This window comes from Adiantum capillus-veneris, chromosome 7 (assembly GCF_014529385.1).
Source record: "Adiantum capillus-veneris isolate H3 chromosome 7, ASM1452938v2, whole genome shotgun sequence".
Lineage (NCBI taxonomy): Eukaryota > Viridiplantae > Streptophyta > Polypodiopsida > Polypodiales > Pteridaceae > Adiantum > Adiantum capillus-veneris.
The window spans coordinates 31,188,174-31,260,262 of NC_140937.1; the positions used below are offsets into that span (position 1 = coordinate 31,188,174).

General features: G+C 41.5%; 1 protein-coding gene across 2 annotated transcripts; it reads left to right on the forward strand.

Moving 5' to 3' along the window:
* Positions 1 to 28,362: 28,362 nt before the first annotated feature.
* Positions 28,363 to 54,203, forward strand: LOC147453636 (uncharacterized). 2 transcript variants are annotated; one of them, XM_086515758.1, is made up of 7 exons: positions 28,363 to 29,352; positions 29,639 to 29,770; positions 29,866 to 30,111; positions 30,209 to 30,325; positions 52,166 to 52,348; positions 52,440 to 52,654; positions 53,783 to 54,203. In XM_086515758.1, exons 1-7 carry the CDS (start codon positions 28,588 to 28,590, stop codon positions 53,934 to 53,936), a joined length of 1,812 nt encoding a protein of 603 aa, XP_086371884.1. In that variant the 5' UTR covers positions 28,363 to 28,587; the 3' UTR covers positions 53,937 to 54,203. The 2 variants fall into 2 exon arrangements, with proteins under 2 accessions (XP_086371884.1, XP_086371883.1); XM_086515757.1 differs by lacking the exon at positions 53,783 to 54,203 and adding an exon at positions 52,744 to 53,401 and having other exon boundaries at positions 28,370 to 29,352.
* Positions 54,204 to 72,089: the final 17,886 nt, after the last annotated feature.

The following is a 72,089-nucleotide window of genomic DNA, read 5'->3' on the forward strand; positions in this document are numbered from 1 at the left end:
TTGAAGAACCCTACTTACTTTAGTTAAGAGCTTTACATGAAAAATCTTTTTTTTTTTTGTAAAACTCACAATTGTGAGTGATTGTATTATAATAAAAATTACAAAACAGCCTCAAGCTCAAGCCGAGCCTTGAAGGACAGAAGGTTACATCAGAGCTTATTCAAACCAGACACCCAAACCTTTACAAGGCACGTCTCTACCGGATGGAGAGGATCGCCCTAAGCCAATCATCTGAATTATACCTTTTACGTACCACATAAATTATCTCCTTACTTTCTTGAACAATCTCTGAGAACCTAGCCACAGAGAGGTCAGTATGAAAGACCTGGCAGTTCCTAGCCTTCCAAATATTACTGAAGAAACATTATCTGACAATTTGAGTACAAATTAGAAGTGTAGAACTTCAAAATTATTTCCCACCAAGGCACAAATCCTTCTTGAAAAACCCTATCTTCCACATTCTTTGTATCCATTTGCACTTTCCTGATAGGCCTCTAATAGCCGGGCATTCCATGAAAAGGTGGACGAGGTCTTCGCTACCCAATCTGCATCAAGAGCATCCATCGAACCTGATACCACGTGCTTGAATCTTGACGCCTATCGGCAAGGTCCTCCACAGTACCTTCCAGAGAAATGTCTTCATAAAACGAGGCAATTGTGGATTCCAAATGTTCTTCGTGACCTCAACCTATCTAGCCTCCGTCCTTTGTTTCTTCCACTGCTTGTTCAAAGAAGCAAACCAATCGGCCTTGTGTACTAACACTTGATAGATGCCCTTGGTATGAGGTTTAAAGAATTGGCTACTGAAAGGCCATTTCCAAGCTTTCCACTCAAAAGTAGATTCACATATCATCATCAGAATATTGTCCAGGAGGTGTTCTACCACTCTATTAGCAACAAGCACCTTCTCAATGCCATTGAGTTGAAACTGGGCTGCCACCTAGTCAGAGGATTTTCAGCACTTGCTATTTCTATCCCAGAAGTGGCTCAACCACTAGAGTCCTTTATTGTTGATTCGTCTTGCAGTTTCTCTCCAATACGGGTTCAAGATTACACCATCAGCTTTAGACAGCCAAGGGAACCAGTGTGCGATGGAGTTCTAGAAGTATCTGATTAATTCACCCCATTCTAGTACCCTTGTTGCTCTATTGCACTTATGTACCAACTCTCCCGTGATGCCACCCAATCTCAGGCAAGACCACCTCGCAGCTAATAATTTGTCGTGCACCTTGAGCCCTTTCTAGTGACCACCTTCAGAGCATAGTTTTGCCTTGGCTATCATATCCGTGGTCATGACAGCCCAAGACTGGTCATTTTTTTATTGAGATCACAAATTTGGCACACATGGCATCCACATTAACTGCAGGGTTGAGAATTCCAAGGCCACCTTGGACCAAACGGTCAAGCAATACCTTCCCACTTTGCCCATTTCCACAGCGACGAGGTTTTAGTGTTATTCCTCCATAAGAATCTTTGAACAGGTTTCAAAAACTCCTTCCAATTACATTTGGCTATTTTGAGGCGTGGGCTAGTGAAGTCAATATAAGGAAGCATAAATGAGTTGATCACTCTGACCCAACTCTGGAAGGGAAGCAGCACATACTCCCACCTTCTCATTTTTTGATGGATCTTCTCTAGGACACACTAGAACATTTGCTTGTGTGTAACGTCCACCCCCAAGGGGGCACCCAAATGTCGAAAAATCCTTCCTTTAGACACAATATCTCCTGAACAAACTGATAGGTCAAATGAGTCGTTTTTTGTCAAAGATATCAATCTAGACTTCTCAATACTACACTTTGACCTCGAATCCATAGCAAATATCTGCACAATCTCTAGTGCCTTCCTGAGTACTTGAGGGCAAGCTTTCAAAAAGAGGAGGGAGTCATCTGTAAATATCTTGGTGAGAAGTTGATTGTTACCGGGCAAAGTTAAACCTTGACTTCCCCCCGTTGAGCAGCAGCTTCGAGTTTACATGAAAAAACTAAAGCCTAGGTGAACCCTTTGTACAAAAAACTCTAGCAAAAGCCTAGGTGAACCCTTTGTCAAAAAACTCATGTAACTCTTGAGTCTTGTCAATCTAAAGCAGAGTTGTTCATCATATATACATATAGCTTGCATGTTTTGGGACTTTGTACTGAGAAGGAAAAAGGGTCCATCTCATATAAATGCAACACTACGAACCTACATATATGAAGCAACAAACCACAAAAAGTTTCATTGATCCAAGTTTAAGTCTAGTTCTTCACTAATCATCAAGGTCCAAGATCGGGGACAATTAATTTGCACCGTCCATCTTCTCAACATTACTTTATGTAATCTACTCATGTGATCATTGGATCTCTGCCAATGGATCTCTGGCAAGTTGACACAGGGAATTAATATTGCCAACAAATGTAGCGCCAACCAATCATTGCGTTTAGACACGCAATCATTGCTTTCGAGGGTGCCAACAACTCAATTTGAGTGTGGTCAAAAAACACTCATCGACCCTCCTCCCTTGGACCTTGACGGTCAAGAAAGACGACCGTTAAGGAATTTTACTGACCTTTCCTTTCGTAAAAATTGCGCTCTCCATGGCTCTCGGCTCCCCGACAATCACCATGCAATCACAATTTTTACGAGGAAAGGTCGGGAGAAAGGTCAGTAAAAGACTTTTCCCTACATCCTAAAATTTAATAGACGCATTTAAACCTTAAAGGATTACCTTAAAGGAATCTATTAACTTAGGTCGTCACCTTAAAGGTAGCATATATATATATATATATATATACATATATATATGTGTGTGTGTGTGTGTATGTATGTATGTATGTATATATACACAAGATGATTACCCTTAAGGATTAAAGCATTTAAACCTAAATTTAAATTACATTAAAGATTACCTTTACGGTATCTTATATATAAGACTAAAAAAAACGACGCCGCCTTCGGCGGCGGCATGGCCCCTCTTACCCTCAGACACATCGCTTGAGGTGAGCCTTATCTTCACCTCATCTTTGAGTGATCGCTTTATCCACATGATTGAGATACGGCAAAGAAACCGGTTACAGGACCTTGTAGAGGCAACTATGGCATGGAGCTATAGGATTAGAGCCTGCTATTGGAGGGGTTGAGTTTGAAGGTAGGCATTCGACTATGGGGGGTAAAACTACAAAGTGCAACTGTTAACCCTCACGCACATTCCTATCACCTACAACGGACGTCGTATTATTTATTTGGTAGAGTCAGGTACCGGGCTTGTTGGTCCAATAGGAAAAGGGTAAGAGTGATCGCCGATGAGAGGCGCACTCTAACTAGGACATTCGAGGGATTAGTTGGCTAAGCATGGGCGCCCAAGTGTGAATGGGGCAAGCTCATATAAAAGTCAACTAAACCTAAAATTCACTCATTCTCTCATTTGTGCAATTAAAGAGTGCTCTTGCTCCATCTCCATCTTCTTCTTCTTCATCTCCTTTTGGGTGTGTGTATGCGTGTGTGTGTGTGTGTGTGTGTGTGTGTGTGTGTGTGAGAGAGAGAGAGAGAGAGAGAGTGCGATCGAGCATTGCGGTGGTACGACGGCGGCGAGGCGGTTGAGCGCAGCGTAGCGGCGTCTCCCTCTTCTTCGCGGTGAGGAATCCTCCATGACAGCAATCGTAGAGCGGTGAGTGACACACTGTCGCCATCTTTGAGCTTACTAGTTTAGGCTTGTTGTGTGCTTGGAGCCATTTGTGGCTCGCACACAGTGTATCGGCAAGTTCCTTGCATTGACACGTGCGACAAACGCGCACATTTTTGGCGCCGTTGCCGAGGAATGCCATACACTAAGCTTGAATGGCACTTTGTGCTTCTTTTGTGGTGCAATTTCAATTGTAGAAAAGCTAGTGAAGGAAGGTGTGTGTGTTGAGAAGAAGGATTTTGCGTTGCTACTGTGTATTTCTTTGTTAATGAAGTTTTGAAAGGTTACTGTGTTTTCTCTGTGATAAGGTCTTAGTATTAAGGTTGTTAGTTCTGTGTAGTGTAAAGTACAATAAGTAGAAAGTAGATATGTGAGAGCTAATGAAATGTGTTAGTGTGTAACAGTAGGTGTATTAGTTGTAAGTAGGTAGGTAGGTAGAGTGTGTGTGTGTGCTCGCGCGCAGGCCGCGGTGACCTTATCCCAAAAAAAAAAAAAAAAAAATTTAAAAAAACTAAAGGTAGGATCGAGATCGAGAATATCTCCCAGACCTAAGCCAAAGCTCACGCTCAGGCTCTGGCCTCAATCACCCTTTAAAATTACGTATTTTAGTTTCACACGTAGCTAAAAATCGACCTTTTTGAGGACCAACGGAGCTTCAGGTGACCGAACGTTGTGTTGTAAAGCACACCGCGACCCTCTGAGTGATATGCTCGTTTTGAGCTATCACACACTTTAATCAAAAAACCGATCATTAAAAAAAAAAAAAAAAAACGAGTGAAAACAGACGCCTAAAAAAGTAAGCGGTTAACCTTCAAAGTTATTCGCCGACGCTTGTAGGGTGTCAAAGGCACATGCATTTGTGATGTGGTCGTGTGCTAGAGACGGAGCAACTAGAGAGAATTTTGACTTACGCGAGTTCTCAATATCCGCCTACCTTAGGTTCCGGACCCTCGGCGGGGACCCAAGGTAGTACAAACAAAGACCCGAACATAGCGGTTAGTGACTCTTCCTCTGACTATGACGTCATGGAGGGTTTCCCAATGCCTAATCCCGATAGCTCAAGCCAAGACATGCATGCCATGGGTCCACGGTCCGAGCCGAGCGCGCTTAACCACTTGAAGGAAACATTTAGTAGAGCCACTCACTCCAAACATGGGGCTAATGATGTAAATGAGGGGGTGGGGAAGTAAATTCTCCATTCACGACCAACGTAGACTGTATGCCCTTAGAGAATGTGCATGTGAATACTTCATTCACTGCACCTCCTGACTCTTCAAAGTTATTTCCCTCCGAGGTCATATTACCCGATGGTAGAAGCCTTGCCGAAGTGCAAGAGGTTGAGCGATATATCATTGCGGCTAGGGAAAAGGAAGTCAACAGCTTACGCAAGGTGGAGCAACGAAGAGAGTTAAAAGCGAAAGCCCCTATGTCAATATCCTTGCTAAGAGAGCAATCAAGTGCTCCTGACTTAGCAAACGCTAAAGGGCAACCTCTAGAAAGCAACATTGCATCTAGCTCAAAGGACACCCCTAGCACCTCAATCCTAGATGGAGCGTTCTTAAAGGAGAACTGGGAGTACGAACTACAAACGAAAACTCTAACCGATCTATACACAGGTCACACCTATCACGTGGGTTGGTTAGATGTCCTACAATCCACAATGGGTGCTACTAGTGTAGAGGATCAACAACAAACAGTTTGTGAGGTCATCCATAGGGTCATTGAGTTAGAGAGACAGAACAAGGGGATCAACATGCCTTCAACGGGTCTCATGAGATTCTTGGATACAGGAAAGGCTAAACAACCGACCTTATCGCAAATGGAGACTCCCTCGGTAAGTCCGATGGATCCTCCATATGTTGTTTCTCCAGGGGTCTCAGTGCAATCTGAGCCCACAAGTGATAGCTTTACCTTTCCAAGTCTAGCTCATCTTTCCCTTGATGACACCACGGCTACCATGCCTACCCCAATGATGGTCATGCCGAGAAACACGCCATGGACCTCATTTGTTAGTAAAGCACCAATACATGGTAGCTCAATGCCTGCAACAGTACCTACAAGTGTGTACCAATCGTATACACCCATGGGTCCTCGTACTCATGTAGTTCCTACCCCTCCCATTGTTTCAACTACCTATGCTCCACAACCACAACACCTAAGCTCTTATTTCCATGGGAACATACCGGCTAGCATTAGCATGTCACATACGACATCTGCTATACCTAGGGCCACACATATGAACTTTGGGCCACCCCATGGCACAACATCCTACCCAATGTGGAATCCAAGGGCTTTTTATGCGCCAAGCCCAATGCCAATACCTACTCCACATGTAGTCTCTGGAGCGCCTTCACCCACGGTGCCTGCTCACTTAGGTGACTTGGCAACATTTTCTCAAGCTATCGGTCGATCTATTGATGAGAATATGCGTAACACGCCTGATAGAGAGCCTAGAAGTAAGGCAGTACAAATAGCCAAGCTCACACAAAAATTTAGTGGAGACGGGGATGTGAGAAAGCATTCGAAGTGTTTGAACAAATATGCGATTCTCTAGGAGAACACAATGACCTGCATAAGAGCAATGCTTTAAGCCTAACCTTAAGTGGAAAGGCTCCGGATTGGTATAGAACCCTAAGGGTGGAAGAAAAAACGATTTACCCTACTCTTAGGAGACTGGTCTTGAAAGAATACATACAAGAGGGAGTGCTTTCGGGAGTAGCCTCTCAACTCCAGAAAGCCCAACAAGAGGAAGGAGAGTCGGTGAGAGACTTTATTAGTTGCTTGAAGCATTTGAATTTTCGTTGTAATCCAAATGAGCGCTTCAATTATAATTAATTGCTTGATAGATTCATTAGGAGATTACGACATGAGGATATCTACAATGGCTTAGTCATTAGAGGTATCACCACTTGGGAAGCAGTCACCACCAATGCGATCCAATTGGAGGATAAATTTAATGATTCAAGGAGAAAGAGTGTCTGTTGAGCCTAAATCTATTAGCTCGCAAGCATCAGGGCATCAGCCAATGACCCTAAAGCCTATTGCTAAGGAGCCAAAGATATCTGAGATGACTTTAGCAGATCTCACCAAGGCTATTCAAGAGAGTCTTAGAGATAATCATGCTCCGCAAAACAATCATATGTATCCAAGAAGGGAGCAACAATGGTGCTCAGTATGCTATGGACCGCATAGTACCAGTGAATGCCCTACTTTTAGAGTAAAATTCAATGGAAACTGCAATGCCTGTGGGAGGTAGGTCATCAAGCTAAGGATTGCATAGTATTTAAGCGCGTGATGGCCAATAGACCAACCTTAGCATGGACAAACACACCTCGAGTGCCTGCATTGATGATGGCCCCACCTCTTGAACAAAAAGCAAAACACATGGTCCCTAGGGCCCAAAATGTTGTTCAAACAACACCTTTACTACTCCAGTGCTAGGACCGCAACCACCACATCCAAGAATCACTTCTGTGAATCAAGTAGGTTGTGAGTCATCTATTGCTTGTTTGGAAGGTTGTGAGGAAGATATAGACCCTAATATTGCCTATCGGATAGATGTGCTTGAAGAAAGTCCACAATACTACATGGAGGACTATTGGGGACAAGTCAAACATGTCTATCAAGTAGTTGCTCTTGCTGCAAGAGGCCAAAATATCAATTACACTGCTAAGAGACCACCTCTTCAATGCTATGAGTGTGGAAGTCCACATTGTGTAGCCGAGTGTCCTATTAGGCTACAAAAGAACTCCACACTAATGCAAACTAATCGAGCGAGCACGTCTACAATGCCGATACTCATGTGTAATCGATGTGGCATAGATCATTTGATTGTCCAATGTCCAAATAATCCAAATGCACCGAAGATCGCGCCATTAAACTTAATTGAAGTTATCGAGGAGCCATCACAAAGTACATCTGTGGTACCAGTAAACGTACTCACACGATCAATGCTCCAAAAATAAAATTAAATTCTTGAGGAAAGAGACACGCCATCAATTGCCCAATCTCAGAAAAAGAAGAAAACAGGAAGGAAGAGATCGCAAAAAGCAGCGAAGTCAGACTCGAGTTCAAAGACCAACATAGGGACTGGTGACGACCCCGTATATATGAACGACGCTGAAGAGGATTCGGATTCAGGTGAAACCATGGAGACCAAAACGACCACTAAGATAGAAACCAACAAGGAAGATCTTCATGAGCCACAATGGCCAGGATCCAAGAAGAAGATAGGGCCTTATGGTAGAAGATACCCAAAGGGATCTAGAACCAACACCTAGGCAGATCCAGATTACAGACACGGTGTTCCCTACGCAACAACAACCTCACCAAGTCCATAGACCCTTAGCCATACCTAGTGTCATCTAAGAAGAAAGTGACTTAAAGTCATGGGAAAGTGGACGTACTCACTTCTTGATGGAAAGAATGTATACAGAGGGACTACTTGATCCTATCGAAGAAATGGAGATCCCATCTTCCCCATGTCAAGGGAGCGAAGCCCAAAAGGTGCCATTAAACATTGCCAAATTGATGGGTTTCATGTCTTCAGAAGTTAGAACCACCATCATGTCCAAACTATATAAAGACCCTGAGCTAGTCTCAACTCTCCGAGCCGTCCTCAATGGAGAACTAAAGTTTGGGCTACCACAATTTGCACAGATGGATGGAGCTGGGGAGATGCCAATAGAGGAGGAACACTTAGATCCACAACCCAACCTAGATGAGAACCTTGTTATAGAAATACATGTTAACAAGTTGGGACAATACTTTGAAGGTGATGAATCCAATGCGACCATACCAATCACTACTAAGGGATTAACTGTGAAGGGAATCCTTGATGGTGGCACTGAGGTTAGCATTGTGACTAAAAATTGTTGGGACACTATGGAAAGACCTCACCTTGCGACCACAACCATAGTAGTGAAGATGGACAATGGGTCTATTGTTAAACCTATTGGGATGCTAGAAGATCTCAAGATCAAGGTCTTTGGACATAAAATAAGGATTACCTTCATTTTTATGGATTTCTCCAAACACACTATGACATCGGAGATAATCTTAGGACATCCTTTCATGAGGGAAGCAAAAGTGGTGCATGACTGGTCTAAAAACCATGTCTACTTGCAGTTCCAAGATTCTGTCATTCGAGTGGATTTTGTGACTGGTCAAGCACATCTTCTAGGAAACAGGTTTATAATTGATCATAGATCTGACACCACAGTTCACTCGGCCCCATTGCAGTAGTGATGTTGGGGAAAATTCTCCTTATATGGATGTACTACCTGGGATGACAGAGTCGGGCAATGTGGATTGGGTCCACCTAACAGCAACCATAGACACCTGGGGAAATAGGGGGACGACCTGGGTAACACCTGAGGGGGATGAAATGCCACCACTCGTACCTTTAAACATGCTAGAAGCAATGTTTAAAGGTACGACAGAGTCGGGCAATGTGGATTGGGTCCACCTAACAGCAACCATAGACACCTAGGGAAATAGGGGGACGACCTGGGTAACACCTGAGGGGGATGAAATGCATATAGCTTCTGATAACCTACAAGATGAAGGTTTGACTGGCATTGGAACCAGTAGCGCCTCACAAGACTATAGCCCACATGATTTGGGTTCAGAATCATTAATTGAAATTGACTCTGAGGACGAAGAATCTGAGTTAAATCTTAGTGCAAATGTGGGGACAAACCATTCAGGGTCGAGTGGTAACCTAGATGACAATCTATCCAAGGGAGCAGAAGACACAAGTAGTGATTCATCTAGTGACTCTTCACTAGAGATAGGCAGTAATCAAGAATTAAACAAGAAGAGTAAGAGATATAAGAGGCGACGATATCGAGCAAATGTGCGTGCTAGAATAAATGAAAAGAAATCTACCGGAGAATGGCTTAATTATATAGGGGCATGTGATGCTCACCGGAAGTTGGTAGATAACTGGGGTGAATGCCTTCAAAGCGTTATGTGGTGTAGTCCACAACCCATTAACATCGCACAATTAGAGGCTACAGAGAAGCCAAAGTTGAGCCGTACCATAAGGAGACGACAAAATTGAGAGTTAGCTCAACAACAAAAGGAATCGGAAGTGAAAGCACCGTCCACAGAACAGCAGGACCCCACAAACTTACACCCTGCACCTGAACATTTCAAATCCTATACCACAGAGGAACGTAAGGTTGTGTATACAAAGGCTCAAAGAAAACCTATTGATGGGAGCAATGGAGTCTATGACGGACCAACGATAGTTAAGGAAATAGAGTTAGCAGACCCAGGAGAAGAGTCTAAACCTGTTTTCATTGCCCAAGACCCAAGATCTGATAGAGACTGAGGAGTGTGTACTTAAAGAACTTCTCAAGGAATTTAGGAATATATTTGCATGGACATATCATGATATGAAAGGTGTTCCACCTTCCATGGTGCAACACACAATCCCCATGAATAGCATGGCTAAACCAGTTCAACAACGACCCTACCCAATGAATCCTAAATATGCAAAAATCATTCAAGAAGAGATTGAAAAGCTTGTGGAATGCGGATTCATATACCCTATTGAGCACTTAGAATGGGTGTCTCCAATAGTGATTGTGTCAAAAAAGAATGGGAAACTCAGAGTGTGCGTGGATCTCAAGAAGGTCAATGCCGCCACTAGGAGGTACCATTACCCCTTGCCATATTCAGAACATGTGCTTGAAAGAGCTGCAGGGAAGGAAGCTTATAGCTTTTTAGATGGGTCATCTGGCTACAATCAAATCACAATTGCGCTGGAGGACCAAGCTTAAACATCCTTTATAACCGAATTTGGAGTGTTCGCATTTCATGTTATGGCTTTTGGCTTAACCAATGCCCCTGCTACCTTTCAAAGATTAATAAACACTGCTTTTAGAGAATATTTGAGGGAGTTTTGTGAAGCTTTCTTAGATGAACTTTGTGTTTATTCCTCTTGGAAAGAACATCTATCATGCTTACGAAAAGTGTTTGAGAAGTGTAGATTGTATCGCATCTCCTTAAACTCTTTTAAATGCCAATTTTGGGTTAAACATGGAGTCATTTTAGGGCATATAGTGTTCAAAAATGGGATTTCCATAGATGAGAGAAAAAATAAAGCCATTGTTGAATTGCCACCACGTACAAACTATAAAGGAGTTCAAAGGTTCATGAGCCATGTTGGTTATTACCAATGGTTTATTCTAAACTTTTCCGAGATAGCTCGTCCTTTGTACAAGCTTCTTATTGAGTTCCAATGGACTGCGGAGTGTGACCATGCTTATGAGTCATTGAAAAAGACCTTGACTAGCGCTCCTATTCTACGAGTGCCCGATTGGAATGTAATTTTTCATGTGCATATTGATGCATCAAACTTTGCTATTGGGTGTGTTCTAGCTCAACCAGGAGAACATAAATTGGACTACCCCATTAGCTTTGCAAGTCGTCAATTGAATGATGCCGAGAGAAACTACACCACTACAGAGCGAGAAGGTTTAGGTATGATTTATGCAGTGAAAAAATTTCGCTACTACCTTCTGGCCAACAAGTTTGTGTTCTATGTTGATCATCAAGCCTTGTTGTATCTAGTAAATAAACCTTGTTCCATGGGAAGAATTACACGATGGTTGTTAATTCTCCTTGAGTTTGATTTTACCGTTGTGGTGAGACCTGGTAAAAGACATGTCATGGCGGATCATTTGTCTCGCATACCCAATGGTGAAGCCCCTACTAGAGTCGATGATGAGTTGCCCGATACTTGTCTATTCCTAGTCGAAACCATATCTGAATGGAGTGAGAAGATTGTGAACTTTCTAGTTAATGGTTTAAAGAGCTTCGTAAAGACATAGCTCGAAAACTATTAAAAGAATGTGAACCTTACTCTCTCATTGCAGGAACTCTCTACAGGCTAGGGAAGGATGATATTCTTAGACGTTGTGCCCGTGAGGATGAGTATTTTTACATACTGCAAGAAGCCCACATGGGTATAGCCAGAGGACATTTCTCAGGGGAACTAACAACTAGAAAGGTGTTGCAATCAGGCTATTGGTGGCCTACCTTATTCAAGGATGCATCACTTTTTTGCAAAAGGATGTGATGAATGCCAACATTACAAGATCACACGACGAAAGGATTGGATGCCCTTACATCCTGTTAAAGTGACTCAACGATTTGAAAAATGGGGTTTGGACTTTGTAGGCCCAATTAGTTCGGCAGCTCGTAGCACTCAATCTCGATATATTATCGTTTCCACTGACTATGTGACAAAGTGGGCGGAAGCCAGGGTGACACGTAAGGCCGATGCGAAATCAACTGCCAAGTTTCTCTTTGAGAACATTATTACAAGATTTAGTTGTCCCTTTGAGATTGTGAGTGACAATGGTACTCATTTTATAAATGGAGTAATACAAGAACTCACTACCAACTTTATGATAGCTCACCATAAGTCTACACCTTATTATCCACAAGCAAATGGCCAAGGTGAGAGCACCAACAAGACCTTAATCTCTATCTTGACCAAAACGGTGGAAGCTCATCGCACAGATTGGGATTTAAAGCTTACATCAGCTTTATGGGCTTATCGTACTGCGTACAAAGTTGCCATTAACTGCACACCATTCAAGATGGTGTATGGCCAAGAAGCGGTTATGCCATGGGAGTTTGCCGTTCCTAGTCTTCAAGTAGCTTCTCAAGAAGGTTGGGATGGTAACCGCTTAGTTGAGTGATTATATATCCTTGAAAGGCTAGATGAAGAGAGGCAATTAGCTGTGCAAAATGCACTTGTGGAGAAAGATATGAGGAAGAAATGGTTTGAACCATCATCTAAAGAACAAAGATATCAACGTTGGTGATAAAGTCCTTATGTATGGAGTGTGTAACAAAAAGACAAAGTTGAAATATGCGAAAAAAGGACCATATAGAATATGTGAGATCACCCCACAAGGAACCATTCATGTGGAGACTCTTGATGGAGTTGAAACCATTGGATTCCTCAATGGGAGCAAATTTAAAAGATACTATGATCCTTTAAGCCAAGAGGAGCTACGTGCCATCCATACAAAAAAGGCAGCCAAGGCACAAATAGAATTGAAGAAGATACAAGCTCAAGCTGAGGCTAAGGAGCGACAACAACGCATAAGACGAAAACGAGAGGCTAACCTTGGAGTCACACATGCATTCCACGTTGAAACCGACGAGGATTGGTTGGACTCTGACACACCTCTACGATACCCTATTGAGCTAAACAACACCTATGGAAAAGTGTTATATAACGCCTTATTGGACATGAGTGCTAAATATAATCTGCTATCATATGGGGTGTGGTGTCAGTTAGGGAATCCACCTCTATCTGAAACTATTATCCAAGTCAAGGGTGTCAACAAGAAAAAACTTTGGTTTTTGGAATCTGGCACACTTCTGCCAGTTATGACAATGGGGTTGTAGCTCAAGACTTTTTGGTCATGCCTATTGGAACTATGGAGGGTGATATAAACCTAGGACTCACGTGGATGGTAGCGACCAAATGCACTATTGATTGGGGGACAAGGGGTGTCACAACACAAAAACCAACTCTTTGCCCTACCACTCAAGCCATAGTCCCTGAGATATTGCCTCTTAAGGAAATAATACCCAAAACATTGCATGTCCAAGAGGTTGAACCATATGCCCCCATAGCCCAACTCTCTAGAGCTTCAACTGATGTAATTGAAATAAAGCTTGAGACACACAAGACCCATCCCAATATAACAAAGAAAACATACAAGTGGGTCCCTAAAGCTTCTTTAGTGACCATAGCCAGTGCTAAAAGGCAGGAGCCTGGTAAAAGACGTCCCACTCGCCCCAAAAAATGTAAGAAAATGTGGCATTGGATTCCTAAAAAACTATTGGAAGCACAAGGCTACTATCAAGGAAATGATCAAATCTGGGTGCCAAAACGTAGATTGTATTCTTACGTGTCACCGGACCCATGTGCGCCCAATCCTGTAGCTCCAAAACAAATTGTAGATCGCGGAAAGGAAAAAATCACGGAATGCTACACACCTACTCTAGAGCTAGTTTGGGTACCAAAGAAAGAACGATTTGTTCCACCTAGCTCAGGAACATCGAAATCAAATGAAGCTTCTTGCTCTTCATATAGTTCCTATACAGAAATAGAAGCTTCAACACAACCTCCACCTACCATTGTACATATCCATACAAGCAAGAAAGAGTTTGCACCTCCCGTTGTAAGTTCAGCACCTACAACAATGTTGCAAATAAAATCATGGGAGAGTACCTTACCACCCTTGCAACTAGATGAAACGCATAGGGCGGTCGAAAACTATTGGTTAAAGCCTTCATCCATAACAACTTGGAACAATTGGTTTCAAAAGGTGACGACATCATTCCAAAAGGTATGATCTACCCAAAGAGGGGGGGAGTGTTTGATGACATCCATCATTCACTTGCTTCCCTCTCAACCTTCCTCCCTGACCTCTTAATCTCCAATCTTAGGGAATGTATGTATAAAGCCTTATACTCACAAAAACAAGATAAAAAGTAAAAGAGCAAGAGCCATAACACAAAATCATAAAAACACATTATGCACAAGAACACGACCCTTGTAATATTTGCACTCTAATCATCATCTATTTGCATGTACAGATATGACTAGTACGCTAGAGTCATCCACTCCTTCCTTGGGTGAGAGGTACCCTCGTTACTTTTCACAAATGTTTCACATGGTCTTTCCGGTGCTTGCCTGTGAATGGGATTTGGTAGGTACACTAGTATGTGAGAGGAATTTCGAGGAGTTAGAATGGCTAATACGTCTCTTGACCACGACTGATCCATACTTAGTAGAGAGTGTATCTCCCATTGCAGAAGCCTATCCTTTTGACCAAGATGACTATAGGCGTCTAGTGACCTTCTTAGTAAACATTGCTGCCTCTGATGATGAAGAAGATTTATATGATTATACGAATGGCACATATGGTCTCACGGATGATGACTTTGTTTTTCTTTACGACGAGGATAGGGGTTTAGCCTTAGGGTTTTTCCCCAATCTGTACAATCTCCTATTCCCTTGACTCTCTAGGGGGAGTGCAAATAATTAGGTTAGGGCTCCTTATGTTTTCTAATTGTGTTCAATAAGTGTTGGTACCTTTTCCCACTGATGTGCCTCCTACAGTATTATTTGTGTTTCCTAGTGTGTACAAGAACGTGTTGCTGTTGTTAGGATTTGGACCTTCATGGAATCTTTCTCTCATTCACACTTCAAATCAAGCGCGACCATCAACACAAACATGTGTTTCTTGTCGATTAGCATTGCCCCTTATCTTCTTGCATCCATGTGTGTCTGCTTTAATTGTGATTGGTAGCATAATATCGAGCACATTTGCTTAGTATCAAACATTAAATTCAATGTAATTTTTTGTCATAATCACTTGGCTAGGTTTAAAAATCAAGTAGCCCGACTAAGCTAGTTTGACCAAGCTAGGCGTTAGAGATCTTCTCTTAATACCATGGGGAATGCCTTCCTAATTATCAATGGTTACTTAGGTTCTTAATCCGATTTAGACAACATTGTGTGAAATGTACTAGGGCTTTCTAGTGGGCTTAGTCCCTATTGACCTTTAGCTTAAGTATTATAAAGAGAGTTTACTAGTGTGATGAGCTTTGGGAGGGTAACAGTGCTATATGACCCCCAAAGTTAAAAATTAAAATGTTGAAAACAAACAAACAAAAAAATCAAAGTGCGACAATGTAAAATTTTAAGTTGGAAGAGAAATCTAAGCTTGATTTGGTACTTCACTCACATGTAGCCTATGGTACTAGAGCCCTGGAGGTTCCCAGTGTGGGCGCTTTTCCTTGAAAAGCAAAAAACCCAAGGCATACAAAATAAGCACACACATCAAAATTGAATCACTGTGAAAAGACTTTGGGGGTCAAAGAAAAGGTAATCAATCAAGAGATGATTTCATGAGAAATTCCTTTTATCGTAGCTTAACTACAAGGTCTTCTAGGTATAGCCTCTAGTCAGCCCTCGAACATGAAATACTTGGCTCTCATGATTAAACAACTTAATTGACCATAGAAAATTAAGAAGCTTACCCATGGTATTAATAGTCGATCTTTAGTGCCTTTCAATCGTTAAATTAGCGACCCTATACTTGTTTAATTTTTTACCTTTACAACTGTTTATGCGTTTGATTATATTGCAATTTAATGTTCATTGCTGACAAATGGTTTAAAATTCTGTTACCAATCAAATTGTATGCCTACAACTGCGTATGCTTTTTAATGTTTATAAGAATGCAATTACTGTGCCAATGTTGTTTGATTTTGCAATGATTGAAGAAGGCTAAGGACATTCATCTCAAATGCTTTTCCACCTCGACGAACGGGCTTCAACTCAATAGCTTCCGAGGACGGAATCTACATCAGGAAGGGGGGCATGTTAACCCTCACGCACATTCCTATCACCTACAACGGACGTCGTATTATTTATTTGGTAGAGTCAGGTATTGGGCTTGTCGGTCCAATAGGAAAAGGGTAAGAGTGATCGCCGATGAGAGGAGCACTCTAACTGGAACATTCAAGGGATTAGTTGGCTAAGCATGGGCGCCCAAGTGTGAATGGAGCAAGCTCATATAAAAGTCAACTAAACCCAAAATTCACTCATTCTCTCATTTGTGCAATTGAAGAGTGCTCTTGCTCCATCTCCATCTTCTTCTTCTTCATCTCCTTGTGTGTGTGTGTGTGTGTGTGTGTGTGTGTGTGTATGCGTGAGAGAGAGAGAAAGAGTGTGTGCGATCGAGCATTGCGGCGGCACGACGACGGTGAGGTGGTTGAGCGCGGCGTAGCGGCGTCTCCTTCTTCTTCGTGGCGAGGAATCCTCCACGACAGCAAGCGTAGAGCGGTGAGTGACACACCATCGCCATCTTTGAGCTTACTAGTTTAGGCTTGTTGTGTGCTTGGAGCCATTTGTGGCTCGCACACAGTGTATCGGCAAGTTCCTTGCATTGACACGTGCGACAGACGCGCACAGCAACATGTGCTTATATAGAAATGGGGATAGGGCGAGGATAACCTTTGTTTACACGTAAGCATATCACCTGCATGTGGCCAGTAGAGTGGAGGACGTTGCGAGGATCAATGGCTAGAAATATTATGAATTTCATAGAGATTAACCCTTGCCTTTGCTAGAGAAGAATGGCCCCACCCCGCCCTGCCCTGTGCCTCGATAATAAGAGCTGGTAGCTATACACCTTTAAATTTCTTTGGACTATAGCCTTTCAAGATGCAACTTGCGACACTTGGCAAGACACATTTTGCTATTATACAACAGTGTAGAAGTACATATAACATCATGTGCCTTTGAGATGCAAGCAGAACCTCTCTCTCTCTCTCTCTCTCTCTCTCTCTCTCTCTCTCTCTCTCTCTCTCTCTCTCTCTCTCTCTCTCTCTCTCTAAGACTACGTCGAGCAGTGTTTGGGAAAAATCTTTTTTTCCAAAGATACAAAATTCCTTTCCTTGAATTTTCCAAGAGGGAATTTTACGACATTAGGCTAATTTTTCTCCTTTCCCCCTTGCCCTCAACCGGCATAATTGAAATTGAAAACAACACGATATTAAGGTGAGACAAAATTTAGGAAATTAGGTTAAGTTTTCTCCTTTTCCCCTTGCCCTCGACCGGCATTTTTGAAATTGAAACCGGTACGATATTAAGCTGAGACAAATTTTAGAAAATTAGGTTTATTTTTCTCCTTTTCCCCTTGCCCTCAACCGGCATTTGTGAAATTGAAAATAGCACGATATTTTCCAAGATGAAATTTTAGGGAATTAGGTTAATTTTTCTCCTTTTCCCCTTGCCCTCAACCGGCATATTTGAAATTGAAACCGGCACGATATTAAACTGAGACACATTTTTCCCGTGGCCACGACACTCTCTCTCTTTCTACAGACGAATTTGAAAAGTGTGTGTGTCTCTCTCTCTCTCTCTCTCTCTCTCTCTCCAAAAATAGTGTTAAATTTAAGAAAATTGAGTTAAATTATGAAGCTTGGCAAGATTCTCTCTCTCTCTCTCTCTCTCTCTCTCTCTCTCTCTCTCTCTCTCTCTCTCTCGCATGCACAAATGCAGCCAGAGTCTACAACAGTGTTCAAGAAAGGGGGAAAAAGGGTGGTCATTTGGTCGGCGTGTACAACATGGTGCAGGACTTGCAGACGCGTAGTCTCTCTGTCTCTCGGTGACCCAAGAGAGGAAGCGTGTGCCAGGAGTCTTCGAGAAAATTCATTTTTCCAAACATACAAACTTCCTTTCCTTGACTTTTCAAGAGGAAATTAAAAAATTAGTTTATTTTTTCAAGTTTTTACACTATTTTTCTCGATTTTTGGGCGGAATTTCTCCCTTTACTCTTGCCCTCAATTGACTTTTTTGAAATTGAAACCGGCAAGATATTAAGCTGAGACACATTTTCTACGAACACTGCAATATTTCCTTGATTTTGTCAAGAGGAAATATGTAAAAATTAGGTTATCTTTTTGGGTTTTTACACTATTTTTCTCAATTTCTGGGCGGAATCTCTCCCTTTCCTCTTGCCCTCAACCGACTTTTTTGAAATTGAAACCGGCAAGATATTAAGCTAAGACACATTTTTTACAAACACTGCAATATCTCCTTGATTTTTTCAAGAGGAAATATGTAAATTAGGTTATCTTTTTGGGTTTTTACACTATTTTTCTTGCGGAATTTCTCCCTTTCCTCTTGCCCTCAACCGGCATTTTTGAAATTGAAACCAGCACGATATTAAGCTGAAACACATTTTTGATGAACACTGTAATTAGAATGAGACGGTGCTAAATAGTCTCTCTCTCTCTCTCTCTCTCTCTCTCTCTCTCTCTCTCTCTCTCTCTCTCTCTCTCTCTCTCTCTCTCTCTCTCTCTCTCTCTCTCTCTCTCTCTCTCTCTCTCTCTCTCTCTCTCTCTCTCTCTCTCTCTCTCTCTCTCTCTCAGGCTCAGGCAGTGGGAGGCATGAATGCCACTCGCGAGGTGGAGCGCGCCTGCAGCATTTGATTCAATGCCCGGATTCAGCCCAGGCCCGTCCCTTCATGCAGTCTCTCTCTCAAACTCTCGAGTCTCCCTCTTCGTGCTTTGTGCAGTCTCTCTCTTGAACTCTCTCTCTTCATGCAGTGTCTCTGTCCGCTGCCGGGCGCCAGGGCACACCAACCGGAATGAACTCCTGCTACACGTGTCCGGGGGGGGGGCTGAAATCCCTTCCCCCATGATTCTTAGTATAGACTAAGGTGATTACCTTAACAGATTGCTTTCAAGATTTTAAACTCCTTAAAGAATGCTATCCTATGCTATCCTAGAACTCTTCATAGATTTTCCTCTTAGAAGAGAAGAATGCATGGCGGCGTGCCCTCTGCGTACCTTGTTCTCTTATGGGCTGCCATTTGAGGAGATTTTAGAAGGCAGTGCAAGGTGCAAGGGATTTAATAGCAATTCGAAGGGTTTGGCAACTAGCATGCGCATGCGAATCAGCGCTTGCGCATGTGAATAAACAGCACATCTGCGAACAAATCTACCGAACATCCTAAAATCTGTGGGCATGCCCAATGTGTTAGGCGATAATAGCTCAGTGTGTTGTGTGCGGCAAGCAAAAAGAATTAAAATTGCAAGTCAATGTGGTGTGTCGATATGAGTTGGGCCTCCTCTCTATTTGCCACGCCAGAATATTGAGGGAATTAAGTGTGGGATGCACCTAACTATTGCAGATGAGATCAGGTTGTCAAATGTGCTTGTTGTAAATGCAAAAAAATTGGTAAATTTGAGGCAAGCAAAATGTAGATTTGGGTTCTCGTCCCCCCCCCCCCCCCCCGAGACTTGAATTCATGACACCTCGCTTGGCAACCCGATGCCCTAATCACTCATCCATGCTTGCTTCTTGAAAATAATGCAAGTTCGCATGGTTTTGCAAATGCAATCAAAATGTAAATCCGAGAAATTTGGTAAATTCGAATGCTCGATTAGCATTTTTAAATCCGGGTCTCCAGATCCACGGCCCCGAATTTGCCCACACCCATCAAATGCACCCCAACCCTTGATCCACTCAATATTGGTGGCGGATCATATAGGTGAGCTAGATGTCGATGCCATTAACCTAATGTTGATGGCCATAACATTGGCTAGGCTTGCGCAAGGCCTCACTGTGTGACTACCTATGCTTCCAGCCATGTGGACACACTGAATCACTGACAAACTGATCTGTAGTAATCCTACAACTACCCACAAGACCACAAAAGCGTACATAGAATCACTCTCAAATGCTATCAATATCCCCAATAGCATACATGTAGCGCCCAATAGTGTAAATGCATGAGTCCTTCTGTTGTTACCCAACGACTGGACACAAGCTAAATTTCTCTCACTCTTGAATTGACTGCCCTTACTTCTGCGAAGCAAGGCATAGAAGCTTCCGCAGTTTGGAGTATGCTACTAAGCATACGAACTTGGGGGACTTTGCAACATGCCTGCATGCTTTTTCACTGGACATCGGTATGAACCGAGCCAAGAGGGCATGCATGGTTTGTACAATATCTCTCAATTTTTCAGTATACATGGCTATGAGCCAGATTCAAGCACAAGGATGACAAAAGCAGACTAAAAGTCACTCTCATATGAGCATTTACTTTTAAATCTCAAGCCAACTCGCCACAGAGGGGCAACAAGGTTAGACAATTTCAAGTTATTCTTGTTTTTTAATGTTTTAACCTTTAATTTTTAGAATATTTCTTTTTTTGCAAAGCGACGTGTTTTGACAGACTTAAAACGATAAGCAAGGCTTCTATTCCGTGCCAAAGTACAGCCCATTGACTTCAAATCAAGGATAATGGCACACAAGTTTGGTGAACCGGCAATATGCAGATATAAGCTCATATTTTCTATTTGTCAACATCGAATTGTGATGTATCCATTCCATTACAAATTGTGCACGGCACATATGGCAATGGCTCAAATTGTTGAGACCGTCATTGAAGACAAGGGCTTGTCACTCTATTTTTCTAATATGCATGCATGGCATGTGAGTATGGTGGGACTAATTTCATTGAAACATTGTTCACGCTTCTGCTATAACATCGAGTACTCTGTCAAGGACATCCTTATAGGCCTCATAGTCACGGTGGATTCCACTTGTTGTGATGACCACATGCATTGGACTCACACAACTTTTAAGATGAGGTAAGACCTTATTTTTTTTCAATGATTTTTCTCAATGCTAGGCTCTTGTTGATGTTGTTGCACGGGTGCACCATAGTTGTCACCTCGTACTCAATAACAATTACGGCTAGTATGTTTGCTTGTGATCATTGTATATGACTACAACAGCATGCAATTTTTATCATTGGCTTTATGCACACGGTGCAGCCAATACAAATGAATCTTTCTGTGGATAGCAAGTAGGCATGTTCTCTCTATCAAGCAACTAATTCAAGGGATGACATGAATTGACTAAGAGAGCCTCCAAGCAGGTAATCTATTGTTTCAATCACCAAAGATAATCTACTATGACTACCTTCTTTTGGTATTGAAAATCTCTCTCCTTTTCATGGGGAGGTATGCTTGTTTCAAGATCTAGTTGTGAATAAGATTTCATCTTGAGACGATCTACTACTTTATTTTTCTTGAGTTGTGAATAGATTCCAACTTGAGCAAATCTGCTACTTTATTTGTAACATTGATTGTGTCTATAAGAGTGGTCTTTTCAAGGGTATGACCCAGGTAATGCAAAATCTTCCCATAGGTGTTCAGGGCCACGGTATGAACTCTTCATAGATATAGTTTCAAGGAAAGAAATTCTAAATCTACCAGGGGGTAGTATATAAGTTCACCTTACCAAGTTGATTACAATCACGATTGGTGACATGCTAGACTACGTCGTTCTCTATTACCTGATGGTTCCATGTAGAATCTTACCAAGGGGTTTGATTTTGCCGAATCTACCCAAGGGGTTTGAAAGGCAACACTCAAGGTTATCAATTAAATATTGGTTTATTTTCACTAATATTTAATTTACTATTTAACAGGTAAAAGGAATATTGGGCCTTTTGAGGTGAGACTTTTGGTAATGTACCTTTCAAGTTTGGGAAGTGCACTTGACTCCGGGTAAGTGTAAGATCTTTTCCACCTCCTAGTAAGCATATGATTCACTTTAGTTTCATTTTTGAATGTGCTTTGCTTGAGTTTTTCCAAGTGGGATGCGTATGCTAGAATGCTTCCATCCATTTTGCTCTTCAGATACATGACAAGGTCATGTAGGAGCAAAGAATTGTGGGACAGTGGTGGGCCTACATGGTAGGTTTCTTTTTGGCACATGTTGATAGTCACAAGGTGTGTAACATGGTCTAGAAACTCATGGAGTTCGGTTTTGCCAATGTGGAATAAGGTTTATGAGGGTCCTCTCACTCAGGTTCTTGAGTTTTTATAGTTACCTCCACACACAAGTACATCATGTACTTGATGGATGTCATTTTTTCGGACATCATTATATGAGACATATTCCACATGTGGGAGAATATGAGTCTCTAGAACTAACACTGGCACCTATTATTCCAATTATGTGTCACGACAAAGTCCCTCAATGTTGGTTAGATCCGTGTATTAGACCATTTTGAGCACGTCATATCAGAACCCATTTCAGTGGCCAAATATTGTTGGATACCTAGTAAAACTTGTGAAGATTACAAGTGCTGTTGAGAAACATTCACAGATGGTTGTTTACACATGTAGCACGGCTATGTATTGTTAATGAAAATGTTTCATTGTTTGTAGTTATATTGTAGTTTTCACGATGTTTTTTCGCAGAACTCATAGTGGAGGCATGCTTGCATTCTTGAGAGATTTCCTAATAGGTGTCCTTGGGTTTAACCCCGCTTTCAAACTTGTTCGTGCCCTCAAAAATGCCTTCTGAGTTGTATAGAGGAAAGTACTCTACGGAGGCCTCAAGATATATTGGGTGTGTTTTCCTTGTTTTTGCTTATGGTGAGGGCTTCTTTCACAGATATACATGTCTCACATCCTTTGGAGCCTTCATGCAGTGTGTGTTGCACTTTCTTGAGGCAAAAAAACCTCTATGTGTTGATATTTGCATTGTTGCTCTTGCATGCATGTGCATGTGAGAAAATACCATGTGAATTCAAGAACTTGCGTGTTGAGACTTTTGCTTATGCACATGCGATTTCTTCACACTTGTGGTTTGTTAGTTTTTTAGCATAATAATGCTTTCTTGTTTTCATGAGTCATGTGTGTGTTTGTTCTTCTCTCATGAAGAGTTTTTGCAAAGCTACACGCTCATGCATCGCATGCACACAATTTATATACATTTGTTCTAAGTTTCATGTAAACTTGGAAGAGGCAGTGTGTAAACTTGTGTGTCAAAGCACATATGTTTTAATTTGCACCTTGTTATGTATGCACGGCATGCTCTTTGTGTGCATGAAAACAATGCTTTCTACACATCTCCATCCGTATGATGCATCCATGTGAAGTTGAAGCAATGAAAGGTTCCATGTTGCGTCGATCAAGCTTTGTGATGCTAATGGTAAGTATATTTAGTTCATGATGCTAATGGACTATCAAGGCATATGTTTAGTTATTATGCAAACCAACCAAAATGGTCATAAGGCAGTCACGTAGTAGTTTCCAAGGGGAAGCCCTTCCAAGGCTTGGCCATCATAAGGCAGTCACGTAGTAGTTTCCAAGGCTTGGCCACTTAGAACCAGAAGCTATTCTAATTGGAGCAAGCTTTCTAAGTGGGCATTATTCCTACTATGCATATGTTATGATTCTATGGCCAAGGAGCCAGTTAGAACCCATTAAGTCGATCAACACACGATTGTACATGGTGAAACAAGGCTTCTACACATATGAAACATCCTGCATAGGCAAACCCACCACGGGGTGATACAAATTAAAGTGTCAAGGGTGATAATTCAAGTATGCTGGTAAGCCAGTTGAATTTCAAGTTTGCAAGTTTGCACTTATCAACTCTTGCAGAACTTTCTACAAGCTAGCTTGGCAAGCAAAATTTGCTTTGATCAAGAAGAGTTTTGCAGTCTGTGGAAATTTGATAGCTGAGTTTCCAGAGCTATCTCCTTTCAATATTGGCTAATCTAAAGTACTTTTATGATTCTCAATAAGATGAACAATTCGACAAGGTCGATTTTCTTTTGCATTGACATCTATACGTCAACAAGAGCACCTGTTGGCTATGACCACACCGGCTCCATCCTCTCTTATCTTTATGATGTACTTCTATGAAGCAAGGCAAAGAAGCTTCCGCCATTTGGAATATGCTAGTAGCATACGAACTTGGGGGACTTTGCAACATGCGTGCATGCTTTTTCACTGGTCATCGTATGAACCGAGCTTAGAGGGCATGCATGGTTTGTACTATAGCTCTCAATTTCTTGGTATACATGGCTATGAGCTATATTCAAGCACAAGGACGACAAAAGCATATTAAAATTCACTCTCACACGAGCATTTACTTTTGAATCTCAGGACAACTCACCATAGAGGGGCAACAAGGCTAGACAATTTCAAGTTATTCTTTTTTTCTTTGTTTTAACCTTTCATTTTTAAAATATTTCCTACTGTGCAAAGCGATGTGTTTTGATAGGCTTAACGGCTAGCCAGGCTTCTATCCCGTGTCAAAGTATTGCCCATTGACTTCAAATTAAGGGTAATGGCACACAAGTTTGGTGAATTGGCAATATGCATATATAAGCTCATATTTTACGTTTGTCAACGTCGAACTGTGATGTATCCATTCCATTACAAATTGTGCACGGCACGTATGGTATCGGCTCAAATTGTTGAGACCGTCATCGAAGCTAAGGGCTTGTCACTCTATTTTTCTAATATGCATGCATGGCGTGTCAGTATTCTGGGACTAATTCCATTGAAACATTGTTAACACTTCTACTAGAACACCGACTACTCTGTCAAAAGGACATCCTTATAGGCCTTATAGTCACGGTGGATTCCACTCGTTGTGATGTCCACATGCACTGGACTCACACAACTTTTACGATGAGTTAAGACCTTATTTGTTTTCAATGATTTTTCTGCATGCTTCTCTTGTTGATGTTGTTACAGGGATGCACCATAACTATCACCTTGTACTCGATAACAATTGCAGCTAGTATGTTTGCTTGTGATTGTTGTATATGACTACAACGGCGGGCAATTTTTATCATTGGCTTTATGCACACAGTGCAACCAATACAAATGAAGCTTTCTGTGGATAGCAAGTAGGCATGGTCTCTCTATCAAGCAACTACTTCATGGGATGACATGAATAGACTAAGAGAGCCTCCAAGCAGGTAATCTCTATTTACCTTCTTATTGGTATTGAAAATCTCTCTCTCCTTTTCATGGGGAGATATGCTTGTTTCAAGATACAGTTCTGAATAAGATTTCATCTTGAGATGATCTACTGCTTAGTTTTCTCGAGTTGTGAATAAGTTTCCAACTTAAGCAGATATGCTTCGTCATTTATAGCATTGATTGTGTCTATAAGAGTGGTATTTTCAAGGGTATGACCCAGGTAATGCAAAATTGCTCCATAGGTATTAAGGGTCAAGGTATGGACTCTTCATAGTTATATTTTCAAGGAGAGAAATTCTAAATCTACCAAGGGGTAGTATATAAGTTCACCTTACCAAGTTGATTACAATCATTATTGGTGACATGCTACACTATGTTGTTTTCCGTTATCTGATGGTTCTATGTAGAATCTTACCAAGGGGTTTGATTTTTCCAAATCTACCCAAGGGGTTTGGAAGGCAACACTCGCGGTTATCAATTAAATATTGATTTATTTTCTCTAATATTTAATTTAGTGTTTAATAGATAAAAGGAATATTGGGCCTTTTGAGGTCGGACTTTAGGTAATGTACCTTTCAGGTTTGGAAAGTGCACTTGACTCCGGGTAAGTGTAAGATCTTTTCCACCTCCTAGTAAGCATATGATTTGGTTTAATTTCATTTTTGCATGTGCTTGCTTGAGTTTTTTCAAATGGGATGCATATGCGAGAATGCTTTCATCTATTTCTCTCTTCAGATACATGAAAAGGTCATGTAGGAGCAAAGGAATATGGGACAACGGTGTACCAAATGCATTTCTACACCCTACAGTTATAGGCCTACATGGTAGGGTTTTGTTTTGTACATGTTGATAGTCGCAAGGTGTGTAACATGGTCTAGGAGCTCGGTTTAGCCAATGTGGAGTAAGGTTTGTGATGGTCCTCTCACTCATGTTGTTGAGTGTTTACAATTACCTCCCCACACAAGTACATTATGTACTTGATTGATGTCATTTTTTCAGACATCATTGTATGAAACATATTCCACATGTGGAGAATATGAGTCTCTAGGACTAACATTGGCGCCTATTATTCCAATTATGTGTCGCGACAGAGTCCCTCAATGTTGGTTAGATCCATGTATTAGACCATTCCAAACACGTTATATCAAGAACAATTCCAGTGGCCAGATATTGTTGGATACCTAGTAAGACTTGTGAAGGTTACAAGTACTGTTGAGCAACATTCACAGATGGTTGTTTACACATATAGCACGGCTTGTTAATGAAAATGTTTCATTGTTTGTACTTAGATGTGATATATGTTTCACACTCTATTATGGTTCAAAGATTATAGTAAGGTTTTCAATTGATTGCAGTAGGAAGTATATAGTTTCTTTTTATAAAACTTTTAAAAAATGTGGCAGCTACTTTTGTGGTCGTTTGCAAGCCAAGTAATTATTATAATCCAATGCCTTACTCACCTAGCTGGCAAAAACATTATATAACACTTAACAAAGATCTCTTCGCACTATCTTTTACTTTCCGGTCAGCTCAATTTTGTTTATAGGTTGAGTAGCAGTGGAAATAGGGTTGCAAGAATGCACAAAAAGATGAAGAAGAAAGAGGAGAAGCTCAAGGCCCACACCACATCAAGTAGTACCTGATACAAATATAAGGCTTGCCCTAGAATTATGCATGTATATGTGTTGTGATGCGGTCTATCTTCTGCAATCCAAATATTAGAGCCTCCTTATCAGTATCATTAATAAAAAAAGTAAACTCTTATCCACAGGGGGGCTAGTAACACGAAGTTGCCCAGTGACCAAGCCTTGTGGTTAGCTTATGTTATATATATTTCTAGTAGGAAATTGGGTATGAGGGGGTCAATGCATGTCTCAGAAGGTTTTTCGTGATGCCTTTTTTTTTTTTTGGGGGGGGGGGGGGGGGTAGCAACTAAGAAGTTTTGGCTAACAATGTTTAGCTTCTTGCTCATCCATTGCCTTTGAGATGATGGTATTTGTAGTGGCTGTTATAGGAGGGGAAAGTGAGAGAAAGGGTGTACCCTGCAACATACATTGTTCGATGAGAGGGTCATTTTTCAGCATCTCATTTTGACTTTCCAAAAACTTCCTCATCACTTGATGAAAGAATTCCCACTGAGCACTCTATTCGTTTGTATCATCATTTTGAGTATTGCGTAGCTTTGTGGAGATTTCCATCCTTAATGCATAGCAAGAACCCTTGGATAATAAAAGGTAGCCGGGGAAGATAGTGTATCCAACTTAGCCAAGTGTTTTCCCCTTTTAGGAAGCGCTGCAATTACTTAAGTAAAATGAATAAGAATAAAGATATACTAATTTAGAGTGCAAAGATTATTGTAGCAAGCCTAGTGATTGAGCTAAACAAGGAATACAAAGATTATTGATGTTGACTAAGGTTAATGCCAAAGGATTGCAAACTAAATAAGGTTTTGGAACAACCAAAAAGAAGGCTACATTGTTGTCTTGGTCTTTCTAAACAAAACCAGAAGGTTGCACTACATCATGCAAATTACCATTCAAAAACGTCGTCTTAATGTCCAACTGATGTAAGTTCAAACCATTACGAGTTACCATTCCACAAATGCTTTGAATGGTAATCATACTACGAGCGGGAGAAAAAGTCTCATAAAATATCAATGGCCTTCTCTTAAGCATAACCTTTTGCCACATGAATTTATCCTTATAGAGATCAACACTACCCCCACAAATGGGCTTTTTGCTAGGGGCAAGTCAAACACAAAAACACCATGCTATTCTTCATAATAGCCTCATACTCAAATAAGATTGAAGCCAACCAATTTCTTGAAATTGGTGCTTCATCAAATAGGAAAGGTTTCTCCTAGTCACACGTGCTATACACAAACAAAGCATTGTAATTTGGTAAATAAGAACGTTTTGAGAACTTGACGGAGTATGAATAGATAAATGTGCACCCAATTTTAAATCATGCAGAGTTCGCACGAACTATTTTGGCATACCTCTAACTTACTTGTTTTCACCCCTAAGTGCATTAGAAGTGGAACTCCTAGAACCTGCATTATGATCCATGGAACTTGTATCTACATAACTTGGTGATACATCATTACTTTGCACACTCTTCCAATGCACGTTGCAAAGTGAAACATGTAGCATCATGTATGCTCATAGTGGGTGGCTAATCGTCCCCCTAATTTCTCATCAAAAGACATGTGAAAAACATCATGGTTTTTTAATTTAATATTGAGTACAAGAACTTTGAAACACCCGCACACACCCTATGTACAATGACCTCACAGGTAGGAAAAGAGGCATCCCATCACACACACACACCCGCATATGCTCACCATTGCCTATGCGTTGGCCAGCAGTGTTATGTGCTGAGGCTTTATCCCATTAAACCCTCCCTTTTGGAGGCAAGGGTTTTACAAACCCATTCTGCACCAACCTTCAGAGCTTCCAGTTTTCAGCATTTGGCAGGCTAAAGAAGCGAGCTCCATTTAACCATACCTGTAGGGGATTACACGTTACATGTTCGTGCTCAAGTTGTAGAGATTGCAAGCTTCAATGTGGAACTCGTCTCATCAGCAGTACCAACTCGAGCTGCCTTGCTCTTCAGCGCGCTTTTCTTACTCGAATTTCATCCATGCTTGTCGTGCAGTCACGTGGCTAGAGGTCCCTTTTCAAAGAGGCTTTTCCTTTGCTCAAAGAATTTTTCCTTTAGGTAGCCGTATTTCCCTGCATCAAAGCAATTCGATCTGGCTCTGCAAATTTTCGTCTCCAGGCCACACCCAGAAGGGAGCAACCAAGGATGGTGTCTTCATGATGAGACGGGGTTACAAACAGGTAGTTTTTTCAGTGGGTGGAGAGCTTTGTGGCATGAATGGGACTTCGAGACCAAGAGAGGAGTTTGGCACATCCAGGGTAGACATAATAACAGACGATCCTTCATCAAGAAGCACACTGATAATGAACACGGTGAAAGATGTTGCAATCAAACGTGATTATGCTACTGCGGCACAGAGTGGGCTAGCCAATGCACTTTGCAAGGCAGGGCTCTCAGAGAAGGACTCCGTTTTAGTTGCTTCTAAGGCCCCTATTACTGTTCGATTTCTCATCAGTGCAGCCCATGAGCTGGATGAGTTTGCCACCTGGACAGCCCAGCAACCATCAACCCAGCAGGATCTTGACCAGAAGATTTGTGAGCTTGCTACTGCGAACCCCAGCAGGCAATTTGCAGCCCTAGTTGAGAGCATCGGGGTTGAAGAGCGCAAGATTTCTCGAGTGTGCCATTTTCTCATTTCTCAAAATATTGCTGATGTGCTGCAGAAGGTGCTTCTACTGGCCGCCCGTTGTTGCGTCAGAAGTTGGGGTTTTGATTCGATTATGAAAGTCATGAATATCAGAGAATGGTTTTTTCAGTTCTCCATTTAAAATAGTTGTATACAAAAAGATTGTGCTTATACGTAGCTTTCTCACTGCAAGGATGACCTACATTAGTTGCTACTTAAGAGTGGAATCTCTCACAGCAATTTTCTTGCTAGTAAAAGATCTCCTAAAGGTGTTCACATGCTGTATCTTTCCTGTGGCTTGTAAGTAATTATATTCGATTTTGCAGATAAGGTTACTTGAGGATGTTTTTCCAAACGAGAAGGATGATGGTATTGCCATTCGGACCCGTAGGATGATGCGGGGAATGTCTTTGAGTGCAGACGGAGCCCTTCAAAAATCGCTGTCTTTTTTTGAAAAGGTTTCATTGCTTTCGTAGCACTATTTTATTCGCTGTTTGTTTGGCTAAACTACAATCGTTTTGATAGTACCTTTAATGCTGAACTCAAGTTTTAGATGGAAGCAAAGCGTGGAGGTACAGACATTTTGAATATCCCAAGAGAGGCCATGCCACTTGTTATTGAGGAGTTTCCTGAAATTCTCGTTCGTGATTTAGAGTCAGATTTCAGGACTTTGAAGAGTTATTTTGAAGAGATTGGTGTCCCTAGAGAAAGAGTCACCTCTGTGGTAATGTGTTTTCCGTCAATTCTTCTGTACCGTTCTGTGGAAGAGCTGCAGAGCCGGCTACGAACCTTGAAAAAAGTACTGCTTGGCTCCTGTTTTTTTTTTCAATTCATACGGCTTTGATTATAGATTCTTTTATCCGCGATTTAAATTTTTGAACGTTTCTTATGTGAAGGATGCAAGCGTCAGACCAAGGAACTTTGGAAGGATGGTTGTGAAATACCCATGGATTCTAAGCAGATGTGTAGAGAGCAATGTGAAGCTGCTGACTAATTTCCTTATAACTGTTAAGGTATCTTTGTTAATTCATGTTAAAAGGAAGACAAAAGTTTGGCAAGTTTGGTGATCTTTTTTTTGTCTTAATAACATAAATGCGGCCCTAGTAGATAAGAAAGCAAAATTTTTCATGACGGTTCCGATGAGATATTATATCACAGGTATTTATTGAACCACCTTGTCCCACATATAGATATCAACAAAAAGCCTACAAAAATGATTATTTTATTTTTTTTCATCCTGCAGTTTTGATGTGTCGTCTTCATAGTGTTGAGAATGGCTATGTCATGACCCTTGGGAGAACCCTACCTTAATCAGCATTTTTGGTTCTCATGAAGTCTTTCAATCAATTTTTGCAATTTGCATCCCACGTGAAAGGGAATGCCCAGTCTTCGTGGTCTACGCTTTTAATTTATGGGAAAGCACCTAGAGATCGGGTCAAGTTCTAGAAGCTGTTTTCATCTATTTGAACGGTATTGCTGTAAGCTGTTGTTTGAAGCTGAGGTCTTCAAGTATACAACGACTCATGGAACATGCTATGGATAGTTTTTCGTTGAGAACGGGAGCATCGACTTATACTACAGATGAGCTAGTGACTAAAGCTACATAGAAAGAAGCATCAATGGACGAAGAGAAATCGAAGAAGTTGGTGCGAAAGAAGAAATCTACCACCTGTGATATGTTTGCCGAGCAAAAGGTGGAGTATTACAAGCAAGGAAAGTGGTTTGGGTGTGGAGAAACAGGACATATCTTGCCGAAGTGTCCTAAGGAAGAGGAGAAAAATGAAGACAAACCAGAAACATCGGAAGCGGCAGAGGAGCGAGCCAAGGAAGGGAAAAGCAAGGCTGAACTTGTTCTGGGTTTCATGCGGATGCCGGAGGATCACGCTGATCCCAACACTAAGCTCAACAAGACGTGGGGTAATGTACAAGACCAAGAAGCCCTAATTTTCTTTGATAGCGGAGCCAAGGCCAACTTTATCTCACTAGAGGTGGCAGCTAGTTTGAATCAAGCCTCCATGGGGCCGTAGATGGATGCAGTGTTAGCGGCACTGGGGCATGAAATTGCGGAACTTTGTGCCTTTGGAAGGGCGTGATGTTCTTTTAGGATGCCTTGGCATGCCTAGAACAACGTTATAGTGAACTATGGGGCTAAGAAGATTGAGCTCAAGAATAATAAGTGTAAACAACTATTCGACAGACCTTGATTTTGGCGAGACCTTCAGCAGGGTACAGAGTGGGGAGACAATTTTTGAGCATTCCTTCAACGAAGATTTTTTGTTGCAATAGACTATGTTGTGTGTGACTCGTAGTCTGAGGTAGAAGGTGTTGAGGAGAGCCATAATTCTCCTTTCATTAGGCACAGAGGGAACACGGTGTTGAGCGATTGCCGATACTTCTATTGGCCACAACTCAAGAAGGATGTGGACAAGCTCATGTGCATGGTATGTTAGAAAGTGAAGTATGATAGGCATAAAGTGACCCGACTCCTCAAGCCTTTACGGATTCTAGATCGCCCTTGGGAGAGTGTAACAATGGACTCCATTTTTGGTATTTCCAAGACTCAGAGTGGGCATGATAGCATAGTGACTATTGTGGTTAGATTTAGCAATCAGATTCATTTTGGATCGTTGAAGAAGACAATGAAGGCTGATCATTTGACAAAACTGTATGTCTCGCACATCTTTTGGTTACATGGGATGCTTATATTTAATGTTTCAGATAGAGATTCTCGGTTTACCAACTTGTTTTGGAGAGCAGTGTGTGAGAATGTGGGTACTACGCTTAAATTCTCTTTGTCATTTCATCCATAGACCGATGGATGATCAGAGATAACCAATTTAGTGGTTTCGGACTTGTTAAAGTGTTTATCTTTGAATAGTATCACTAGAGCGGTATTTGTCATTGGTGGAGTTTGTATATAACAACATTGCTCATATCTCGATGGGGAAGACACCATTTGTGATTGTCGAGGGTGGCGACACTTCGTTGCTTTATTTCTTTGCCAGTGTACAACAATTCTTGAAAAGATCATAAGCCTCGTCCTTGTGCTTGAGAAAGTATACCCAAATAAAGCGGCTAAAATCATCCATTGGTAGCTTAAAGTAAAGAGCTTTGCTGAAGGAAGGGTTCTGCATAGGTGCACAAAGATTGTTGTGAACCAACTCCAAACCGCAGTAGCTCGGTGTGAAGAGTGCTTTTGAATAGCCTCTTTATGCTGCTTCCCACAAATGTGGGAAGCGTGCTTACTCCCAACATTTCGTAAGCCTTCTATAGATCACCTATAGGAGAACGAGTAACCAAAGAAAGAACTTGGAGCCCCCTCTAACCTCCTTGCTGGAGTCTAGATCTCATACTTTTGGAAGGCGCAGGGCCTATAAATAAACTGCCTGGGCCTTAGTTTCATGCAAATTAGCTTGGGAGCACTATTGAGACGAGGACCCTCGGACATTGTACTTTGTGAAGCATTAATGATGAAGAAATACCGAATGGGGAGAAGAAGGCAAAGAAGAGTCGATCCCATAGAAGATCCAGAAAGCACTTTGACGGTTCAGACGAGGATTTCTCTTCCTTGGACCCGAATGAGCCGATGTTTGCAAAGAAGAAGCAACTTTTCAAAGCCAACCAATACGATTTTCTCGAGGATAAGAAGAAGAAGAAACCCAAAGATTTTAAGGAGGCCGGGCAAGCAATAAAGTTTAACACTTTTTTTGGCTTCAAGGATACCCACAGAGCCCTTGCTTTCATTCAATAGTTTGATATTGCCTACTCTGCAGGATGCTATTCTGAGCACTCCAAAGTCCGGAGGGCGGCATCCTACCTCAAAGGGAACACACAAACTTGGTAGTCTACCTTGGCTTCAGTTCAAAAGAGTGTTTACTTCCTCATGGCTCACTCAAGAATACGAACGTGATGTGATCACCGCTTGGAATCATCTGAGGATGACCAAGGACGATACCTTGGATACTTACTGGTAGAGATTTTGGGACACTTTCTTACCAACCTCTTCTTTCAAGAAAATTACGTTCAAGCAACATTTTGCTATGGTCTACCCAAAGAGATACGAGATTATTGTCTGCTGAAGAAGTCCGAGTCCATGCGACAATTGGTGGGACATGCAAAGCAAGGGTTTGCAATGCATGGGGACACTCTTACGTACCCCGATTAGTGACATCTTGGACCGGACAAGATACGAACAACAGTGACAAAGGGAAGGGAAAACAACAAAAGAAGAGACCCTTAGGCCCTTGACTGTCGGCAGAGCAATGGGCTGAATACTTTAAGGAAGGTAAATGTTACGGTTTTGGAGAGCATGGGCATGTTTTAGCCAGTTGCCCTAACAACGCACCAAACGAACAGCTAGAGGACAAGCTTGAGTGTTCGAGAGCAGCAGAGGAGTGAGCAAAGAAGAGAAAGACAAGTTGGATTGGTAGCAAATTTTGTGGGGACCGACCATGAGCAAATGGATGAAAGTAGGGAGCTCTGCAGAGTGTGGGGCAAAGTACGAGATCAAGAAGCCCTTATCTTCTTCGATGGAGGAACTTCATTTCGACTAAATTGGCGGCTCGACTTGGAATTATGCCAGAGGAAATGGGACCACCCCAAGAGTTGTTGGTGGATTATACGGATGCCATACAGCTCGGTACCAATACCTCACCTTGAAAAGGGGGGGATGTCACGTGCACATCTAACCCTATGTGCACGTGGACAAGCTGTAACTCCTATTTCCAGGGTTTAGGACAGCCTAGGAAGTGTTATGGTAATTGTGAGCTTGTACGCAGGACGTGCATGTCCAAGTACTTAAGAGTAGCTGCAGACCCTCTGATTGCACAACCCATTAGCATTTAGCATCAATACCTAGCACCAAGCATAAGCATTTTCACTGCATGTGAACCCTTTTCCTACCGCATGTGAACCACCTCTTATAGGCATTTTTATTATTAATTGACCCTTGAATTTCCTGGTTGTGGGGCTGTTGGGGAGCCTACTTGACCGAGTCATTTGCACCTATATATGCAACCTTGGGGCACCAAGTGCAACAAAGAATCAGAGAAGCAGAGCCTCTCAGTACCAGCAGTACCAAGCACCTGGTGATGGTCATCAATACCAGCGTTTTCTCAGCCATAGCATCAGCGTTTTCAGCCAACAAAAACACCAGCATTCACCTCAGCCTTGATCAGTGTTTTCAGCCTCGTCATCGTTGTCAGTACCCCGTCACCGCAGCAGTTCACCAGCGGTCAGATTTCAGCCCATAGTCACCTCAGCGTTTTCAATTTTCAGCCCTCAGAACACCCAGCGTTTTCAGTTTTCAGCCCTCAGAACAGCTAGCGTTTTTCAGTTTTCAGCCATCATCGGCATCGACGATAGCAGATCAGCCCTTAGCCTCGCCGCAATCGTAGATCTCATTCGGTAGCCATAGCATTTCCAGATTTCAGCTCATTAGCCTCATAGTTTCAGCACTTACCGCAAACGTCGTCATCATCATTGTCGTCAAGCATCTCAGCATCTAGAACCATTGTACCAGACTTTGTGCAATCTAAAGCAAATACGTAATAGAGAGAGGGGGGCCCTTGGAGAGGGGTTTGGGACCCCATCTGGTGTCAATCTTCTCTCTCTCTCTCTCTCTCTATCACTCACAACACTCTCTCCTCACTCACACCTCTATCACTCACAACACTTTCTCTCGCAGTTTTCCATTCTCTCTTGTTTTGGTCCATTGCACAATGTCTCATTAAGTAAGGGGGGCTCTCTCCCCCCTTCAGTAAAAGGAACCTTGAGTATGCACTGATCACTCATCCTGAGCATGCACCGTCATGTTGCACATTACATGATTCACCTGAGGGGTGATGTGGATATGATAGTAACAAGATTTAGTCAATCCTGACATCTGCTAGAGATTGGTGAGATCTGGATGTGATTGCTAAATACGTTACAATGACCATGATTCTCATCAAAGATCTTGACGGGGATAGTGATGTGAATGTTCAATGACTGTCGTTTTCGTACAAGTAGTAGATATGTGTTGTCTAGTGCATTGGTACTTAGAGTCAATGTCTACTGGATTGGTTGTTGGCTTATGTTTGTTTTGTAGGCGTAATCGAGGGTGATTACATTTCTTTCAAGAGGGGGGTATGTCACAAAGTGATGATGTGGCATGACCTAAAGGACAGGCTCCAGACAGGGAGAGATCAGAGCCCTGCTGAAAGATATAGAAGAAGTTGTGACAACTTGCAGAACCCGAAACTGGCCTGTTAATCCAAAAAGGGCGGTAGACCTTAGACTTAAACCTTATTTGCTTTCACCCATTTAATTTGTCGCCCACTTTACCTGTACTTTCAAGACACAACAAGAGGGGAAAGGAATACAAGCTGCTAGATTGCACCTGTATGAGAAGACCGACACTAGATTGGCCCCTAAATAGGCGCCCCTTTCGGTATTTCTTTATTCTTTAAAAGAGGGAATAAACGCTGTGGTTCCCTACAAGCTGCCCCGCACAACCTTGGCTGAATTTCAACTGTTCTAGCCCGATTTCGGCAGCATAACTGTACTAGGACCCTTCACAGTCAGTATTCCCACGCATTGGATGACTTTCCCGACGCATATGGACACTTTGCAAAACCTGGCAAGAATCTGCAGCACGCTGAATTCTCTGTTTTCTGCCCCGAAAATGCGCCAGATCACTTGTACATCGGTCCCCTCGCGTCCTCGAACCTCCTGGGGGTATTAGGGTCCGTTTAGGGCCAAAACCCTAAACCTGCAAAAATACACAGCAGGCTGTAATTCACTGTTTCGGGCTCCGTTTTGCGTGCCGGTCGCATCTGTAGCAAGTCCTCGAGCTCCCGCACCTGTAGGGCTACTTGCCCTTTGAATCGGACGAGATTTCGCACGTGAAACCTCTCCGAATCACCTATACCTGCGGGGGATTAGCCGCTAGCTAATCCAGTACCTGTGCAAGAGGCTCTTGCCTCGGCAATCGCACATGAACCCACACAACTGTACATTGGTCAATTGAAAATCCCACTAGAGGGGCATAACATACTGCCATAGGGGAGAGAGAGGGTAGTGCGTAGCGTGCAGGGCATCACTCCTGGCACCGCACTGTACAAAAGAGGGAAAGGAAGTACTCCATAGCTCTCAACATGTGAGACAGATTGAAAATGAGCCTCCCTTCTCCCAAAATCAGCGCCACTTCTTCCTGTACGAGGAAAGTGCACAGATATGTGCCACTTGGCACATTTACAGGCTATTTCCTGTTTTGGGGTTGCCGCCTAAAAATCTCCCGACCGATTGCCCAGTTGACTTCACGGCAGAGTAATAAAATGTTTCCCTCGTCATTCTGGAGGTAATGACGCGAACACATTTTCAAGTCCCAAAATAGCAGTTCCCTAAATTTTAGGAGATGCTGCCATTGTATCTTTCTAGGTCATCTGACCCTTTTTGTACACTGCAGCCACACCAAGAACTGAAATGTAGCCTCTGTAGCAAAGGATTCCACTTGGCTAGTCAATGACCCCACTTTGGCTAACCATAGTCCTTGTCCAACCTTAGTGCTCTCTTGCCCTTGGGCCTAGACTCCCTCTGAACAGTTCCACACTAGCTATGCAATGCAGGGCAGTTAGATTTCCAGAGGGGTGTTTCCAAAAAGTGAAAATGAATAAATAATAAGAAAGAAATTAACAAAAAGGATAGATAGTAGTCACACGTCGGTGACAGAACCAATTTGAGAGGCCAAAAATGAAAGGTCCAATTTTATAAGTTGTTGAATTCAACTTATAGGGTCCTGTCCGATGGGGCCCAGGGGACACAAGAACATTGAAACAAAGCAAGGACCCCCAATCTGCGTGGAACTGCTGACGTGGCAATGCTGTACGGACATCTCGTAAATCGCGTTGGCTGTTGATGTGGCACTTGTACGGATTTTCGTGATTTGTGCTGACAGCTTTTGGCACCAGGAATTGGGACTAGATGCTTTTAGGCTTGAAGCTTTTCATGTACATTGCTTTTGGAAGGCCCAGGGCCTGTATATAAATTACTAGGGCCTCAGTTTCAGGCAGATTAGCTTGGGAGCACTGCTGAGACGAGGACCCTCGGACATTGTACTTTGTGAAGCATTAATAATAAGGAAATACCGAAAGGGGCGTCAGTCTTTGGGGCCAATCTCTCTGGGTGTGGAACTTCGTCGTGCCGTGTCGTCTCTCTCTCAGTTTTGTTCAGTTCTTTCAGTTCTCTCTCGTGTGTTGTGGTGGATTCTTGACTTGGAGTGTCCAAGTCTGTGACACCTTCTACCGCCTCACCTGCACAGTTGTTAGCATCTTGCATCATGGAGTCGAATCGCTTGTGTAGAGAGATGGCATGTTCTCTTGGTAGAGAGATTGTGCATCCTTCAGGACTCTCCACATGATCCTTACTTTGCAGGCAGACATACAGAGATTTTGGAGGAGCTACGCCGACTCTAGGACCTGAGGTCTGAGTTTTACTCTCATGCTTCGACGTCCCATTGGGTCTCGAGAGGGGATAGGATGAACAAGGATTTCTTTGCTATGCGCAGAGAGAGACCAACTAGATCTATGATGCGTTCGATCAAGGATTCCGCAGCTTCAGATTTCTATGAGCTCTTGTTCGCAACAAAGGCAGTCACTCCGAAGATTTTACAAGCTAGAGATCAGGTTTGACACTTAACGAGGAGGCGCGCGACTACAGACATGTGCCTTCAATTAATGGCTCCTTTTTTCTTGGATGAGTTGCGAGATGCAGTGCGTAGTTTGGCTCATTCCTCTTGTCCAGGTGGTGATGGTCTTACTAGAGGCTTTTTCGCGACTTCTTGGAATTTGGGATGTGGTACAACTGTGGCTCTTGAGAGGTTGCCTGGACATATTTGACATTAGGGAAAGTTTGGACTCAATTTTGGGCCTTGTAAGAAATGCCATGTTAGCATAGAGAGATAATAGAAAGTCCCTATTTTCATTGTGGTACAACTATGGCTCTTGAGAGGTTGCCTGACATATTTGACATTAGGGAAAGTTTGGACTCAATTTTGGGCCTTGTAAGAAATGCCATGTTAGCATAGAGAGAGAATAGAATTTGGAATGTGGTACAAGTGTGGCTCTTGAGAGGTTGCCTGGACATATTTGACATTAGGAAAAGTTTGGACTCAATTTTGGGCCTTGTAAGAAATACCATGTTAGCATAGAGAGAGATAATAGAGAGTCCCTATTTTCATTTTCCATATATGTTTTCCAAATATCCTAAAACCACCCATACTGCAGGGTACGTTTAATAAAAATTCAAAAAGTATTTAGGTAATGATAACCTACGACGTCTCGGAATTGAATGCCGAATATCTCAATCTTCTGCTTTTTCAAAACTAAGAGCTGTCACTGACCATCCTGCCTACACAAGTCTCCATAGCTATGACTACTCAAGCTTATGCATAATCAACTAAACAGGTTACTACTTAATGCTTATCTATCTTCTTTCCAACCTAATTCTTCAAATGCAGAAGAGGGCTAGGGATCAATTCTCCAACTCCTTTCATATCTGCATACAAGACAAGTAGATGTTGTTATTCAAGATTTGGATCTTCGCATATCCGATGGCAATCTTTGTTCAAAGACATAGCAATGAAGATGGGAGCACGTGCGATGCGTGATGGACAACGGGTGGGAGACTGGGAATGGCTAATATTTGTAGGCAGAAACTTCTTTGATATAGAGAGGAAACAATTCTGTGCAAGGTTTCCTTGGGTTCTTGATTCTTCTTGAGTTCTTGATTCTTCCCTTGAGTTTGCAAAGCTGAAGCACATCCAGAGCTCTAACACCAATCTCAGGGGCAGCGGAAGGGTTTAAGGATTTTATCTCAGATCTGATACCTCACACAAACACAAGGATATTGTCACAAAAACGGAAACGTGATCGTACACTTTTATATCTTATTTACGAATTTTCATTTAAGAAAACAGAAACTCTACACAATATAAAGGTGAGAGAATAATGAAAGAAAATTGACACAGCACTAGGGACTAGAAAATGGGTTGGTCCCCCCCCCCTTAAAAGGAGATTTCTTATAATTTCTGATAATTACAAGCGCATAAATTCAACACAGCATACGCTGCTGCTGTCCCACTCAGTGCTTTGATGCGTAAGAGCACATAAATTCATAAGCCTAGCGGCTGAAATTTTCATACCTGTAGCTGTGGATGGCTAATTTTGCTTCGTACTCGAGATTTCCTGGGTGGGAAATACTTTTATTGTTATCCTGCTCGCGTAGGAAGTACCCACACGAGTTCTTTTGGGCTGAATTCTGCTTTTGAATGCGATCGGAATGTTGAAATTTGTGCGGACAGCCCGTACTATGCTTGTCTGAGTGCGACTAGTCCACACAGGGACGCACACAAGCTCTTGGGCTGCCCTTAACTGTTCTTGCGCGCTTCGTGGCCTCCGACGAGCCCTTCATGGATCCAGAGCAGCAATTCATTGGAGAGACTCTGGGCGGGTGGAAACTGTTGCAGCCAGACTCCCCAAATGCTAGCGCTACCTTTTTTATAATCCTCGTGTGAGCTTCCTGGCCATATGGCGCCTCTTGCGAGAGAGAGAGAGAGAGAGAGAGAGAGAGAGAGAGAGAGAGAGAGAGAGAGAGAGAGAGAGAGAGAGAGAGAGAGAGAGAGAGAGAGAGAGAGAGAGAGAGAGAGAGAGAGTGCGAAATTAGCAAAACACTGGCTGCTAGAGTTTTCTTACGCTATGGTTGGGATTTTTTAATGTTTATTAGATTTGGTCGGGTTCATACTGTCCGGTCACTGATTTTATAAGGTTTTTAACCTTTTAACTTAAACACACACATAAAAACCTTATGTTCTGACCAAACTGGAGCGTGATTAGCTCGGTCATTTTCATGCCTCTCTCGACTCAACCTGTCTACTCTCGCCGGGATGTATTTACATTGTGTTCGGCCGGCCAAAACCGTGGGCGGCCACGGTGAAAATATTAAATGATGACTTTTGTGAGCTCTTAAGGGACACCATCTTATTCATGCGCTTGTTCTGATCGGTTCTGCAACGTTTCCGGTTACTTCTCTTCTTATCATACTATTTAGACCGGGATAAATTTCCAAAGTGTACATTGCACCGGGAAATTTACCCGTTCATAATTAATTGGTATCATAAATTCATAAATTCATATATTCATCTTGTGTGCACAAAAATCATTTTCATTTAACTGTAGGCGTAGCTAAAAATATTACATCCCTCTCGCTTCTAAACAACTGTCCTCAACTGTAAGGCTTCATGATACTTATGTGGGATGTCTGGAAAATCTTGCAGGTTTGATTCCGTCATCCACTGAGCATCTAGAGGGGAGTAATTCGTAAACTTTATGAAACCGCCCCGTGGGGCGGTAGGCGTTGGCTTTCACCCGAAATTCTTTACTTTAGACACACACAGAGAGAACGTGCAAAGGAAACCTGTAACGGGGATTAACACTTAAGTACACACATAGCTCGGAAGCTAGAATGCTCCAAACAGACGCCGACAACCTGTAGGCCCCAAAATTGGCGCCCCTTTCGGTATTTCTTTATTCTTTAACAGAGGGAATAAAACTTGTGATCTCCCACGAGCTGCCCCGCACAATCTAGGCTAAGAAATACCTGTTCTGGCCCGATTTCGGTAGCATAACTATACTAGGACGCTTCACAGTTAGTATCCCCACGCAATAGATGACTTTCCCGACGCATACGGACACTTTGCAAAACCTGGCGAGAATCTGCAGCACGCTGAATTCTCTGTTTTCTGCCCCGAAAATGCGCCAGATCACCTCTACACGGTCCCCTCGCGTCCCCGAACCTCTTGGGGGTATTGGGGTCCGTTTAGGGCCGAAACCCTAAACCTGCAAAAATACACAGCAGGCTGTAATTCCCTGTTTTGGGCTCCGTTTCGCGTGCCGGTCGCATCTGTAGCAAGACCTCGAGCTCCCGCACCTATAGGGCTACTTGCCCTTTGAATCGGACGAGATTTCTCACGTGAAACCTCTCCGAATTCACCTGTACCTGCGGGGATTAGCGGCTAGCTAATCCAGTACCTGTGCAAGAGGCTCTTGCCTCGGCAATCGCGCATGAACCCACATAACTGTACATTGGTCAAATGAAAAGCCCACTAGAGGGGCATAACATACTGCTCGTAGGGGAGAGAGAGAGCAGTACGTAGCGTGCAGGGCATCACTCTTGGCACCGCACTGTACATAAGGGGGAAAGGAAGCTCTCCATAGCTCTTAACCTGTGACAAAATGCAAAAGGAGGCCTCTCCCAGCATAAAATTCAGCGCCCATTTTTTTGCATGAGGCAGGTTCATGAAAAACTGCCACTTGGCGCATTTACAAGCATTTGCCCGTTTCGGGTCTGCCGCTTAAAAATCTCCCGACTGGTCGCTCAGTTGACTTCGCGGCAGAGTTGTAAAATGTTCCCCTAGTCATACCGGAGGTAATGAAGCGAACACATTTCACAGCCCAAAATAGCAGTTCCCTAAATTTTAGGAAATGATTCCGTTGGGCTCCCACTGGTCATTTGACCATCTATCCTCATTGGAACCGCATCCAAAAGTGCAATGTGGCCCAACTGTCGGATACTTTCTGTTGGTAGTCACACCTTGACTTTAGGCCTTTATTAAGTTTACTCCCTAGTATCCACCAACTTGCTAAGTGTGACGGGGGGACCTATATGATCTTGCTCTGAGCCTAGACATCCTCTTACTATACGAATTCCAGTGTTGACCACTTCCCGTTTGCGGGTGAAACTACCGTTCACATTGGCCATACAATGTCCGACCGTTTGCTACTTCAAGAAGAGGGTCTCAAAAATAAAACAAAACCCATTGGAAAGAAACCAACAACTAAAGTTAGCAGTTGCCACGTCCTCGTGACACTTTACTAAGTACTTACGATGAGTGCTTCCAGACTTCAATTGGCGTTCCTGATGATGAAGGATTTGTCCTGGAAGAAGTATTTCTTCAGTTTCATCCTCCTCAGGAGGATCTTCTGTAACTGGTTCTGCTTGAAGTTCACCAACGAAAGGTCGTAGAAGGCTCATGTGAAAGCATTATCGATTTTCCAATTCTCTGGAAGATCCAATCTAAACGCTACGTCGTTTATCTGTTCTGTAATCTTAAATGGGCCATAATATCTGCTTGAAAGTTTTATAACCTTTCCTTTCTGATTGGCCTGTTTCTTAAGTCGCGCTTTATCAAACTTAAGAAGAACAAATTGTCCTTCAGTTAGCTTGAGATGACGACGATGTTTATTTGTTGCTTTCTTATGCTTTTCTTGAGATCTAAGGATAGCGCGTTTCACTTGCGTGTAAGCGGTATCCGGATTTCGAACAAATTCATCAGCTGCAAATATCTTTTCCTTAGTGAAAAGGATTGGGGGGAGATGTGGTTTGCCATAAATAACCTCAAAAGGAGCGTTTCTAGTAGAGGAATGTATGGTGTTATTATTGTTAGGTGCAGCGGAATGAATGTTTGAACTTTGCTCAAGATGAGTGCTCCGAACTGTGCTCAAGGTTCCTTTTTGTTCTTATGGAAGGGAGAGCCTTCCGTTCTTAATGAGAGAGTGCAATGATCACGAACAAAGTGAATGGACACTGTGCGTGCAAGTGTATGAGACTGAGAGAGAGAGAGAAGAGAATACGACACCAGAGACGTAAAACCCTCCTCTGAAGGCCCCACTCTCTACGGCGAGAGCGGTCTACTTATGATTGCACAAATCTCGACAATGCCTGGACTTGCCGACGATGTCGACGACGAGACGGGCTGAAAACTGAAAACGCTAAGGGCTGAAATCTGCAAATCTTTATCTGCTGAATTCTGACTCTATGTCGATGACGACGGCGATGACGACGATGCAACGACGACACGCTGAAAACGCAGATGCTGAAATCTGCGTTTTCCGGGCTGAAACTGTAAACCTTGCGGAATGTGACCGTGCGGCGAGGATCTGCTGCGGGAAGGTGAGATCTATGAGGTTCGGGACTTGTTTTGTGGTTTCTAAAGGCTGAAAACTGAAAACACTGATGGTTCTTGATGTTCCGTCGCGGTGAATCTGCAAAACGTTGGGGCTGATCTGCAAATAAAAAACGCTAGGGCTGAAAATGGTTCTGTTGTCGCCGGATGGACTGCAATTGCAAAACGCTAGGTCTCTTGTTGAGTCTTCTGTTGCCAGGGATCTGCAAGAGCAAAAACGGTGGCTGATCAGGTCCAAAAACGCTAGGTGGTTGTTGTGGAGCAAAAACGCTAGGGCTTGGGGTTTTGCTGAGAAGTTGCCTGTTGAGCAATGGTGCTTCTGTTGCCTCTTCTGCCAATTAGTGCTAGTCTAGGTTTGCTTATATACAAACTTACTCAATTTGCCCTACCTACTTTCCAACAAAAGTCACTTAAAAGTAATAAGTGAAAAATGTCAAAAATAGGGAAATAAGGCTAAATGCACTGGAAAATTCCCCTGAAGGATTCTGATGGGAATGCTTATGATCATGCTGTGTGCAACCAGAGGATATGCATCTACACTAAGTGTCTGGGCATGCACGGTCTGCGAATAGACTCACAAAAGTGCCAGAACACTTCTAAATCTAGACTGATTGGATTGACTGAACCCTTGTCATGCTGTAGCTTGTCCATGGACACATAGGGTTGGATGTGTCACGTGACATCCCCTCCTTTTCAAAGTGAGGTACTGGTACCGAATTGTATGGTGTCGAGGGAGATCGCCAATATCATCCGGAATCCTGGAAGGGACTCTTCGCTGGCCCACTCTGATGTGTGGGTCATGCGGTACTTGAACTTCATAAAGGTTTGCAACGCTTGCTTCTTTGGGCCGTGCCGAAAGCGACAAAGTCTCTTGCATAGTTATAGGGGACGGGGGGGGACGGGCCCTAGGGCCGGGGGACGGAAGGGGGCACCTTGGGACGGTCGGATTTTTGACCGGACGGGCGGGTCGCAGGGGGACGGACCGGGGCCGAGGACCGGGGACGGACCGGGTCGGACGGGAACGACAGTTTTCAGGCAAGGTTAAATAGCCGTTTATGACCGTTTATGACCGTTTTAAACGGCTGTTTGCAACCCAACTACCATATTTTGGGGGGGCTTGGCCCTTGGGAGGCTATAAAAGCCCCCTTGGGCCTCTTAATACTTATTCCAATTTCCCTCAAGGCTCAAGCTCTCCTCTCTACTCATAGCCTCATTGCTCAAGGCTCAAGCATGACTACGCGCCGTGGCCCGTACGCTCTACACTCTACCCTTGAAAGTTGAGCTCCACTCTCTCCCTCTTCTACCCACTTTGAAGCTCTCCTCTCCCTCTTCTACCCACTTTGAAGCTCTCCTCTACTCTCTCTCCACACAAGCTCTCCTCTAACTCCTCTAACTTCTAAGCTCTACTCTCTCGAGTCTCTCCACCATCTTGTCATCTCAAGCCAACTCCACTTCTCAAGCCGGTTCTTCTCGAAGGAGGCCCGCCGTGCAAACGTGGTCGTGGTGGGGTGAAGTCGACTTTAGCACGCGTGGCAAAGGTGGCGGTGCAAGACCATGGACATGCAAGCTATGCCCATACAAGAGAACGGGTGGTTCAAACAAAGTGCGAGCCCATCTTCTTCATGAACCTGGTCACGAGGTGAAGTTTCAAGTTTTGCCCTCATGTAGCTCCCGAGAAGAGATTGGATCTTCTTGAGAAGCTCACGGTGAATGAGGTTGCGGAAGCGGCCAAGAGTGGCCGTTTTGTTGTCGTTGATCCCTCCGCCACGGCGACACCGCGAGAGCAAAGGGAAGTCAACCTTGACGACATCTCTCGAAGCTTCAAGAGCCATGCATCTACACCGTCCTCTTCGGTTCCACATCGCCAAAGCACTCTCAACGAAAATTGGAATCCTAAATTGAAGGAAGAGGTGGATAGGCCGGTTGCCCGATTCTTCTTCCACGACCACATGCCTTCCATGCTTCGCGGTGAGTTTCCCTTGGCATATGCACATTGCAATATTCCATTTTGTATTTATAATGTGTTATAACTTCTCGACTCTCGACTCTCGAGTCTCCATACTAACACAACATGCTCTATTTTGTATGGATAGGTCTCCATACTTCCGAACCATGGTTACGAAAATAGGGGAATATGGCTCCTCTTATGTGCCACCTTCATCGGACAGGCTTCGCACCACCCTCCTTGACAAAGAGAAGCTTGCCGTGGAGCAAGCGGCCCAAGCAACAAAGGATTTGTGGGAGACCAATGGCGTCTCTCTCCTTGTAGATGGATGGAGCGACACCCGCAAGCGGTCCATCCACGGGGTGGTGGCCTACTCTCAGGGGGAGATGTACTTTGTGGAGTCACATGATGCATCCGATAGTGGCAAGGCCGCCGAGATGCTTGCTGCGGAGTGGACAAGCACCATAGAGATCACCGGCTCGGAGAATGTCCTTTGTATGGTTGTAGATGGAGAGGCGTCAAATAGGGCAGCCGGGGCTATCATTGAGGGCATGTATCCCAGCATCCATGTCACATTTTGCATGGCGCATTGCCTCAATAACCTCCTCAAGGACATAGGGAACTTGTCATGGATTTCACCCACCATTGGTGACGCCTCTCGAATTGTCTCCTTTGTGCTCAACCATCAAAAAGTGCGCCATGAATTCTTAAAGAGAAGCCACTTGTCCTTGCTCAAATATTCAGAGACAAGATTTGCATTCAATTGGCTTATGCTAGGCCGCTTGTCTACATGTGGCGGAGCCTTAAGGGGCCTCTTTCTCAGTGATGAGTTCCAGGCCATGCCGGAGTCTACATCAGCAACAGGATTGAAATGCCGAGAATGGGCCGACGACACCGCTTGGTGGAGGAGGTGAAGACTCTTGACGCCATGGTCAAGCCTATTCTACACCTACTTCGAGTGGTGGATGGCTTGCAGCCATGCATTGGCAAAGTCTACGAAGCCATGGATCGGATGATAGAGGCACTTGAGAAGCTTGTGCCTGACCCTGTTCAGTATGCGGAGATTCATGGCTTGTGTGAGTCGAGGTGGAATGGATACTACTCTCCACTTCATGCGGCAGCTTATGTGCTTGACCCTGAGTTTCAGGGAAGGCGTCAAGAGACCGACAAGGCGGATGGCGTCTTGCATTGGAGCGCCTTGAGCCTAGCAGTGACATTAGGCGCAAGATTAGAGACGAGCTACTCAACTACAGGCAAAAGAAGGGCTCCTATGGATGTGTAGATGCACAACTTGATCCCAACAAGATTGGCTCGGTTTTGTGGTGGGAGGACTATGGAGGAGATGGCCCACATTTGCAGCGCTTGGCTATTCGTGTCCTTAGCCACAAGCATGTACCACTAGTTGCTTGGAGCAACTATGGAGTGTGTACAGCCACATTGCCTCTAAGAAGAGGAATCGCCTTGGGGTTCAGAGGGCCAATGATTTGGTGTTTGTGAACGCTAACTTGCGCATGCTTGCCAAGAGCGTCACACACGAGGCAGATCCCTTCACTGAGTGGGAGATAGCACAAGAGAATCCATCTATGGCCGATACTCTTTTGGAGGAGCTAGAGGAGGACTTCGAGCCTCAATGCGAGCCTCCCGAGCCCTCATACGTCGCTGACGACCTCGACTACGACGAGGATATGGAGATTCAGTAGGCGAGCACTTCTTGAGTTTGATGATCATTGATCACTCAACTCTCGAGTCTAGACTCTTGAGTCTCTTGAGTCTACGACTCTTACCTACTACATAGCCCTTTGTACTTTTTGTTATCCTTGAGGCCTCAGGCTTGTCCTAAGTCCTTTAGGCTTTTAAACTCTTGAGCCCTTGTGGCATGCACTTCTCATTTTGTATCCATCGATCATCGATGTTTTATTAGCACATTTCCGCCTATATGACTCGTGTTCTTTGGTCTATTTAGTGTAAATTTATGGTCAAAGTGATGCTCTATGTGTGTAGATCAAAAAATGCAAAAAAAACTCTCTTTTTTTTTGCCGTTCCGACCCCCGTTCCCGTTTCCTGATGTTTGCCGTCCCGTCCCCGTCCCCGTCCCCGTTCCCGTTCCCGTTCCCGTTCCCGACCTCGACCCACCGTCCCATGTAACTATGGTCTCTTGTGGCTCCTTCGATGCTTCAACTTTGTCTAAAGTCATGCTTCTTTCGTCTTCAAGAAGCTCCATGGCTGAAAATTCGTGAAACCATTTCCAACACAAAACCATGAACATACCTATTTCATGTAAAGCGAGTGGAAAAAATCTTGTCGTCCTAAATAGACTGTGCATGCAATGTAAATGAACAAAGAGACGGAGTGACAAACCGTTCACCACCCACACGCAAACAATGAAATCGAATCTTTCTCTTATGATCTAGAGCGATCAACTGTGGCAATTCACAACGGAAATGCCCATGCTTGGTGCTCATACTTTCATGTGCTCTTGCTAAAACTGTGTCGTGCCAAGGAAGAGACATAGAATGTGACTTCCTTGAATGCATACTTTTCAGCTTTTCTTGAATAATCCGCATACATCCGTGCTTATCCATGAGTGAAACGTGCTCAACGTACAATATGTCATGCCTAGGAAAAGGGATCACACAAAGACACTGACTAAAATACAGGAAACGATCACGAATGAAACACTCGAACAATGCGTGCGTATGAATCATGCGAACACATAATACTTCCTGTGAGGGTTCTTTGGACCTAGGCTCGAGAGCCAAGATCGATCCTTCCTGAGGGGGTTCTTTGGACCTAGGCTCGAGAGCCAAGATCGATCCTTCGTGATTGATTGAATCTGCAACGAGGTTAGCTTCGCTAGAAAAAGCATCAACTAACACATCATCCTTGTGAACAATCACATCATCTTCATGCAAACCATCATGCTCATCCTTATCATTCAAATCATCATGCAAATCAGTCATTCAAATCATCATGCAAATCATGTGTGTCTTGCTTTGAAGAAGTAGAGACTGAGAGAGTCTACGTCTCCTGAATCTCTTGCATCTGTGCCTGCACTTGAGAAAAGAGTCGCAAGAACTCTTTCATGTGTTGGTCGCTCTTTTTTTTTATGGCTTTGTACTGCGATCAAATTTGGCTTGACTTTCTTTGTTTTCGCGATCCAATTTGGCTTGTCGTTCTTTGTCTTCCAAGTCTAACTTCATGTCCATCACCATCTTGTCGAAAGCCTCCATAGGAGTTAGTGCATTCCGGGTCGTAGATGGGGAAGGGGGAGGGTCGGAAAAACCTCCTGGTGGGGAAAATTCTTCTTTGCCTCTCTCATGCTCATCACCTCCAAGCGAAGTATCCATTCCGCTTCGAGTGATGACCATGCACTATGATCTTTGGTTCTTAAGTTCACGAGGAACTTGGGTTCTTGCGGGGCTTGGGTTCTTGGGTTCTTGAGGGTCTTGAGGGTCTTGAGGTTCTTGAGGGTCTTCTTTTGCTTGCAATCTGTGTTCGAGAAGGATCTTCTCTTCACCCGAGTTCTCCTCTTTTCCGCAGGTGCACCCCTTGGCGGCCTTGCGCTCACACCAAGGTTGCTTTTCCCCACCTCACGTCGATTGGCCGGCCGCTAAGTGCACGGTCCGCTCTCAATGAGTGAAAAGAGGCACAAGGGGAGGCTGGACAAGCCCTTCTTTCTTGGGTTTCTTGTCACTCTTCAAAAACACAATTAGGAATCGACACGCCCAAGTGAACTTGGGTTCGTGTGACCGTAACAAGCAAAAAAAAAATTCTTGTGATTCTTGTGGTTCTTTCCTTGAGTGATACAGAACACTGCCAAAGCTCTGATACCAATGTTAGGTGCAACGGAATGAATGTTTGAACTTTGCTCAAGATGAGTGCTCCGAACTGTGCTCAAGGTTCCTTTTTGTTCTTATGGAAGGGAGAGCCTTCTTCCGTTCTTAATGAGAGAGTGCAATGATCACGAACAAAGTGAATGGACATTGTGCGTGCAAGTGTATGAGACTGAGAGATAGAGAGAGAAGAGAATACGACACTAGAGACGTTGTAAAACCCTCCTCCGAAGGCCCCACTCTCTATGGCGAGAGCGGTCTACTTATGATTGCACAAATCTCTACAATGCTTGGACTTGCCGACGATGTCGATGACGATGAGGATGACGACGAGACGGGCTGAAAACTGAAAACGCTAAGGGCTGAAATCTGCAAATCTTTATCTGTTGAATTCTGACTCTATGTCGATGACGACATCGATGACGACGATGCAACGACGACGCAGCTGAAACTGTAAACCTTGCGGAATCTGACCGTGCGGCGAGGATCTGCTGCGAGAAGGTGAGATTTGCGAGGTTCAGGACTTGTTCTGTGGTGTCTAAAGGCTGAAAACTGAAAACGCTGATGGTTCTTGATGTTCTGTCGCGGTGAATCTACAAAACGCTAGGGCTGATCTACAAATAAAAAATGCTAGGGCTGAAAATGGTTCTGCTATCGCCGGATGGCCTGCAACTGCAAAATGCTAGGTCTCTTGTTGAGTCTTCTGTTGCCAGGGATCTGCAAGAGCAAAAACGCTGGCTGATCTGGTCCAAAAATGTTAGGTGGTTGTTGTGGAGCAAAAACGCTAGGGCTTGGGGTTCTGCTGAGAAGTTGCCTGTTGAGCAATGGTGCTCCTGCTGCCTCTTCTGCCAATTAGTGCTAGTCTAGGTTTGCTTATATACAAACTTACTCAATTTGCCCTACCTACTTTCCAACAAAAGTCACTTAAAAAATAATAAGTGAAAAATGTCAAAAATAGGGAAAATAGGCTAAATGCACTGGAAAATTGCCCTGAAGGATTCTGATGGGAATGCTTATGATCATGCTGTGTGCAACCAGAGGATATGCATCTACACTAAGTGTCTGGGCATGCACGGTCTGCGAATAGACTCACAAAAGTGCCAGAACACTTCTAAATCTAGACTGAGTGGACTGATTGAACCCTTGTCGTGCTGTAGCTTGTCCACGGACACATAGGGTTGGATGTGTCATGTGACAATTATAGGCAAATTCTGCTTGAGGTACATACTTCTCCCATTCTCTTTGGTTATCTGAGACATAGTACTTCAAATTTTCCTGGACTGTGGAGTTAGCGATCTCGCTTTGTCCACCTGTCTGAGGATGATAAGCCGAAGAGAAATTCAGCTTAGTTCCCAAGTTCGTAAAAAGTGCTCACCAGAAATTACTAGTCATACTTGGGTCACGATCACTGATAATCGTTTTAGGCATGCCATGATGCTTAAAAATCTGGGCCAGAAATATCTTGGCCGTGTGATCGGCTTTAATGTTTTTTGTTACTGGAATGAAATGAGCTAGTCCATATTGCATCATTCCCATTCAGAGTGCGCGGTAAATCCATTATAAAATCCATGGCAATACTTTCCCAAGGTACTCGTGGTACCGAAAGAGGCTGAAGCAAGCCAGGAGTCTTATGGCGATCATACTTAAACTTTTTGGCATGGTACACACTCTCTGACATCTTTCTAGAGCTTGTGTCCTAGACATTATGCCTCTGTGGCTTGCGTAAGGAGAAGCATGTGCTTCATCCATTACCTTTGTTCTGAGTGGACGCGCCACTCAAAGAGCCTGATGGAAATAAAGGTAACCATCCTTAATAGAGTACGGAAAGAGTTCGGTACCAGTTTGTAGTTGTTGCTAGATTTCACCAAAATCGGAGTCATCAGGATACATCTTGGGTAGAGATTCCAACTCTTGATGATGTATACTTGTTATGGCATTTACTTGGGGCCGTCGAGAGAGTGCATCTGCCACCACATTCTTACTTCCCGCAGTGTGTAAGATTTGGAAGTGAAACATGGAGAGAAAATTTGCCCATCTCGCATTGAGAGAGAAAATATCAAAGGCTCTGTTGGTCTGTCTTGATCGTAAAATCTGCTCCCAAAAGATAGTGTTTCCAAACTGAAAGAGCGTGGATAACTGCCATGAGTTCCTTCTCATAGATGGAAGCATGAAGTTCTGCATCTCGAAGTCGTCTACTTTCATAAGCTATTGTGTGGCCTTCTTGGTTTAAAACTGAGCCAATGCAATCACCTGAAGCATCACAATGCACTTCAAATGGTTTCTGAAGATCAAGCACAACGAGTATGGGTCCATGGATGAGTAGGTGCTTAAGCTTTTCAAAAGCTTCCTTCTACTTAACTCTCCATACAAAAGATATCTTTTTCTTTGTGAGATCATGGAGAGGTGCATCTACATGGGCGAATAAAAAGTACTTGCTTTAATTACTCTCACAAATGCAGATACAATGGCTAAATGCTGAATGCCGAATCGCCGATGCTGAATACTTCATGTTGATGATTTGCGAAATGCCAGGGCTGATTTGATGCAAAAAGGCTAGGCTGGTCTGGGGCAAAAACGCTGGATTGAACTGATGCAAAATGCTGGCTGAACTGATGCAAAAACACTGATGATGCTGGGGTGCTGGCGATGGAAATGCTAGGTGCTAAGGTGCTGTGGACGTTGAATGCCTGTGCAGGTACTGGGTTCCGATGTCCTAAAAACTGAAGGCCAAGTGACTCTTTTATAGGTTTTTCTACCATTTACCCTACCTACTTTTCATAAATGTCATGTCAAAGTCAAAGTCCTCTGCTGCAACCTTCTCCGATGATGGGAGCATCGCCTCATCCTCGACCTCCTGGATCTCCCCAGATTTGTTGCTCGATCACTCAGTTTACGAGAGAGAGAGAGAGAGAGAGAGAGAGAGAGAGAGAGAGAGAGAGAGAGAGAGAGAGAGAGAGCTTGAGCTTTTTCTTTACTTGCTGAATATTATTCCCGTAATTTTACTCCTATGGTTCTTCATCTAATGTGATTTGTTCATTTTATTAAAATTGCAAAGATTATGACATGTCTCTTTCAGGTTCCACCAGAAAAGATTGGACGTTGCATTACCAAGTGTCCAAATCTGCTAGGATCCTCCACAATGCCCATGCAAATGATGGCTCAGCATTTGACTTCAATGGGCATCAAAAGGGTGACACTAGGCAGAATATTGACGCATTACCCACAACTGTTGCTACAGAAGCCGCGTTCGTTTGATGAGGTAAGATGGATTGGAGAATATGATGACCATTTTAAGTGTCCTGCTTGAAGGGCTTTATGGGCTAACACTTGAGATGATGTTTGTGCTACAGATCGTCACTTTTCTGAAGAGTTGGCGACTCGATGAGAGTGATATTTTAAAGCTTCTGGTGAGATGCCCTCCAATTTTTGCGTCAACCGTGGCACACTTACAGATGAAGATCACATTCCTTCAACAGCTTGGAATACGTAACCAACGGTTGCTATATGTTTTACGGAGGTACCCAGAATACCTTATGCTAAGCCTTGAAAACTCCTTGAAGCCAAGGTATGTACTTGTGGAGTGTTATGAATGACTGTTGATCGATAAGATTTCAAGCTTAATGTTTCTTCTGATTGCAAATTGTTTGATCACAGAATAAGGTTTCTGAAGAGCATTGGCCTGAGTAATCAAGATATAGCTTTTATGGTTTGTGGGTTTCCTCCTTTGCTAGGCTACTCAATTGACCATGTCCTTAAGCCCAAGCTGGATGTGCTGGAAAACGTGTTGTGTCACCCTATTAAAGGTGTGGTAGCATACCCAAGATATTTTAGTTATTGCCTTAAAAAGAAAATTCTCCCCAGATTTCGCATAATGAAACGTGCGAATGTTGAGTGGGATTTGAAAAGCATGCTGTCACCAAGTGATGATCAATTTGCACATGACTACCTGGGTTTTGGACGGATGCTTGTACCTCCTATCAGACTGAAACAGTCCTGACATTTTCCGATGATCTGTTAGCCACCTAGAGAAGCTATGAAGAATCTGACTGACATCATCTTCGAGATGTGCAGGGGCACTCTTCATTGTGTTGAAGCATCACTGATGCAGCCATGAGATATAGTGCCAAAAGATGTAGTGTCATGTGCATGACTTAACCATTCTGTCAGTTTGAGTGCAGCTGCAGAGCTTGTCAGGGTTGCGACTTCAATTATGGATGCAATGTAATTTAAAGCTTGAGAGCGTGTAATCACCAGTGTTGTGTTAAATGGCCAATATGCTCCAGGCTCGATCAATCTCATACTAAATTCAAGATATGAAGCTTGAACAAACTCCATTTTATTATATATATATAAATAATATATATATATATATATATATATATATATATATATATATATATATATATATAGAGAGAGAGAGAGAGAGAGAGAGAGAGAGAGAGAGAGAGAGGTGTTACTGTGTAGTCCTTTGCTATATGCTCTCTTTTAAACTTTTCGGATCATTTGGTTGCCTCTAGCCATTTTCATGGTTTGTCTCTACCCTTCTATATTGTTGTGTGACAAATGTATGTGGCTGACTCAATTTCTTGGCCATGTAAGAATGTTGCTTTGAAATTTCTTGGGAATAAATGTCTTTCACTAGGTTTGGGTTTTTTCAAGGTTACCATCATGAAGTTGGATGAGTGGAGTGCAGGGGTGAAAGTTGCAAGGGTGCCCTCACACTTCCTAAGGCAGGGAAACCTCCATGGTTGCCCATCTTGGACGAACAGGTATTATCCAATTGTCCCGTCAAAATGCAATACCAAAATTTTCCACCCTTCTCGAGCTTGGTCCAATTGCGCTCATGAAAACTTAAGAGTATTCAGATTGCACAAGGGGTGAGCCTTTTCTAGTTTTGTGTCATTCACCCAGGTTAAAGCCTATGGATATACAAAAGAATTGTAGCACTGCAATCAGCAAGTAGCCAATAATCTGTTTGTTAGATAACTTGTTACTTCTTTGTGGGATCGACATTCATAGCCAATTCATATGTGGCACTGAAAAATGCATGGATGCCACATGTTTTGAGGGTGAGAGAGTGCTTATCTTTGTGGAGAGTCTTCAATTTCTATACTGCTTTTTGAGCCAATTGCTTCATACTGTTTTCCAAATTATTAATATAGCCTCAATTCAATTGGAATGTCTAGATTGCAAGTGGTATATGAAACCAATGTAAACAAAACGAAGGAACACGTATATGGAAAGCTACAAATGTACTAAATACTAAACTCTTAAGTAGATCACCTACTTGTTGCATGCAGAACTCCTTTCATGATTCTTTGCATCTTTGTGTCTCCAAACATCTTTGAACCGCATCTCGTCAATTCGAACTTCATTTTGCCTAATCATAATGAATTCATTATTATAAATTTGAAATGGTAGAGAGTCTGGACTAGAGAGGGGACAATGATAGTGGGGAAGGATTCGTCTGGACTAGAGAGTCAGATGTGCTTCTCTCAATGATAGTGGGGAAGGGCTTCTTGTGAAACTTGCTCATCATTAGGAAGAGCAGCAAAATTTTTGCCATGCATGTGCAAGGTAAACGTCAAAGGATGGGTGGGGGCGGTTGCAATTTTCAACCTTGGCAATGGAGTGAACTAATTTTTTGTAGGCTCTAATTCCAACATTGATCGTCTTAGTTCAACAAGGAGGAAACCAAGAGAAATTTTAACATCGTAGGAATAATTGAAGAGACCACACAAGTCTACACACACACACACACAAAGAAGAAGAGAAGAAGAAAGTTTTAGTGTTGTAGGAAACTATCCCAAGAGACCTTAAAGATCTAGCTGACGAGGAGTTGAACTCAAGACTTGTTATTCAAGTGGGGTAAATGTCCTTTGAAGGCCAAAGTTGACCTATAGGATAGATCAAATACATCAGAGTATCTTGCCGTAAAGGAATACATAAGCAAAATAGAAAAACTAACCTTCCATGAGCTCTTGTGACTCATGAGCTTTACATTAGAAAGATAATGGTTACCATGTGCATTTGGTGTGAGTGTGTATATATATATATATGTATATATATATATATATATATATATATATATATATGTATATATATATATATATAGAGAGAGAGAGAGAGAGAGATGGGTGACCTATCCTCCTTTGTAAATTGTCCACTTGTATTCCTCTTGGCTTCCCTACTTTGGCTGGCTCTCTGGCTCTATTCTTCAATTAGAGTGGTGAGCTCTTTTGAAATCTAGGTTGATGTGCCTTCACGTGACTTTGCTTGCACTCATATTATAGCCATCCAATTTTGCTTGCTTTCAACTCTGCCATTTTCAGTAGAGTTTAGAAAGGAAAGGAGTGTTGATGACGTGGCCCTTTGCGTGCGGAACCCCTTCCATCTACATTGCATCAAGACCCTACAATGCACGCATTAGAATTTAAAATTCAAAATTTAGAAGAATCACCATTCTCAAAGCACAAACTTCAAGCCATAGAGATTAACCACCTATTCAAAGCAAAATGAAGACATATATTGTTGAAAGCACACATTCACCAAAGGTAAACTTCAGCTTGAGATGGACAAAGTCCAAGTGTTCAAACTTTGTCCAAGAGCATAACAAACATTGCCCAGGAGGCTTGATTGTTGCACAAGATGGGTCAACCTAGTTAGATGCAAGCTCACAACTTTCTTTGCATCCCAATGAAAACAACCCACACCTTCCTCCAATCCATGCATATAAAGAGGATTTCTCATCCTACCCGTGTTGGACATATCTTGGGATCAATGCCTCCCAAGAGACACAATCATAAAGATGCTTGCATTGCTTTTAATCCGATAAAAACAGCCCATAGCTTCCTCATCCTTCATTAGCTAGAAGAGAGGAAATACAATATTGTTAAAAATATTAATTGTGAGAGAAAATAAAATACCTTTCTTTAGAAAGTCTCAAGCTAAACCTCACACACACGCACACACACACACGTGCATGTGTGTGCGTGTATGTGTGTGTGTGTGTGTGAGAGAGAGAGAGAGAGAGTGAGTTTGCATGAGCATGCTTTGTCTTTCTTTGGCTTGTAGTTGCCATTGAAGAGTATTAAGTGCATGCACTTTCTTTGCTAGTGGCTTGCAACATGGAATTGCTTCTAATTAGCATGACAATGATGCCAATGCAAAGTGGATAGCTATGCAAAAATATATGCCAAATGCCAATCAACCACTATCGAAATCACCCTATAAAATTCCCACCCTCCTCAAACATATGCAACATAGGCAAACATATGACACCAAATGTATCATTGTAGTATACATATCTTACTTAAGAGATGCATATGTTTTGTATTTTTGAGGATGGTGGGGACTGAAGATTAGCCCCCCCTCATATTTAGGCCATGAGAGAAAAGATCTTGAGAAATGTTGCATGTTCAAGTTCAAGGGCAGACATTACACACAAACTAAAACACTTATGTTGTTTGAGTTGGATTAAGGTATCTTTTATTACATGCAATATCCAAAGCTTTGTCTTGTCTAAGGACACCTTGAGCCCACATCTTTTCATTCATTTCTAGCTAGGAGACAGATTCATCATCCATGGACCAATTCCAAGCTCTCTTTGCCGAAAACCATGAGATCTTGGTAAATCATTGGCCGAGTCTTCTGCTAAATCCTTGGCCGTACAATTATGTTGGAGGTTGATGGCCTAGATCATGCCAAGTGGTCGTTTCCGGGCTCAAGTATGCGCCAAAGCACATTAGGCTTATCCAGTAAAAAGAGGCTCCATGTGATATGTGGCTGAAAATATATTCTCCAAAACAATTGAACAGGACGTGTAAATATGAGTCCGCTTTACCTATTATTTAAGGAGTTTATATTAAAAGCAAGGTACCTTCTATTTTGGTTAGACACCACAAGTTTACAAGAGCAAAGAGACACTCAAAATTGCATCATTTTGTGTACGTACTGTCATAAGCCTTTTGTTTGACACATCACGAGGAAAATGAGTGCTCGAGGAGCATCCTGAGTAGGTGACGTGAAGTTTTAACCCGCTTTCAAAGCAAATAGAGTAGTCAAAACTTCCATCAAAGAAACACTATAGATGAAGCCCTTCTATGCTTTAGTCTACTATCAATTCTATTATGGTCTCTCTCTCTCTCTCTCTCTCTCTCTCTCAAATTTTTCTCACTGGTCCCTCTACAATTTTTATCTTATTATAAATCAAAACAAAAATCTTCATTTGCACTAATTAAGGGGACCTTGATATCCAATATAGTGTCTCATGTAATTTCTTCGATTGTTATTTTGATTGATCCTTTCATTCTTGTGATTACTAATTCTAAATCATCAAATTGTCGAATGGATTGTGCTTTTCAAAATCTGAATTGCACAATTGTTTTTTGGTAAGGAACCAAGAGACATAACAGTGATATTAAAGCCTAACTAGCTTCAATGACCCAATCCAAGACATTTTTGGTTAGTTCACCTATGCTGTAGCTGTAAGTATTTTGACTGTGTCAAAGGTAGGAATTAGACATTTTTGAGTCATCCAAGTGATTTGCCTAACCTCTCAATGCTAGTTGGCCGTGCAAGCTCATAGAGAGGAGACTCCCAATTAGCAAACGTTTGGGGCATGCTAAATGTCAATATGCAGCTATGAAAAGTGGGTACACTTGATCTTGCAGCCACCCTACACCAGTTATTGCTTTAAAACATTTTCAAATAATGTGCCTACATGGCCCAATATCATTGCGAATTACAAATAATAACTCAACCTTTTTTCTATAAAAAGGCTCTCGTACATGCATTATAATGGGTTTGTTGATCGTAAACAATGCATTGCTATTAGCCCCTAGCTATTGTAGTCCGATTGTATCCTCACTCTCACTCTCTCCATTATCTTGTCACTCTGATAAGCCCATTTGTGGTCACACACTAGGTATTATGCTATGCAATAAGAAACCCTAATCAATTATGATAGGAGTTGCATCCCAAAATGCTAGTTTAATCCGAAACCATCCATCACTAACTTATGCTCGCTAACCTTTAATTATATACATATACAATTTATGAGACACACACAAACTAATTTTTTGTCGTGTATTAGTGTGAAGAAGAGGGTTGGCTCTCCCTCACCATATCAATGTGTCCTGCTGTGTGTGTGTGTGTGTGTGTGTGTGTGTGTGTGTGTGTGTGTGTGTGTGTGTGGCTTGCTTCTATCCAACTCCACTCTTATGCTTCCCTTTATTCTGGGACATATGTCCAAGAAAGGAATGGAAACTCATTTTGATTTGGCCACTTCTCATGCTAAATCCTTGGCCGTACAATTTGTTGGAGAGTGATGGCCTAGATCATGCCAAGCGGTCGTTTTTGGGCTTAAGTACGCACCAAAGCACATTAGACTTATCCAGTAAAAAGAGGCTCCATGTGATATGTGGCTGAAACTATATTTTTCAAAAAAATTGAAAAGGAGTTGTGTAACATATTCTTCATAACAATTGAGTTGCGTTAATTAATCACAAAAAAGTGTTGTTGTTATGCAGTGAATCGTACATGGTTAAGATCCTTGCTGGTATATTGTACCCCTATTGATGGGTGCATGACTTAAGCCAAGTATAAGGGTTAGTTGATTTTGTAATGGGATGTGTGGGATAAACCTGAGCCAGGTTCAAAAAGCTCGATAGTTGATTCGAATCGGGTATCGACGGCATTTGTTTTTCTAGTTGGTATACATTATGAGAAATATTTTTTGACTTGACCTTGCTTTAAGGTAAATAACATCTCTCTCTCTCTCTCTCTCTCTCTCTCTCTCTCTCTATATATATATATATATATATATATATATATATATACACACTCAATAGCATATTTTTTAATTACTTCTCTGCTGTGTCGGGCTGCCTGCGACACGCTTTTGCCTGCGCTAGGGTTGAGGTGGCAGGTGAGTGTAGTAGCAAATGCTGGGGTGAGTTAATCATGGTTTGACCGGATCTTCAGTTGGGATAATCCCTGAGTATCTGGCCCGTATGGGTGTCGTCTAACGCTGTAGTAGCTGGTCCGAGTCAGAGGTGGATTTGCTCTCGATTTGCTTCAGCAAATTATAAATGCCCCTTTAAAATGTGAGTACCCTTACTCACTTGGCATCGTGCTGTATTCACTTGATTGCATTCTATACTGTGTGGGTTAGTAGATATTTTCTACTGTGTGCTCAATCATGCCGAAAAAGAATGGGAAGGAGACTGTGGACGCTTCGTCGTCTCCCAATCTATAGGTTAAACAAAATTTCTGTCTTGCTTTATAGAATCTCTATAAATTACTGTGTAGCTTTGCTGAGACTGGTTTTTGGAATTTTTTTTAATAATAAACCAAGTAATTTGTTTCCGGTTACTAAACCTTTCTTGTGTAAAAGGTGTAAGAGGAATTGTAAGACTGGTCTGTGTCTCCTAATCTACAGGTCAAACATATAATATCTCTTACTCTAGAGACTGACAAGTGTTATTCTGAAGCTTTGCTGAAAAAAAGATTTGAAAGGCTCTAAAAAAACCAGTAATATTGGTTTAGGTATAATGGAAAATTGTTTCGGAAACTGTACGTACAGGATTATGAGAGTAATTTGAGTGGGAGTACATGTCTTCTTTGTGACAGTTTGGAATTTGGATACCTCTGTGACTAATGATGGTTGTTTTCGTAAAATAAACAAAAAAAAGAGTTATAACCTGGTTCTGGAAACTGAGTGAATGGCTCAGTTAAACTAAGAACTGCTTGGATTTTTTTGAATGATGGTAGTAGTATGTCTGGTTGCCGTATAAAGTGCTGTAAAACTGGTTTTCTGAGGAAAAGTCTGTGTTTGTTTAAAAAAATAGGGAAACTGCCAGGTATGAGGGAGTTTCGCTACTGAGGAAAGAGTACTGTATGGTACTTATAAGAAAGGAATTGTATATTGGGGTGATGATGTTATGATTCGGTTAAAAAACTGCTCAATAGATGTAATGAACTCTGAAAAAAGAAAAAAAACCAGAAATTCACAAAAAAATAAGCTGTAATGATCTTATAATTTGGTTTATGGTAACACTACTTTACTGAGGTCCTTTGTGTAAGATGACAGTCCCTTGTATGATATACTCTCTAGTTATGGTACCTTTTCTATTAGATCAGCTGTAGATTTTTTTGAGGGCACTTAATACTAGTTTCTGAAAAGGTGTCCTGCCTTCTGATACTTGGTTGGTAGTATGTATTATCTCATAACCACGTGTAGGAGTAAATTTTTGGTTTTGCAAATTGACTTAACCTTGTTTACCATATTACATCTCCTACTTGTAAGATCGAATTTGTTTTTTAGAGCTGATGCTTATCTCCCGAATCGGCTAAAAGCTATTTTTACTTAGTACTAGCTTCTATTATGTTGCTCTTTCTCTTATTCGTTATAATGCTTAGAGTTGCAACACAGACGGTATGGATTAAGAGTGGCAACACCTACCGGATTGTCTATGGAGCTAAAGTGTGGCAACACATACCGGATTGATTAAGCTAGTTCCAAGATACTTGTTTTTTTTACTATGATGTTTAATGATAGTGTTCGGTGACTTACCATTACTTTAACATGGTGATTGAGTTCTGAAGGGCTTGGATGGTTTTGAACCTCGGCTATTCTATAAAATTTGCTGGTCTGCATTTGCTGGCTTCCTAATTTCACTCAAAAATATATATGAACTGACTCTTACCTAGCATCTTGCAGTATATACAAAAAAAAGCTTCTAGAAGTTGGTTTTAAAGGCCTTCGTATTATAAGGAAAGTCATATAATTCCCTTAAACTGATCTTTGCTGGTTAATCTTTTGTCGTATCTTTCTCGGACTAGGTCTGAGTCTGATCGAAGGACTGACTCATCTAAGGGCTTTATGTTTTAAAAAAAACAACAGGTTATATCTGGCTTGGGATACAGTATGACAGACATGACATGATAAGCATTGTTATATCTTGAGAAATAAAGTTTTTTTATATAAAAAATATATATTAATCCTATTTTTTTAAAAAGGGGGAGTGAACTCAGGTTTATAAATTTGTAAAATCTTCGATGATCTTTTTTGATGATATCTCAGGGTGATTATAAAATGGGTTCTTATAGTAGGATCTGTTAAAAAAGATTGTTTTTTTATATATATACTTCAAACCACAAGGATGAGGTTGTCCTTAATCGAGCAGGGTTTTGGCTTGAGATTAACCTTGCCTACCGATATTGAGTGAATTTCTCTCCAATCAGATTAAAAAAGAAGTTTTTCTTTTTACCTAAAAACTTAAGTGTAGCAAAGAATGTTTTTTTAAAAAGATATATATATATATATATATATATAATTGAGGAATAAACAGATACATAGTTGCTTTATGGGTGTTCACTTTCCTTTGTCAGATTGGCAAAAATGCCAAAGAATGGTTTTTTCAAAAATAAACAAAATACTAGTTAAGAATTATGTGCTTTTTTAAAGGTGACATGGATAACAACTAGGATGCCCTGCATCACCTGCGTACAGTCACGTGCTAACGAATAGTTTTCTTGTGGTTATGGGTGCAGGTGAGGGCTACCTTCCTTGATTAAAATGTCCAGTTCTTAACAAATGGAGGTTCTCTTAGTGTGACGCAAATTATCCCAGACTTTGGGTTTATGGATTCTTGAACTATATCTTGTTATCTTCATTACCTTGTACAAAATTTATTTTCAACTGCAAATAAATTATTGTGCAATGCCACTGTACTTTTCTAGAATTGTTAGTCTGTGAACAGTGAGTGTTCGTTTGCATATATTTATATAGATTTAAAACTGCTACACACACACACACACACACACACACACACACACACACACACACACACACACACACACACACACACACACACACACACACACACACACACACACACACACACACTTGGTCACAGTATCTGACCATGATAGCATCTAAAGGGGTTCTGATTGTGCTTTGAATCACTGTATCTGGCTAAAAATTGTGACATCCAACAGTATGCACTCAATTTAGACTTAAGTTGTTGCCATATGGGAGTTTACCTTATGCTTTACTATACACCTCCCATAATGACAACTCCTAACTTTTGCTATGCAGATTATAGTGGGCTAAGAGGAGCTATCCACCATAAATAATTATTTTTTACCTTGCACTTTTTTTGCCTTATGGCATCTAACCACGTTAGCTAATTCTAGCTACACTCACAAAATGAACTCAACCTACTAGAAGTGCTACTTGACTTTTTACATAGATAATGCTTTACCTAACTTAAACACACATTTTTTGGCAATTGGCTAAGGCTAGGAGACTACTGCTGCATGAATACTTGTGATTGCAAGTGGCTAATTTTGAGCATAAGGAAGTCCACCTTAAGATTGAAGTCACTGCATAGGATAATTATGTTTGGACCCTTGATACTTGCTTACACTACTGACTTGATAAGCTTTGTTGAGTATGAACCACTAAAAGGCTTGGTGGGAGCAGTCCCTTAAGGATTCAACCTATTGGAATTAAGTGATGGGTCACCTTTCCATTTTTTCCTCCTGTCGCCACCGATCCCCTTCCCCTTCTGATGATGATTGGCGGCCCGACGAGGCTTGTAGCTCTACCTTTTCATAAAATCTCCTCCTCCTTAGGGCCCGCTCACGATCCCGATAAGGATTGTGCGCTGTGAATGGATTGCAGGGTGTGGCCTTACCTGGCATGCTGTGACGACTACTGTCATGCTTCTCTGACCCCTATATTAAGGTGAGGGGATCTTCCCTTCACTTAGACTTGGTTTCTCTTGGCTCTTTGGAGAAAATCTAGTGATTACTTCTGCTTCACAGGTTATATAATTTTGTACTCAAAATCTCAATGCTTAGATAATCCCTTGCTCTGTTGGGTGATTATAACAGGTTTTTTTACCTTAATAATTTTGAAAGAACTGTACATTTGGAATTTCTTCAGCTAAGGAATATGGTATGATAACCTAGGTACTGATATTTTCACATCAATAAAGGGTTTTTTGCTTCTTGCATGGTACTGATTACATACATACTCACTCTAGTTTTTTCTGCTGGCATAAATTTTGATAGATGTATGGTTACTGATGGGGTTTTTTTACTACCTGAATGTGTTATATTATGGTGATATGGGGAAAACTGTTCTGACTGTGCTGAACACTGGTTGATATTCTGGAATGTTATATGATGGTTCATATTCCTTCGGTAAGTATTCTGGTGGGTTATGTGGTGGTTCATAATTCGGCAGTGGGTTACATTGGGATTTTGTTGAGAAAGGATTTCAGCTTACAAGTTTTTACAAAACCATAAGAATTGATTTACTGATGGGATCTGCTTGGAAATTGCAGGTTCTAAAATAGTTATGATACATACACTTTGCAAATAAAACCATGAGTATCTATTGTTGTCTGGCTTAATCTCTCTCCTGAGGAGGAGATGCTTGTTTGCTTTGACTTACTTACATCCTGTTGATGATTATTGGTTAAGTTTTTTTGGGTTGTGGATATCTTGCTTAGTCCTAAAAATTTGTTTTTTTCAACTACAGCTAGCTATTGGAGGGGTACTGCCATAAAATGTAAACTTATACATACATGCATATTCTAGGTTTGATGCTTGGCATAAAATATATGGATATTGATATGATTTTTGGTGCTTTACTGCCAAAATATGTCTTGGTCTCTGGGTTAGATCTTACTCTCATAAACTGGCTTTATTTGGGTATGGTTGGAGATGGCTGGATCTGGCGCTGGCTTTGGCTAGTACATCTTTGGTTTTGGCTATACTTCCTTGGGCTGTTTTTTTAGCAAGATCTATTTTTTTTACTACCTGAGTATGGTAGGGTATTGTGACATGAGGGAAAATATTTGCTTTGACTAAACAAAAAATCTAACCTATAGCTGGTTGCTTGGATGTCTGGCTTAGATCTGCTGGCCTTGACATGCTAACTGTGATTTGATATCTGGCTTGGATAACTGGTTTAGATCTGGTTTATTGACCATATTCATACATACAGTTAGTTCTTGGTGGTGATACTACCATAAATTATATGTGTAAACTTATACATATTTTGGCCTTGGTACTGATATGGACTTTTGGTGCTTTACTACCTGAGTATGGTATGGTATTGTGATATGGGGGAGGCTATTTGCATTGAATAAGCAAAAAAACAGACCTTCAGCTTGGTACTTAGATTGCTGGCTTAGATTTGGTCCCTTTTCAAAAAACCATATTCACTACATCTGGTTCTTTGAGGTGATGCTACCTTAAAATATATGTAAAACCGTATGTATACATACATATTCTAGTTTTCTATGCTTTTCTACCTAAAGATTTGGCATAACCTAGGATTCTAACCAACATATGGTTACTAATCAGGTTTTGATGCTTTTAATACCTGGACATATTATAATGCTAGAGATATGAGGGAGTCTGTTTATCTGCAAAAAAGCTGACCCTCAGCCTGTTGCTATATACCGCATTATTATTTGGCTTCTGGTCCTTTTAACTGGCTCAATTCTTGGACCACAAGCTATGCCCTGATGTAATTCCTGGATGGAATTTTTGGTTCTCGACAGCTGTTTATCGAAACTACTGGAAGTAGCAGTAGGCTGACCCTGATCTTGATCTCTCTTTTCATTATTACTGGGAAGTAGCACTACTATAGTGTTTGACTTGGATCCATACAACATAATTGTTGTAACCGTAGAAAAACATCGTTGATAACTTTGAAGCGGTAATTACATACTCAAGTTTTAATTATGGAAGATTTTTTGATAGGTTGTTACACTTCGATACGATTGTTCCAAAAATCATAACATCTGATACTACTTTGAGAATGTAAATCAAAATGAGGATTAAGGAAAGTACTGGGGTTTTTATATACTTGCCAAAGAATGAATACACTTCTTTAAATTAGAAAATCCTTGCTTAGACATATTAGTTTTTCTCAGTATTTTTTAAGGACAATACCTAGTCTAATAATTTTTAAGTTGGACATGGATAAAAACTGATAGGTTCTTTGAAGCCTGCCACATGTAGCCAAGTCTAACATATTTGTTGTCTTGACTATATGGATGCAGGTGAGAATTCTATCTTGGCTTAAAAAGGTTTAGCTTGCTGCAGTTCGACTTTGAAAACACTTGATAATTCATTGGGAGAGTTCTGATACCTTTGTAAAAATTCATTTGGAATGATACTTCATTCCTATTATGTTGTACAGTTATGAATCAAAGACTGAGTTGTTTCTGTACTAATCTTTGCCTAGACATCTGTAGCCAGTCGTCTTTTGAACGTCTTGTTCCTTGGTGTGTATGTATTATAAGTAAAATAGCTACACACACACACACACACACACACACACACACACACACACACACACACACACACACACACACACACACACACACAGTATATTGGACATATGCCACATTTAGATAACAACCCGTGATATCATGCGCACACGTGTGCGCACACACACACACAAAATATAGCACCATTTGTTTTTTATATAAAAAAATAACAGAAAAAAGGACACAAATATTGAGGACATGACATCAGAGATCTACTAATCCTTAAACATGGCACATGCAACTACGTCAATAGCAGAAGAATGATGGATGGGATTGAAGACCGAGTATGGCTCCAAGCAGGACACAATTGAAGTTTTTAATAAAAAACAAGTCGAATGGCTCTTTTTGTAAAACATTTCCAGCATGGAACAATTTTTTTATTTTTATTTTCAGTGGAAGTCACCAAAAAAATGTACAAACCCTTGAATAAACAAATCCTCATTATCGGTATCATATGAGGAATGTGTGGAAATCATAAATAGCAGGGTATTTCTAACACTCGATCGGTGGATACACTGGCCCAAGAGAAATACTTGCACATTCTGAGTTAATGCACAGATTATTGGTTTTTTAATGATATGCGATGAAGAAGAACTATATTAACTAGGCTTTCTATTAGTAAATTCCAAACAATACAGCTTTGCCCTGAGTATTTGTAACTCATCAAATAATGTACCTAATTTTTTCCCCAAGGTTCCAAGGATAATATTGCTCTTTTTAAGTGGTGACAATCTGATAAAGTCAAGTAACCAATTGAAGCATATCTGGTTGGTGGTGCAACCTTCCCAGAATAAACAAAGTAGACAACGTGGAGCATTAACAGCACCGCATGCATACTATACTTATAAAGCAGCTTGTGCAAAGAATAGAAACGCAAGGCTGAATCGAGTCTGTAGTGCGTGCACACACACACAACACACACAGAGTAAGTTGAGCGCTTGTAATTCATACACATACTCACAAGCACTAGCGAAAGCATTCGGTACATCTTGGATTGCAGAGAACACACACTCATCGGCCACCATCAAACGCAAGGGAAGCGATACAATTCTGGGCCTGGCAAGCACACGGCGGACTGCCTTTGATGCAATACAGAAGGTAAATAATTGGGCTTTTTTTATTGCAAGGTTTATGGCTTGACTATTACACACATACACACGATCATATGCATAAGGGCTTTGTACATTGTGCCATATATTCAACACCATGAAATTGTTATGAGTATAGGTAACCGAGAAAGAATAAGCGGCTTTTACTTCCATTCACAAACATAATAGTACGCATCAAACCGTCTGGATACTGTATTCTTTCCATAATAACATAAAAGATTAGTTAAAGCAATATAAACAATACACACGCAAGCACATGCATGCTCACAAATGGGTTTTTGTAGTAGAAAGAAGAATGGCGTATTATGTTTCTGCACACACACACACACACAAACATATACACACAAGCATACACACCGGGTCTGTACTACACATGAAGAAGGATTTCACGCAAAACAACATAGTAGCATGTATTCACATACATGCAATCATATTTATAGTGTATCAATAACATCAAAAAGTATTAAAAACATAGTACTAATCATCATACTATAACTGATACCATTTTTGGTACAGTAAAAAAGTTGGAGTTGTTTTGTTGATAAACGTGCTTACAAATACACAAATGACGACGACAAGTTCGGTTCAGGTACCAAGATACATATTGTTTTGATTACGTGCATAAGTTCTCTATATATGCTGAGCAAACATGTAATAGTTTTTAGAAATAGCACTGTACGATCTTTGATATAAGCATTAACAGAGGTATTGATTAAGATATAGCATTTGGGCTATGGAAACCTCCTATGAGGATAAAAGATACAATGAATACTTATGGTGGTTTTTGAAAAAAGATTAATGTTACAAAGGAAATGCTGCCAAAATTTTCACAAGTTAGAATGTAAGTACACAACATCACAAGATAGTAACATTTTAATTGTTTTTTCAAAATAAACACTTAGGTATATATACCATAGTAGTAAACATTTGGAATCATAAAAAGATATATGCATATGCTCATAAATACTTATAAAGAGGGTCAAAAGAGGAAGCTATAAACATAGGATGTTAACTAAAGTACATCTGTTTAATTATTGTTAATAAACATGGCAACAGGTAGACAGCTAGGATGAGCATCACTCGGGACATACTTAAGCTCCAACGAATTTGGGACAAGCTTATGGCTCCACATAGTAGGCAAAGAAGCCAATATCTCCAAACCATGTAAACCCATAAAATCTTTCAAAGACCGTAATAGACCCTACTTACATAGATGAGCTAAAGAAAACATAATATATGTTTAGGAGTATGGTTGGGGTTTGGGATGTGACAACAATAACAAGCATTGGGGATTGCTTGATATACCTGTCATCCATTTAGTACAAATTAATTCTAATTAATTGTACTTGTGACTGGTTGGCAGGTAAAGATGCCTACTCTCATCTGATAGGAGTTCCGGCTTGAACTCCTACTTTGTCATGTATCAAAGTATCTTGTAATGAATTTTATATATCAAGAAATTCTTCTTGTTTTGTTCTTTAGACAATATGTTTTTGCAAACAGTATTTACGTCTCTTAGTATATGATTTTGAATGATGGGGTTTTAAATTCAAACACACACACACACACACACACACACACACACACACACACACACAATTTTTTTCTCACCTGCCCCTCTATAATTTTTCTCTTATTATAAAATCATCAACGAAGTTGACAAAACAAAAAATCTTCAATTAAATTAATTCAGGGTATCTTTGATATCCAATATAGTGTCTCATGCAATTTCTTCGATTATTCTTTTGATTGATCCTTTTATTTTCACAATTACTCATTCTAAATCATCAAATTGTTGAATTGATTATTGTGCTTACAAAATCTAAATTGCAGATTTTTTTTTGGTAAGAAACCAAGAGACATAACAATGATATTAAAGCCTAATTGGCTTCTTTTGGTATGCAATTACCCAATCCAAGACATTTTCTTTAGTTTGCCTATGCTGTAGCTCTAAGGATTTTGAATGTGTCAAAGGCAGGAACTATACATTTTTGGGTCATCCAAGTGTTTTTCCTAACCTCTTAATCCTAGTTGGCCATGCAAGCACATAGAGAAGAGACTCCCAATTAGCAAATGCTTGGGGCATGCTAAATGTCAAACTCAGTATGCAGCTATGAAAAGTGGGTACACTTGATCTTGCAGCCACCCTACACCAATTATCGCTTTAGAACATTTCCATATAATGTGCCTACATGGCCCAATAGCATTGCAAATTACAAATATTAACTCAAAACCTTTTTATTTATGTAAAAAAGGCTTTCATACATGCATTATAATGATTGTAAACAATGCATTGCTATTACCCCTAGCTATTTTAGTCCGATTGTATCCTCTCTCTCACTCTCTCCATTATCTTGTCACTCTAATAAGCCCATTAGTGGTCACACACTAGGATTATGCTATGCATTAAGAAACCATAATCAATTATGATAGGAGTTGCATCTCAAATTTCTAGTTCAATCGCCAGCCATCCATCATTAACATATGTTCACTAACCTTTGATTGTATAGATATACAGTTTATGAGACACACACAAACTAATTTTCTATCGTGTATTAATGTGAAGAAGTGGGTTGGCTCTCCCTCACCATATTAGTGTGTCCTGATCTCTCTCTCTCTCTCTCTCTCTCTCTGGCTGGCTTGCTTGTATCCAACTCCACTCTTATGCTTCCCTTTATTTTAGGACATATGTCCAAGAAAGGAATGTAAACTCTTTTTCATTTGGGTCACTGGCCTGCTTTATCTTATTTCAAATTTCCTTTTTGTGAGCACTTGGGAAGCAAACACATGTTTCTCGTAATGTTTTGTTTGAGAAAGAGAGACATCACTTAGAGTTTGTACATAGTGATGTATGCAGCCCCATGCAGACTCAATCTCTTGGTGGTGCATCTTACTTTGTAACATCCATAGATGATGCAACACACAAAGTTTGGGCTTATGCATTAAAGGATGAAACATTCTCTTGCTTTAAGAAATTCTTATCAAGTGTTGAAATTCAGTCTACTAGAAAGAAGCTAAAGGCTTTACGTCAAAAAATGGTGGAAAATACATCTCCAATTGATTTTTGCATAGGAAAGAGAATTAAGCGTGAGTTCACTGCTCCTTATACCCCAACTCAGAATGGTGTTGCTAAAGAATGAACATGATGATTCATGAGAGACTCATGTCTATGATGTCATAAGTAAGCTTAACACAAGGTTTTTGGGTGGCAAAAGAACTTTACACAGTGGTTATTTGATCAAATCAATAGATCACCACATGCATCGTTGCAATTTTGTGTGCCTGAGAAGTTATGGTCATGACATAAGTTGTCGTATGACAAAGGCTATGGTCACGCTAGGCTTAGTTATAATTTATAGATAACTATGCCAACTATGCCCAAACAGAGCATTAAATGACTAATTAAGACTCTTGCATGGTCACACAAGGCTTAGTTATTCATTCAACCCCCCAACTATGCCTTAAACTATTCATTCAAACCCCCAACTATGCCTTGAACTTCAGAACTATGCCAAAATTGGCATAGTTGCAAAGGGTAGGTAGAGTTATTCATTTAATGCTCTTCTTTGTGTGTGACCAAGAATGAGGCTTAGTTATTCGTTCAAATAATTGATAACTAAGCCTCGCATGATCATAGGCAAACTCATGACATTTGGATGTGAAGCTTATGCACATGTACCTAAGGAGATTCATACTAAGCTAGATTCAAAATCTTGGAAACGCATATTTATTGGCTATGGATTGGATGATCAGTTTGGCTATCACTTGTGGGATCCTAAGAGTTGATCCATTATGCGTAGGAGTGATGTTGTCTTCAATAAGACTAAGATGCACAAATAGCAAGTAAAAGAGGTTGAATTTCAGAAGGTCACATTCTTCAATGTATCACCTCCTACGTAGACATCTCAAGAGCCTGTTGTTCTGCAAGTGAATGCTCCAAATGATAGGGCTACTGAACAGGCTAGTACTAGTTAACCAAGGAGATCTCAGAGAGCCTCACATCCACTAGAGTGGTTCGTTCCTGGCATGGATTTTGTGTTGCTGACAAATAGTGGTGAGCCTTCTTGTTACAAAGAGGCCATTCTAGCCAAGGATAAGACTTAATGGGAACTTGCAATAAAAAGTGAGTTTTCTAGAATTGAAAAGAAAAAACTTGGGATTTGGTCCCATTGCCAAAAGATAAGAAAGCATTGCCTTGTAAATGGGTCTACAAATGGAAGTTTGCATCCAATGTCGGGAAATACAAATCTTGGTTAGTAGCTGAGGGATTCAAGCAAGCGTATAAAATAGATTTTGATGAAATCTTTTTTCTAGCAATCAAAATGGCAACACTGAGATTGTTGCTTAGATTTGTTGCTACAGAGGACCTAGAGCTAGTTCAAATGGATGTATAACAACTTTCTTACACGGTGATCTTGAAGAGGAGATTTATATATAGTAGCCTAAAGGGTTTGTGCACAAAGGCAAGCAACATTTGATGTGCGAGTTAAAGAAGAGTCTTTATGGTCTAAAGAAAATATCAAGGTAGTGGTATCATAAGTTTGATACTTTTATGAAGTCCCAAGGATTTACGCATAATACTAAGGATCCATGTTTTTATTTGAAAAGACCGGATAATGGAAAACTTATTGTGCTTATTGTTTATGTAGATGATATGGTCATTGCTGGTCATTCTAAAAAGGACATTGCTGACCTAAAGTAGAAGCTACATGGTCAGCTGTACATGAAAGATCTGGGTGATGCCAATCATATTTTGGATATGCGCATTACTCAAATTGTAAAAGCAGATTGCTATACATGTTTCAAAAAGAGTACATGCATAAAGTGATTGAGCGATTCAATATGTAGAAAGGAACGTCATTGAGTGCTCCATTGCCTGCTTATTTGAAACTGAAAAAGAATGATTGTCCTAAATATGTTAAGGAAAAAGTCACGATTCCTAAGGTTTCTTATGCTTCAACTTGTGGCAATCTCATCTATGCCATGGTTGCTACAAGACCTGACATTGCATATGCAGTGTGGGTTGTTAGCAGATATATGTTCAATCCTAGAAAGGAGCATTGGGACAAATCAATTCTTAGACACTTGAGTGGCACAAAAAATAGAAAATTAATGGTATGGCCGTGCAGAATTATCCGTTAGGGGATATGTTGACAATGATTATGCAGGATGCATTGAAAATCATAAATCAAAGATTGGTTGGATCTACATTTTTGCTGGCTTTGCTATTTCTTGGAGATTTGTTCTTTGAGATTGAACGTCAATTTATACTCTGAATGTCTCTTTGAGTGAAGCATGCAAAGAAGCTATATGCAAAGAAGTTAGTGGGAGATCTTGGACTAGAGCAGAAGATACCAGTTTAGTATGGCAATGAGAGTGCTATTGCCTTGGCTAAGAATCCAATGCTTCATGCAAGGACGAAACACATTGACATGAGTTATCACTTCATTCTAGCAAAACAGAAGCTTTACTTGGTGAAGATACATACATCAAAGAATGCAGTTGATGCAATCACTAAGAATCTCTCCAGCAA

Bases quoted from the DNA above. Each gene is read 5' to 3' on its own strand.
- LOC147453636 (XM_086515757.1), top strand. From the start codon at position 28,588: ATGTGGAACTCGTCTCATCAGCAGTACCAACTCGAGCTGCCTTGCTCT. The intron at 30,112-30,208 runs GTACTGCTTGGC...TCTTATGTGAAG, and splicing joins GGCTACGAACCTTGAAAAAA to GATGCAAGCGTCAGACCAAG. The intron at 52,655-52,743 runs GTATGTACTTGT...GTTTGATCACAG, and splicing joins GAAAACTCCTTGAAGCCAAG to AATAAGGTTTCTGAAGAGCA.